Raw genomic sequence first — 54921 nt, forward strand, 5'->3', positions numbered from 1 at the left:
TCTTAATTGATACAAGGGCATTTCCGACCCAGCAAAGGATCGTCCTGTCCAAACACAGAGCGCCCAGTTCCATAAAAGAGCCTTTTAATGCATAGAGGAGCCTCATAAATCCGGAACAGGATCCTTTCTATTCACGAATGTGCCTCCAAATCCTGCAAAGGACCTGGATACTCCAGAACAGGGTACCATTATTTTGAATAACGCCTGTTCATTCCAAAACAGGAGATTTTTATCCGGAGCAGCGCACTGGCCCACGGACGCATGAGCTTTGCCCCCCGGAAGCTAAGAATAACGGCCTCTTGATATATATATATATATATATATATTATATATATATATTATATATATATATATATTATATATGGACAGAGCCTCCTTATTTAGAACGGGGGTTTCTTATTCCAAATGGCGGCATCTCGAGCCAATGAAGGGCCTTCTTTATACTAAACAGAGCCCCTGGACCAGAAAACGGACCTCTTGGTGCAGGAAATGGGCATCTGGGTGGGGGTGGGATTAGTGCTTCGTGAGTCAGTCATTGGTCCTTCCTTCACATGAGTTTAGGTAAGATGTGTGTAATTACAACACCTCAGTTTTGATCAAAGGTATCTGTCAAAAGTTTAGGGGGCAAACACATACCACAGCGGCTGGACGCCGCACCAGCGGTCTGTTGCATCAGTCAGTTCTGGAGATCGCAAGGCGATCCCGCTCTCTGTGATTGGTTAAGCCTGGTAGCTCCGCCCAACATACGATGTGGTATTCGTTTCTCATTGCTTAGTAATGACGCGATATTGCACAATTTTTCGTAACACGTGTTCATGACTCTTGCCGTTTGTAGGTAGTACGAGGCGAATCGTTTGCTATCGTGCATACTCATAATGCTTACTTGATCTGAAGACACAATATTGCTGTTGATTGAGTGCGTGGACACTGGTGTGGAGTGATTGTTGGTGAGTGTGTACTACTCGCAAATAGAAGCTGTAACCTGGTATGATCTATCCTTGCCTAACTCAACAGGACCAACACGAGCGAGGCCGTCACTGGTCCTCACTATCACGCAAGCAGTTATAAATATGCTACAACGCGTGCTCATAGCTCGCAAAGCAAGAAAGGATCTGCGGGGGGGGGGGGGTATCCGCGCGCTCTTGCGCTACGAATAACTCCGATGCACAGGCAGTCCGGAGAGGTTAGGGTTATTGCATCCGCGCTTTGGATTGCAATGGAGCGTGAAAACGTGCATGGTGGGGACAAACTGGGGAAACAAGATCCTATTTTGGAAAATTAGGGAAACATATGGCTCTCCCGTAGTGGTGCACCCATACCCCTGCCGATGATCCTTTGTTCCAGGGAGACCAAAGACATCGCGTTTGCGAAGAAAGGGCTGCGAGTTGGTTGCAACAACGATGCGTTGTAAACGAGAGACAATCTCTCATGCAACACTAAAATTCGACAAAAAAATACCGGTACACTTACCGCACACACACAGAATACCCAAAACACTGAAAAATACAAGTGTCAGAGGTACAGCCATGGTGCAGATGTAAGATCACACCTGTAGTTGCGTATGAAAGCAGGACGGGTGTTGGAGCTGTGCCCCCTCTCCTGGACGGCGGCGGTCATGCTCTCCCTAAAGCCGAAGACCTCAAAACCTTTTGGCAGCTTAAAACGGCCGTAGGGGTTCTAAGACATCAAAGATGGGCTTCAAGGCATCATAATGGGATTTCGAGCCGAAAAAGCCATTGAATAAGAACAGAGTCCGTTTAGGCACAAAGTGGGGGCCTCTTGCCAGAACGAGCCCCAGTTTGGAGCCCGCAAGGACGAAGCCCTGGCTACACCACTGCCCAACCGCTGCCCGGATGGTTTTTCCGCGACAAGAGACAGCCGTGACAGCAGCTCTCACCATCCTATCCCCGGAATCCTACTCGGAGGCGGCAGGAACCGTGACAGCTGATTAAGCCAATGAGCGAACCGGAAATGGCAATGAAATGAATCCGCGAATTCGCCAGCCGCGCTGGCGGTGAAGACCAGCTGATCTATTCTCATTTCGTGTCAACAACTGATAACCTAGACGGATTCTGTCGGAATTCTAGCCCGGAATCCCGCACATCTCATGCCAGCTTGTTCATAAGTTGTAGTGATAACATGACGTGCATGACGGAAAAACCGTTGAAATCTGAATGAATGCATGATATGCCCGCTATCTGCAGCGTAGTATTACTGTTTCTGTTCATGAGCCAGCGGCGGCTAGCGCAAAAATATATAAAGAACATGCAGGCCTGGAAGTGCGGTGATCCATCAACTGAATTGCCCCTTTTAGGTGTCTTACGCTGAATCGAGCTCATGAGACTATGAAAAACAGACTAAGACAACGAATTGTGCCTTTTTTCGGTTGTCGGTATGGTTATCAGACTTGCCGAAGATCAGAGGTCAGAGGCCGTCACGCCCGCGGGCTACCGGCTGCCGACATTTGCAGACCATCTAAAACCGTGAAAATTCGGGGCAATGCTCAGCTTCTGTGTTCTCATATTTTTTCCAGGTGGTCGCAGACTGCTTTAGAAAAGCCGCTCAGCAGTATCAGATCCGCCTGCTGACGCATGGCGACGGGGCGACGCGCAGGAGATCATTCGCCAATACGCCATCCCGTTTTTATTCGCAACCTCATGAGATCCGCAAGCGTAAGCAGAGCAGCCCCCTGCGAACATGATCATGCCAGGGCTCATGCCTAACCATTGATCACAGTTTGATCGCAGCTGCTCTGACGTCCGCACTGACAGATTCAACCAACTAGCAGGCGGGCCCGGGTACGCCGCAGTGTGGTGCTTGGCTGGGTGGTAACACTGGCGGAGCCGGCCTAAACCATTGATCACAGTTTGATCGCAGCTGCTCTGACGTCGCCCTGACAGATCAACCAACCAGCAGGCGGGCCCGGGTACGCCGCAGTGTGCTGCTTGGCTGGGTAACACTGGCGGAGGACGACTGTTCAGACGCCCGCATCGCACAACACTGATCTGGCGGCACTGTCTCACAAAATGCAATCATGGTCGGTCGCAATTCTATGTTAAACGTCCTGCACAACTGTCCACTTATCGAAGGGAACACTCAAGCAGCCGCGACCCTGAGCTCACCCAGCGCCCACCTACAAAACACGCGTGTGCGCGACAGCGCCACCTGTCAAAAAGACCCTGGCTACAGCCATTCCAGAAATGTCGGAGCAAAGTCAGAAGACTGGCAAATATTAGAATGCAACCAGAGATAAAACCTGTTCACAGCCGTCCTCATTCTGCCACTTTGGCTACGGATCTCGGAGGAGGGTGAATGGTCCATAATGGTGCAACCATGTACTGAGCTTAAACACCCAACCTCATCAAAATGTCCAATGTTATGTAACGAACCTTTCATAGACGTTTGCCCGTTCATACGTGATGCGGCTTTGTCAACTTTTTTAAAGCATGTTCCGGTCCTGGGTGCTACAAGTTTTATTTCCATGCTGTATTTTATTTCCATAAACTGGACTTTCCATATTGTAACGGACCCGTTTAAGAAAACACATACTAGGTTTAAGGAACATAGCTATGAATGGCGCGCTTTCGAGTGATATAATTCACGCTACCAGTGTAGTATATTGTATCAACAAGTTGGGGTGAGTTGATATGCCTATCGTGCAAAAGCAGGGTCGACAGAAAACTCTCCGGAATGGGAGCAGTGTGATAGCCATTTTTGGCCACTTTGTTTCAGTGAGCGCTCCCGGGGTCGATGCGAAGTGTTCAGAAGTTTTGGACGACCGAGCCCGCGGCTCGATGGTTCCAGCGCCCCTCGGGGATGCATGAGTCATGATTAAGGTTATGACAATTTGCTTAGGGCTGTCAACATTCGGTCCCAAGCTGCTCAGACGCGGACCATGTTTATGCTGCTTCAGTTTAAGATATTGATTGTTTGATGAGGTGTGTATTTAGTGCGGTGTTTAAATGCCATACTGTTTGACAAATGTTTCAATGTTAGACTCTACCTTTCATCAACTCAACGCAGCAAAATTTCAACAACATCGGTGGACTTTGGCCAGCCTTAGATGCTGAACATGGCATGAATGCAGCTGTGTCCGGTACTGGGGCTTGTTGTTTAGACTGTTGAGCCATTCGCTGACGGCCGGGGACAAAATTGGATGACTTCTGTTCAAACAGCATTGATCAAAATCCCTTAATTTTGCAACATCTGTCCACAAAGACCATAATACAACGTGATCCCACACAATTGAATGTCTTGACACATCTGTCTAACGCATTGCGTAAATCACAAGAACTACACCGGACTGCCCAGCTATATAAAGTGGATCCCTTTCCTTTTCGGTCTTAACTCTCAAACATTTTTTGTGTTTTAAATGCTCATGCTCACCAGTCATGGATTCTTCTAAAATGTAGGTCGTCAAACGAAAAATAGCAAGAGCGACTTATAGGTAACCGGACAAATAACCAAAACGCATTTAGCCGAATGTCTTTTTGCAGGATGGATGCAGCAGAAGGTTTTTTTGGCGACGAGTCTCTTTATAACCTGCCAAAAAGGCGTAATGCAACAGTGTGGAAGCAACATTGGACAGCTATCTGCCGACATTGCCTTCTTCCCCGAGTGTCAAATTGGACAAATTTGTAATGGGTCAAAATGCATAGTAATCAATTGCAAGTCGCAGGCATGTTCTAAATATGAATGCCATTTCTAGAAATTCTGTTTAGTTCAATGCTTATTGTCGAAGCATTCTTTATTTCTTTAGAAACGTACTCAACTTTCAGACGAAAAGCTGCAATAATCGAAAGCCAATTGTGCATAGCCTTAACAAATTTGTGCATCTTTATTTACAGTCGAATGCTCATTTTCCGAAACGCTGTCTAGGCAAATATTTATTAGCTAATTGTTCCTCATCCCTATGCTAATTAAATCTACTGGGCTGAATACTAACTAGAATTATAAAAAAGAAAATGGTGCGATTCTATGATGCAATTATGATAAAACGATAGCTGAATGCCAACTGAACACCAATGAGCTGAAATGTTTTCTTTATTCACTTGCGCATCATCATGCCGGAAATGCTCTACAGTTTAAATTGCCTATCAAATGGACGTTTTTTTAGTCTCCAGTGCTTTTACGCCGGTATGTTGTTGATGGATTGTGTACAGAGGCCCCGCAACTCTCGCCATGTGACCGTTTTTTCCGCCATCGTCCTACGAGCGGAGGCCTCAAACATCCCCGTGACTGTCCCAAAACTAAGCAAACCAGAGCCATGGAAAGAGCGGCAGTGAAAATCTCTGATCGAAATGTCTCGGAGAGATGCGACAAAACAATGGCGAATGCGATCATCAGGGTCGATCCTCTTGTTGCCGCAAGATCTAAGTACACTTTGGCAATACGGAAAACGGTGCTGAATAAGCCCTTTACAAAGTGTGTCGGATGGGGTCCGTGAACAGTATTGATCAAAATCCCTTAATTTTGCAACATTCTGTCCACAAAGACCATAATACAACGTGAATCCCACCGACAGATGTGGCTAGTTATGTGTCATGCCAGGTCAGATGTGTGATGGCTGTTGTTCCATTGACCCGTCACGAATATCAAGAACAAAACATGCTTAACCAAACAGAGGAATTCAATGTCATTAGCAATGTTGGTTCCGCATCACCAAACATGCAACTAACTGGTAACGTTGTTCGCAAGCCGTAATGCTGCAACTGCTGAAACTCTTGCTCGTAATGCTGCAACTGCTGAACCCGTTCAGAGAATCAACTGGTCAACCAACTAAATTGCATTAGTAAAACGTTCTGGTCAGCAGCTGACGGTCATTACGTCCCATCTGGGGTCCCCAGTGGCTTTTAGTCTAGTGATAGACCCAAGGACCGTAAGGAAACCCTCAGAAGGATGCATCCCAACCGGTCCCCTCCTCGATGCGGCTGGCCCTCTAACTGAGACATCCAGCAACGGATCGCCGCAGGGCCCCTCTATGATGCAAACAGGCTATTTACTGGCACAGGAAGTCCAATTAATTGGTATCGAGACACTAATTCGCCTTGCCGGTCCCCTGGTTGGAATCGTACAGATGATCTCTCGTCCGGTTCTGGTATCCTTTGCTGGCACAGGCTTCTCCACTGTCTCATTGTACATGATAACCCCCTCTTAACATTTCTCTTGAATCCTTTCATTGTCAGGAGGGTTCAGACCGGCACAATAGCCCTTAGACATACTGGGTCACATCAGCGTTCCTTTTCAACAAATGTGCTCCTGGCCGACCTGGGGCTTATTGCCGGCACGTGGTCTCCTGCTAGGGACTGCGGTCACTGACCAGCAATGTGGATCCTTCATTGTCGCAGGTGTCCCGACGAATGTAGGGTGCCTCCTAACTGACATTTGGAGATCTTGGCCTTGTCCCTGCTCTGAAAATACCCCTAGGCCCCAGAATAGCACGGAATGGACTGTTCCATATGGCTGTTCTCAGTCGATTGCTTCTAATAGAGACACGGTCGCACGGGTCTCCGATCAGTGCTAGAGCTACTCTTACATTTTAGGGTCCGGCCTTCGGGCTGTGATTCCTCTATACGATCTCTGGTCTTGCCCCTCGAACCCTTTAATCGGGCTCTCGATCTTCGGCCCCAAGGGATCAAAAAAGAGCTTTTAGAACCGATGGGATCCATGGAGCCTAAGAGGGAGGTGGGGGGGGGGGGGGGGCTTGCTCAGTTCGGTTCCCGGTGAAAATAAAGCTTTAGGGGCTATTTTAAGCGCTTGGAATCTTGCATCGCTTTTAAAACACATGTTTGGGCCGATTATGGTGTTCCAATTTATATTCGGGGCTCATAAAAATACACGTTATGATGCCCCTACATGAAGGCTATTGCTGCCTATTCACCGTAGGAGCTGAGCTAGGATTTCAACAATGCAAGGCAGGGGAATTGTGGTGCCCTTGTATTTCGGTGCCCCCTGAAAGAGAAGTTTTGGACCACCTTCAACTGTTCTTTCAATCGCCCACTCGCATTTGATGTCTCAAGGAAATTAATGCAATGGTTGTTCGAAAGAAAGGTGTCGCTTGGCCGAATGGGCCGATGCAGCATTTCGTCAATGGAGGGGCACGGGCATTGTGATGACCGGTCGTAAAGCCCCAATGACAACGGGGGGTGTTGGTGCCTGTTTCCCTGGACAGGATGCCCCTTACCTGAACGGTCTGATTCAGAATTTTTCCGTAGTGAGAGTCACACCGATTGCAATGCCAATGGACTTTGGCGCCCTTTTAAAAACTATGGTTTTGGGCTTTGTAAATGGCCCGCTTTCATTTATCACCGTTTGGCAATCAAGATGATGCCGCCCACCAATGACGGTTTTTGTGCCTCCTTACCTTGCCTGGTATTTTATCAGGGCGGAAAGCTCAACATAGTTTTGCCCCTGGAATTAATGGCTCTTTCAGAATAAAGAGCTAGGGCCCTTTCTAGTACTTTGTGGAACTGCGTGCTTCTTGAAAATAAAGGCTATGTTGCCCCGAAATGAAGGCTTTGGTGCTCCCTCACCTCATGGGCCGACGCGGGCTTTCGTCAAGGGCACGGCCACGAACGTCATGGTGTCCCCTGCAGTTCGGTGTCTCACAAAATATAGGTTATGTGGTTCCGAAATGAAGGTATTGTTGCCCCTTTACGATGAGAATTGGTTGTCTCTTCAAGGGATCCAAACCTCATTGAACCAAAGGGGGAGAGGAATGACCCCATGGGGTCATGGCCATAGCCATGACCCCATGGGTCATTATATTTATACAATACCCCCAAAGTTGATATTGTAGTACGTGTGTTAACAAGCCCCCGCATTACTGCATTATGGATAGCGATGCTGCGGCGTTATCATGGGATTAAGTCATATGGCAGCAACGCTATGGCGGTGTGTGAAAACGCTGTTCTTTGCTGGTTGGTTTAAGCATGAATATTTCCGCAAGCCGAATTTTTTCGACCCTGGCACATTCAATGAAGCAGTTCCAGCTGGGAAGTGGCGTTGGTTTGCCACCAGAGCCACAACATTATTGCTGAAATGCGCTACCAGCCTGCCCCTGAGAGACAGATGGGCTACCCATTCACCAGTGATTTATCCCAAAGAACTTTAGCCGGTATTGCTTAGAAACAGTGTGTAAAGGGTAACAACATGCAACAACAGCAGCAACATTGGATAGAAATGAGGTACGGCGGGCTAGACGAGCTCGCAGCATTCTGTTCACCTCAACTTGTTTGCATATTGGAATGAAACGTGATGCATGATACCCATTCGCTTAAATTTGTTTGCGTGTACACGTATGTTCGGCCATTCTAATTCTTAGATAAGCACTGTATCGTGGTAAAGGCGGACAATCGTTCTTTGCTTAATTCCCTGAATGTTGGTGTCTTGTAAAAACTATGGCTTGCTGTTTAAAAAAAAACCCTGAAAAATCGAGTAGGATCATCGACAGGGAATTTTAAATTCACTTCTGCTCCTGTTTAGATAACGGCATCTTGCCGAAATATCGACCCAACTATATCTCTATTCTCCTGGCGTTTTCTCCCATGAACAAGGCTAATACTACTGTTGTCTCATTTATGTGAGCAATGTTCTTCGCTAATGCACTGAACAACTTACGTAATTTATTTCGTGCTCGTTCTTACATGGATCTTATGTATACATACATCAGTTTTTGTTATATCGGTCATGCGCAAATAATACCGGTTATGCGGACCTGGGCCCGCAGGGCTGGGATTCCTAATACGATCTCCACCGAGCCCCTCGGGCCCTTCGGAGGCACGAATCGGGTCTTTGATCGTCTGTCCCCAGGGCCCTTGGGCGGGAGGGGGCGGGGCACGGGCCCCTGTACATCTCCTGTGTGCGCTGCTGGATGGTACCTGAGCGGTGAATGAGACCGCTGAGCGACCAGGGCATCCTAGCCAGTTTTCAAGTTCCCTTAGTGTCCATAGTTTAAAAGGTTGCACCCATGGCGACCAGGAAGTCCCAACTGAGCGGCCAGTGGGGGCTCCACGAGTTCACCAGGGGGCTTCCTGGAGTGCTAGACACTGCTACGGTATTGTCAGAATTTGTGTTTGGCGATATTTTTGCTCTTCTCATTCAGTGTGGCAATTTTTTGGACTTCACGCTTCCGAAAAGAACATTTCCCAGGAGTTCCTGGACCCTCCACCCTTCTCCCCCCCCCCCCATCCCACCCCCTTCAACAGCCAGACCCCAATAGAGTTTTCCGCAGAGATTTGAGGCCCCATGCATTCCCCAATTGGGGCTGAAGGACCTTTCCGTCCCCTTTCAGATTTCCAGTCGGTTACTATTAATGCAGATGACACATTGGTCCCCTCTTTGACGCAGAAGGCCTTCTGACTGGAATGATTGACCCTGGATCAACGTGGGGCCACTCACCGACCCAAAGAGGTCCCAAGCGTAGCGGGTTTAATGAATAGCAGGGGTTCCAGTTTGACACATTTGGGCCCTACAGAAAACGGGCAGAGGGACCCTGTCCGGTGCTGGTTCCTGACTGACACGAGGCTCTTCCATTAAGACGCCTGTCAAGGAGGAGGGGGGAGGGGGGGGGGAGCTCCGGTCCAGCACGAGCGAAAACCCGTGATGTACGACATGTCCGGATGTCCGGTACGCCGGAATGTGTACCGCAGCGAACCGAGTGAAACCGAGTCAGAGGCCTCGGACCCTGACGCGAAGATGGCGGCGTGCCCGACTGAGCTGGCAGCGTTTCGACCCGCGGACGGGCAGCCGCACGCACAGGCCCCGCGCGCGTGTGGCGGGGTTACATTCTCGCCCGCCGGCCCGCCGATGGCGTAGCTGCCGGCCGGACCGTCGAGCTGGGCAGCCTCTGGGCTGGTGTGTGTGTCCAAGCTCCGTGTCCTGCCGATTGCACATTTTTATTCCCACGTATATACGGTGATTGGAGCGGAAGCATTGTTTGCAAATTGGGCGGCGGCAGTTTGTCGAGACGGGCTGTAATACCGATTGGGGCTTTACGTCTCACCGGCTGCTACGGCTATTTCGAGGCGGAACGCCTCTATTACGTATTTATCAGGTATTAGGCACGTGGGATGCCATAGTGATGTGGCCAGGACTCCATCCCAGGATACAAAAGTCCGAAGATGAGAGCCCTAACCACAAACCACCATGCCACCACCGCCCCTCTGCGGCGCAAACTGCACCCGTCTCGATAAACTCCAGACTAGTGTTGCTGGACCCCAAATTATATACTTTAGAGGTTCTGAAACGTAAAAGGGAAAAGCACGTCAATATTGATGAAGTGGATGGCGATACAAGCTCACGATTTTCCCAATTCATTCAGCTTATAGATCGCAAATCAGCTCAGTGACATACACTCGGCTCCGCTGTTCATATGGTGAATCAACAGTGCCTTTAAGCGCGGCACGTGCGTAGTGTCTTGTGTAACGTTTGGAAGGCGGTAAATACATTCGTAGTCAATATTTGCTCTTTTACTTCCTTTTTACTTTCAACCAGGAGTGCAATTCCCTATTCAGTTGCATGGGTTTCATATTCCGCCGTACCTTGAGTTGCAGCCTGCAGATTTGTGGAAAAGTTAGCCAAATTCGGGGATAAACCAATTTGTTGGCGTTTATTACGATACTCTGCGTTGTAATTTCATCGCACAGCCAACCGACTTATGTTGGTAAACCACGCCCGTTTAAAACGTACCTGATTGAAGAGACCAATCGTTTGTAGGCTGAGCCATCGAACGTGTCTCACCAGAGAGTAGTATCCGGATTCAGCTGATGGGGCAGTCCCCACCCTCTCTCTTTAAGAGTAAAGACATGTGGAATTCTAAATAAGTCTCGTTTGCAGGAGCGTGTGAAAGAATTTGCAATTGGGGGAGGGAGGGGAATCAGCCAAATAAGGTCATTAACAATATAGGTTAGCAGACCAGGACCTGAAGATCTATATGCGCGCCTACCTGGAGCAGATATCAAATCAGTCCGCCTTACACATCAGTCATCAATTCCTTCAAAAAATGAGAAACATCACCGACACATACCTTAAATTACGGAACAAAATACCGCGGATAAGTCTATCCACAGCCTACAACACCAAACAGCGGGCACCCCGGCAAGTGCTTTCCACGATTACGGTGCAGCGACTGCCGTGTAACCGGCTATTTCCGATGCCACGAGCCAGAGATCAAAGTTTTGAATTATTTAATGCGCCTGATGCCAGGGGCGTCCTGACGCGGCAAAGTTGATGAGCTCAAACAAAACGTTGTCCACATCCATGCATAGCGGTTTAACTGGGAAGTACTGTACCGCATGACGTCACTCGTCGGCTGAGACGGGCAAAATCGGCTCCGGTAACCCTCTATCGCGCAGTATCCGAACGATTAGATGTAGGATTGCGAGGAAGGGGGACAATATCCCAACCTGTGGGTCTCACGCACGATGGAATTTACAAACACTGGACTTAATGAGCGCTGGACTTTATGATTCTCCTCTGTCGAGCGGTTTTGACGATGTCTGGACGTTATGAACGCTGGATGCTGCAATTCTGGACTTTTTGACCACTGGACTTTATGAACTCTGGACCTATTAATACGCATCCGCAAAAATTGGCGCGACCACTCGACAACGTTTGCAAATAGACCAGCCGACGCATTCATCACCTCGCTTGCCACCGTTCGTCAAATCACGGTTCGATTATGCATACTCTTTTAATTACCCATTCGGTGATATTTCATCCGCTGAGTTGCCGTTACCAAATCCACGTTTCGACAAATGTTGTTGCGCTAGAAAACATTCGGGTCAACGCTATCTATGTTTTGTAGAAATATTGTATGACGTCACAGGCCATAATCAGCTGAATCTATAAGCAGCTCAGCCCTTTTGGCGCAACAGCGCGCCGTGATCGCAACCCACACTTTACACATGTTTACTCTCTCATTCTCCGCCGTTCCGCGTAAGGTCCCTTGATTGTGCGCTGTGTACATATATAGCCTTGGTTCTGCGCAATTTTTTCAGAGGACCCCGGATTTATTCCGAACTCGAAAGGCGGCATATCAGGTGTTGTTGACCTGTAACGTGAAGAAACGGAAGTGTGAATTTAGCTGGTTCCTAATGCCTATCAGCTAATTACAATTGCTCCCAGTATTTATAAATTATAGCAGTGAAAATACAAATATAGATTGTTGTTGACATGCATAGAGGTGTAGGCATCATACCCATTATTGCCTTGTTCTTGATGTTGAGCAATGAATATCTTTGGATGAGATGCAGATTACAATAAGTCAGTCTGCAAAAAAGGCCAACATCTTTCATGGTTATCTGTTGCAAATTAGAGATCTCTGACTCATATGGACATAAGAATATTGTATTTTTATTACATTTTATGCTGAAAACCATGCTGGTATTTTCATGTGAAATGGATATTGAATAAACACCAGGGAAATCATATGGTAGCATTTCTCTCCAAACATCTTATGCAAGTTAACAATACTGCATTCATATTTTTAAACTCAAGCATGCTTCAAAGAACCATTAAAATACATTTTTACCTTCGCCCCCTTTTCATGAAGCAGATGCAGGAATGATTTTCCAAAAATTTGGGGTAGTTGTTGGCTATTGAAAGGCTAAGTATTACTAGGAATCCGTATTTTGGTATATGCTTTTAGCCCAAAGAACTAGGGCTTGTGGTAAAGTCCTTGCTAGCTTTGACACATTTTTCACAAGCCTTCACACAATAAACATTGCAAAGCAACATGCTTATGGCACGGACGATGCATCCCAAAACTTTGACCAGTTTTCATTTTGCTAATCACCTTTGACGTTATGACAATAGCAACTCCCAGTTACTGTGATAGGGTTTGGGTGGGGAGAAGGCACAACCCAAGTGATTTCTTGGAGAACTTGACCTCTTATGTTTTTGACCACATATAACAGCATAATAGCAAATTGTTCCCTGAAACACATATATGTCATGTTTTGGTGTTTTGTCACATAGTTTTGGCCTATTTGCACCACACTAGAGTATGTTTAAACTGGATGAACAATGCACAAGACAGTGCATGTGTGAGTCATGTCCAATTCAATGTTTGTACTGACATTTGCAGGTGATAACAAAAGGCTTCGAATGATATTGAAACAACTCGTAACATCATTTGCAACATACATGTTTGTCTAGTCTGCTGTTATTTTCCCCCAAAAAACATGTATTGCCTTCCATATGGTATTTATAAGTGTTATTGTCAGGTTATCATTATCTACCTTTCAGTCCTTTTCTTCTGTATACAGAAAGCAAAGCACGCAGACTGACATGGGAAAACCGCGCCGTGGTGGGGGCAAATCCTCAAGCGCCGGCAGCAAACACGGCCGTAAAACAGCCCACGACGCCAAGCACGATCTTGCGGGCCGTTCCGACAGCACCGCCCCCTCTGATGAAGCCGCGAAGCTCACCCTCACCGATTCGTCGTCCGATGGCAGCAGCAGCGATTCGGAGGCAGACCGTGTGGACGTGGCGCCATTTCCCGTTGCCATGTGGGACCTCGGCCACTGTAACCCGAAGGCATGCTCGGGCCGTAGACTGGTGCGCCATAGCCTGGTGCGCCTGCTCCGCGTGGGCCAGCGATTCGGCGGTGTGGTGCTGACGCCCGTCGGCAAGAAGTGCGTTTCGCCGGCCGACCGCACCGCCGTCGCCGACTTCGGCGTGGCCGTGGTGGACTGCTCGTGGGCGCGCCTGGCGGAGGTGCCGTTTGGGCCGCCTGCGCGCTGGGCACCCGCGATTGCTGCCGTTCCTCGTGGCCGCAAACCCCGTTAATTACGGCCGGCCGTGTAAGCTGTCCTGCGTCGAGGCGCTGGCCGCCACCATGTTCATCACAGGGTTCGAGCGCGAGGCGCGCCTCTATCTCAGCAAGTTGAAGTGGGGCCGCCAGTTCGAGGCGCTTAACGATGAACTGTTACGGGCGTACGCCGCATGCGCAGATGGCGCTGCCGTCGTGGCCGCGCAGCAGGCGTACCTGGCGAAGGCGCGGAGGAGAAGGCGGCGGGCGGCAGCGGAAGATGATCTACCGCGCTACACGTCCTCCGAGGGCGAGGACGAGGAGGAAGAAGAGGCTGCGGAAAGAGGGGAGGAAGAAGAGGCTGCGGAAAGAGTAGAGGAAGAAGCTGCTTGCGAGCGTCGTGAGTCCGGAGTAACGGCAGAGGTGCAAGTGGTTAACGGTGCTAAGGCTGAGGCTGGGGCTGGCGCCGGCGTCGGCCAGGTGAGCAGGGATGCGTCCAAGGACACGGCCGACGTCGGCCAAGACTCGGCTATGGCTGAGCGGACTACGGACGACCGTGACGCTACAGATGCCAGCGCGGCGCGCTGACGACTGCAGGCTGCAGGTGATGTTCGACATAAAGCTGTGGTGAAAGGCATTGTTATGGCGGCGTCCGGCGGTGCCCCCGGGCCTCGTGATGTTTTTTCAACCGATAACAGTATGGTGTCATGTGTGACGAAGGCAGCCCTGCGTTAGAGCAATGCCACGGACGGTGAATAAAGTGAAAGTCGCCAACACCAGCTATCTCTTTGCTGTAGTGCTCCAGCGAGAAGCCAACAAGACTGCGCTGCACTTGAATGCCTGAAGGATATCGTTCAAATATAGGCGTGCATCTATGCACAAACGCGCAGAAGGTTGGACGCTGCCGCCCGCTCGCGCGAGCGCTCCAAGAAGGCTTCGATGATCTCGCGTCCGAACGTGTGACTTGTTCCCCCGATCAGGCCGCGACACTTTGGGTACGCGATGCGGGGCCGACCGAAGCTCAGATTCACTCGGCTCGGTTTACCGACAAGAGCAACTGTTCCGCTGGCACCGTGCCGTATTTCTCGGTTGTCTAGGTAAGTTCCGCCGCGAAGGCACTCCTACGCGTTCGCACGGCTGTGGCTCCCCAAGCCTAACATATCCTCCCCTTCCACAGATCCTCCGTCGCGGCGGTGACGGGTCATTGCAATGCGCTTTTCGAGGCAGCGCTCCCAACGGGCGTCGACTCTCACCGACTTGACGGCCACCGTCGGCTTCGACCGCCCAGCACCCAGCTGTGGCGGATCCGGCGCCCTGAGCCAACGTTGACCAACCCAACACCCAGGGCCAATTATCACCAGCCGACTGACCGAGCCGGTACCCGTCGTCACACGCCGGCGCCAGTCAGTCGTCACCAGCCGGCGCCAGCAGACTCAGCAGTCGTCACCAGCCCGCGCCAGCTCTCGTCAGCGCAGCGGCCAGCGCCATGCTGCTGGGCCACGACCAGGCGTTCAGCAGGGTGGTGCTGACGCTGGCGGCCCTGCTGTCGGCCTACGTGCTGTTCTGGCTGCTGGGCCTGCCGTTCGTGGAGGAAGGGCACGCGCTGCGGCTGTGGTTCCCGTCGCCGCTCTGGCTGGTGGTGCCGACAGCGCTGCTGGTGCTGGTGCTGATGTGTGCCGTCGCCTTGACTGTAGTCACCACCGGCTGGGACTGACCGATGGCGGCGCAGGGCGGTGCGGCGGACCGGACGGCACGGATGAAAGACCAGCGGCTTGTTTCGATTGCGTTTGCCAAGTACTGCTACGGTAATCCGGATGGTTTGATGAAATCTGTTCACATGAACGTATGGTTCGCGGTGTTCTTGATTAGAGTGCTGATCGGTTGTGGTGGTGACACAGCAACGCGCTGTGTTGCGCGGCGTACGCACTTTGCTGCTGCGCCCAAGTCATAACTGCCGTTGTATACCTGTTGCGAAATGTGATAAGTTTGATGGCTGCCCATCTTGTTCGCAGGGTTGTATAGACATCCGATCTCGGGTAGCCGATGCCGGCCGTGCGTAAAGTCACGATACCCACCGCTTCCGTGTTCATCAATATATCTTCCATTTCATATGATTCATCTATTTACATACATTCTCTGAGCTTATAACATACCATGACGTTCTAATGACCAGACAAGAACTTGGAGAGGAAGTCCTTAGGCTTGGGATCCTGGGACTCCTTGAAGTAGTAAGACATGAGATGGTGCTTCTGCTTCCAGATGTTCACAGTCTCCTTCAACTCCTGCTGGCCCTGGGGATACAGAGAGAGGTCGCTTGGCATCGAAAAACGAATGGACTTTGATCACGTGGTCCTTGCGCCCATATAGGCACACCGTATGCCAGAGCACTCACGCATTATGGCATAACGCATGAGTCTTGTGGCCAAATTATGACGGGCAAACAATTTGAAAAAAAAACATCCACGGGATACGCACTTAAATGAACCAATACTACTGGTCACGTGACCAGGGGGGCAACAATGCAAGCAACTATCTCGGAAGCATGACCAGCTATTTAAACGATGCCTTGGAGCGTAAATTTGGGCTAGTGAAGGGATCGGTTTCCGTTCAAGCACCACTTCAAGTTATCAACATCTGCGAAACGAATGACGCGAATGAGCGTGAACCCTCCTCAAACGCTTACTAATGTGAGTGTTTCGGGTCAATTCGTAACGGCAATCCTACGCATGACTCAAAATATTTACATGAACTGATCAGTAATTTGTAACCTTCTGCAGCAGCCATCCAGTTTTCCTTCATGCCGCAAAAGAAATGGTTGCCTAATCAGGAGAAGGCATATGCTTAACTGCCTTCTTAAATCATGTTAATCACACCAGTGATGTGGGTGCCCCCGACCATCACGATCCGTCCAACATAGTCCGCAAAAGGCTAAATAGGAGTCTTCTTGTATGTCACTTATGTCTTACTAGTAGTATTACATGACTCATTGTGACAGCTGTGATATGTGACCCACTATAACATCACCATAATTACCAAATTTGATGTACAAAGCAGGATACTTGTAGCCTAACATACAGTTTGCATCCCAAACAGATGGTGAAGGCATGGCTGCATCAGATTCAAGCCCTGAATCATGATGCAACTTGTGTCTGAATCAAAATCTTCTCAAGATCGGAATGTGTTACCTGGAACCGGAACTGGAATCAGCAGTGTGCTGTTTGTCAGGATTGGAATTGACTGCCAGACTTGCATCCAAACAAGTCTGGTTTGGACATGTCTTTCTTGTAGATGTTGTCAAGTACATGCCACTTTTTATCCCATTTTCATTCAATTCTCATTCAGGTATGGGCCATGCAGTTCAATTGTGTCACCACCTATGGCATGCACAAAATTCATGATGAACACATAATTTGCATGCACCAATCTCAAGCTACTGGGAAATTTTGGCCAGGGAACAAAATATTATCAAGGTTCATTACTTACACATCTCAAGTGCAAAATGCTCCAAAATTTGTCACCATTTTTAGTCACAGGACATGTTTTGGTCGGGTATCAATGGGCTTACAGCAAATAGTTCAAAGGAGTCTTTTACTTGCACTATTTTATTTCTACCAATCTAGGGTACATTTTTCTTTTGCCATTAAAGAATAGAGAATGCTGATGTGAAGCATGTTTATTTGAGTGCACAGGGATCTTTAACGCACCATTCCCAAGTCTCAGGAAAAATACCTAGGTGCCTATGCTTCCCTGCTTGCATATATTTAATAAAGAACCTTCATTCTCTCATACTTACAGGCTGTCTAGATTATGAAGACTCTCTTATTGCCCATAACATACTTATACAAAGAGTTACAATAAACATTGGCAAACTTCTATTGTGGTAGCTTGTCAAATGACCTCTATTATAAGGTACAAGGATACCTGAAGAATCCATTAGTATGAGCTTCAGAGGATATTTGTGACAAAAAATAACTGATACCAACCTTCACCACCAGTGCATCAATTACACGGATGTCCTTCACATGGCGGTTCTGTTCAAACTTCTCTCGCAGCTTAGCCCGGCATTGTTCAACAGACTTGGGAATATCATAGTCCATCACTAAAACAGAAAACACAAGTTTGCAGCAGATCATTCAAACCAAACACAATTAATTTCTCACAAAATCTGCACACCTTCTAAAGCATTTTAACAACAACAACAGTTAAATGATTCAATGTAATGTCACAACCAAACAATGATGTGGTAATGATCAACTGCCAATGATCTGCCAACATGCAGCAGCAAAGTTGTTGTATAAGCATAATCGGTTCATGAAGAATACACAAGTGTGATTTGGTACCATCATCTGTCATTAATTATCCATCTTTACCTATGTATGGCATTTGTCTATACCATGCTTTGTACAGCCCGAACACTCTTGACTTCGCTTCTTCCCTGTTGTGCGATATTAATGGCTTGACGTGACGAACTGAACTTTGGACAGCTCTGCTAGCCATTATTTATCTCTAAACGAACAAGAAGCACTATATTTGAATGCGACTTCAATTTCTGCACGCTGCCCACCGTGCTCCAAACGGCCCTAAACACCCCACAGTGATAGCTCGTAGACAGCTTGTAAAAAAATCTTCTCAGGGATTGGTGCGCCATGAAGGCCTCAGACAATTGATGCAATTTTATGTATACAAGCAAAGATCTGACTTTTGCAATGGCCATATTGCTTTGTGTCCTTTTATTTTTTTGCAAATGAGGTTTATTTTTTAGGAAAAATATGATAAAAATATAAGCTTCATGCAGTACAATGGTTTGATTCTGACAATAGTTATGCATAACTGCAAGGTATGAGGTGAATTTCCTGCTATTTAAGCTACCATATTACATGAGTGCTTTTGGGCTCGCATTGAGGACGACAGACTGTGGAGAAGAGGGCGGGATCTGGTGGGGGTCCCGCGGGGGCTGCGGTTCGTATGCGCTGAAGGGGTGTCTGTATTTGCTTGTTGCATAGGCATTGCTCGTTGACAGTGGGCTTGATACCCACTGGCACCGAATCCCCTATGGATGCATAGTCATCTGGGCTTGTTCGGACGTGTTCAGATCTACGTATACTTCTTGAAGCTCGTGATTGTGGGTAAGCTGTCAATGTGCTTTTCCCATTTTCCGATGTACCTGCCTTGGTAGGTTAGTCGTGGAAGTGACAAATATGGGTCAATTTCACTAACCATTATTAAGACATGTTATGCATGCACGTGTATCAAATTGAGTAAGCAGTTTTGCCACGGAGGCCCTGATGCTTATTTTGTTTTCAGGCTTATTCTGTTTTCAGGCAATGCCTACCTCAGCATTTGAGCAATAACATTTTCTGATTAAATAGGTGAACAGCTAAATCCTTAAAGTTTCCTTCCAGGTAGCTCAGTTGGTTAGAGCATATGCATTTGGAATAACCCACCCGTGGCATGGCAGATTCGAGTTGCTTCGATCACTTATTTGCCCCCAGCTGAGATGGCTTCTGGCTGGTAGAAGCAACCTCATTAATGGTCTGGTGACATAAAAAAGCAGGATTTAGTGTGCAAGGCATTGTGCCACATTAAACTTTGGCCACAAAAGTGTCAATTCCGTGAGCGTGGCTCAATGTAGGCTTTTATTGCAGGAACCCATGGATTCAGATTGGTTAGACCAAATCATGAAAGCTGTGGAGCAGGTAGCATGTAGGGTCTGATCTGATCCCATACACAAAGTGTTTGTGTGTATGGGTCTTGTAGCATACCATGTACAACACATGACCATGGCACATGTTGAGTTGTTGAAGCTTCTGACCCAATAAGCCATGACTTTGAATATATTTTGATAGATCTATTAAAGGGGCTCCAGCTTGGTGGGTGCAATATTACTGCATGTTTTCTGAGGGCTAGGGTCTTTATAGCTCATTATGGAGCAGGCAACAGTCTTCATTCAAATTAATCTGATTTGTTTTTACTGTGTTGTGTAATGTTAATAAGTTTTGTGATCATTCCTGTTTTCTTTAAATGATGTAGTGATGCAAAAAATAATGTAAAATAGTGAATAATGATGTAATGCTAAGCAAACCTGAATGCCATGTTTTTCTATCTGTGGTAGTCCCGTGTGTAATGGTAAATTGCGGCCAATTTGATCTAAATGTTGCGGATAGCGTCTTATTTGTTCTCTTCTGTTCTTGACTGAAAATAATGTCATTGCAGCCTGCTGACAATGGATGTCAGTTCATTACAAGCCCTGGAGCATCTGATGAATGAGTTCTTTGCGGCGGGCACCACAAACAGTCGCAAGCAGCAAATAGAAAAAGCCTTGGAGGAGTTCAGCCAGCAACCAGCAGCATGGAAGAACTGTCTGCTCTGCATTGCTGGCACATCCAACCCCTATGTCAGCATGTTCTGCATGACATCACTCGAGGTATGGCCGACATGGTAGCCAGGACAGTGGAAATAGTACTGCACTGTGAGGCTATAGTGAAATCTTACATTCAAAGCACATTTCATGTTGTTTTAGAGGGGAAATTTATGCGCTTCTTGCAATAGTTTGTTGAAAACAACCAACCTGTCCATATCCATATCCATCTGATGCCTCAGGTGGTTAGAGGCTCTAACTACTGATCCAACCACCTGTGGCGGGGTGGCTTTGAGCCGCTTCAGGCACTCGCTGTTCTTGACAGGTTTGACCTGCAGCTAGTGGCAGCTGTGCGCTAAAGGTCAGGTGACATCAGAGGGCTGGGCAGGTGTGCCAAGCAGCGCAGCAGGTTAAATTTTTCCCACCAAATTTGGTTGTTGACGTGAAATCGCACAAACAGGTGGTTGAGGTTAGGGCTCATTCAGGGAAACTGCTCAGCATGAGCTCTGATCTAAAAAAAAACTATTCGCTTGGGAGCTCTAGATTGAGTTGAAAAAAATAATGGAGTGTGTAACAGGAAAAATGTCCTATAAATTTACCTTTCCCCCATCAGTTCCATTGCTACCTTCCACCATCATCCTATTGCCATCTGCCGTCTTATTGCGCCACCGCCGCCTTCAGTCACTGCCTGCCTCTCTCCATCAGAGTGTGATCAACAAGCAGTGGCTCGGTCTGAGGTCGGAGGAGCGTGCGGAGATCCGTGGCTCCCTGTACAGGCTCTGTCTGGAGCGACACCACCTGCTGGCGCCGTACCTGCGCAACAAGGCCGTCAAGCTGGTGGTGGACGTGGCCCGCCTCAGCTGGCCCCAGTTCTACCCTGACTTCTTCAGCAACATAATCACTGTGAGCTGGGAATGGGTGCAGGCTGTTGGGCAGCCAGAGGCTTGCATGGTGCTGGGGCAAAGTATTGGCAGTGTCGTGTGTGGCCAAAGAGGGGAAGGTTGTGGGCTGGTTTTGTGATCCACTGGAGCTTGAGTGGTATGCACGATTTTCTGTGGGAGCTTCAGCCAGACAGGGTGAGGTGCGGCGATCTGTGGGCACCCGGGCGAGTCGTTGTGCAAGCTGAAAGGTTGAACAGTGGAACATACTGGCTTGTTTTTGAAGCTGATAGCCAAAGCTGGTGGAAGTATGAAGATGGAAGCTGAGTAGATAGAGATGTCACAGTGCAAAACATGTGTTGCTCCAGGCCTGACTATAGCAATTTATGGTCTGGTCTGGTGACCCCTAGGCCTCAGCCAGTGAACCAACCTAGTGACCCACTGACCTGGCCTCTGACTCCATGGCTGTGCTCTCAAGCTGGTGCAGTCGCCGGACGCGGCGCCTCTGGGCCTGCTGTTTCTGCTGACGGCCGCCGAGGAGCTGGTGGCGCCGCGCGAGGACATCAGCTGTGCGCGCCGCGCCGAGCTGCGCCAGCTCCTGCTGCGTGAAGTGCCCGCCACGCTCACCGTGCTCACCGGTGAGGCCAGCAGAGATGGTGCAAATGCTGAGGACGCAGACGATGCCACAGACGGTGTGGTCGCGACTGACGCACTCGCGCCGCATCGGGCAACTTGTGCAACTTGCAGCAATGTGCGGGCAACTTGTGCGGCTGCTCCGCGGGAGCAGCCGCACAATGGATGGGGTTCGGTTTTGGTTGAGAGTCCTTTTGTCCAGCAGTGACCATATCAGAACTATGTCAGCACTGACGTTTCTTAGAACTATGTCAGCACTGATGCATGTCAGGACTATGTCAGCACTGATAAATATCATGTCAGGCAAGGGACAGTGTAGCTCAGCTGGCAGAACACGCGACCCTTTATCAGATCTCAATAACAACTACAGTAAATGGCGGTGATTCTGCCACTGTGGTAGCTATGATGCTCTGTAATTCATGGCGATTTCTTCAAGTGGTGGTGGTGTTTTCAGGCATCTTGAGGTCCGTTCTCGAGTCGAATAAGTCCAACGTGACAGCGACGCCGCCGCCGTCGCCCGAGCAACCGCGATCGCAGCGCCGCCCTGATGGCAGCCCGGCGCAACATCTGTTCGCGCCGGCCGCCAACCCCAGCACACTGCTCAGCTGCATCCTGACATCTGACGGCGTCGATAAGAACCCCTTCTGTCTAATGGCGCCGCTTGATGGGGAGACAACGCATATTGTCGCCTTGACTCTCAAGTAAGCATAGCGAAAGATAAGTGGGTCTGTAGAATGAAAGTGAAACTGCATTGTATACTGTTCTTGCAATGAACATGTAGCAAAAATGGTTTTTATCTTTCTTCTCACCTGTAACTCTAGTGTTGGATATATTTAAAGTGTGTATTGATAGTTTTGTTTATTTTTTGCACAAGGTTTTCTTTTAGAAATTGTTCAAAACACTCAAGATTCTGACTTTTAGCCAAAAGTTCACATCATTATACATTCTGGATATTTTAGTGACAATTTGGATTTTTATAAGAACCTTTTTGCAAATGACCACACTTCACTACAGTTACTGTCTAACATCTTGATTTGGCTGATAAATGCTGGCTGATTGCACTTAGTCAACTGCCATCCAAGTGGAAGTGTTAGTGACAAAATGTGAAGCCAGTGTGCTTGACCGGTGTGGTTCTCCCCATTTCCGCCAGATGTCTCTGCCAGCTGTTCTCGTGGGTGCCGCTCTCGTCGATGATCACCTCCGAGCTGGTCACTGCTGTCTTCCACTTCGCCTCCGTGGGCTTCTCAAGGGTCAGTGCTGATGTTACGCCCTCTGTCAGAACTGATTCCCTATTTGAGAGTCAACTGACGCCCGAAGTCCGGCCGCACCGCGAGGCGAACCGCACTCTGTGCGGGATGTCACGCCTCAGGTCAGAGGTCGCGTCAAGGTCGGATACGGTCACGTCTCAGGTCAGAGGTTGCTTCAAGGTCGGAAGCTGTCATATCCGCTCAACTCGCCTGTGTATGTTTTGTGTCCTGACTGGTAGGCAGATATTGCGGTGAAATTTTGCCCAGGGCGAGATTGGACCGTTTTTTTTTCTTGGTGTACCGTTTCACCCCCGCATGTTGGCGAAGGAAGCGCCAGACAGGGGTGCCAACGTGTGCGTACGCCGTGCGCCGGCGGTATTGGCGCCGTTTGAGCCTCGGTGACGTGCAGAAGCCAGCATGGTGACTTGGGCCGTCCTGTCCCAGGAGGGTGACGCGTCAGATGGGGACCGGGGCGGCGGCGCGGCCGGCTCGCGGGAGCCGCTGGGCGTCATCGCCATCGCCTGCATCAACGAGATCATCAGGTGCCATTTACTGAGCTGTTGAGGCTGACCATGCTGCCAATGCTGAGTCCATTTGGATGTCCACCCCTGATCGAGGCTTCAGCCGATGCCAGTATCTGTGGGGGTGGGGTGGGGTTGGGGGTAGAGGTGGGGGTAGGGGTTGGGTTGGGTTGGGTTGGGTTGGGTTGGGTTGGGTTGGGTTGGTGTGGTGTGTGGTGTGTGTGGTGTGTGGTGTGGTGTGGTGTGTGGTGTGTGGTGTGTGGGGTGGGGTGGGGGAATTGAACAGAATAGCCAGCAAGTCTATGTTGAGCATTGCTCGCGGCCCAAGACTGCTCCAAATATCAGTCACGGAATGACGTAGTACGACAGGGGACCCGGAGCTCCGGCAGACACGGCAGACGTGTCTCTGGCTGGTGCGGGTGCTGTGTACATCCCGTACTCCGGGTGGGGATGGTTTACGTCGGGGAGGAGTGCTGCTGTAGGCGGGGCAATCCAGGCTGATGCCTGGGAACCGCAAGTTACAACAGCACGGCACACCGACAGTTTGCTAGTGCCACTGTAGACGTTTTTATAAAGGAGGTGCTGGTATGATCCGATGCGTTTTGTTACGGTATGTTTTGATATAGCTTTTTTAACCACGGTGAGGGTTTTGAGAGACGCTTTGGTCTCGTTGATGCGTTTCGAGGTTAATGATGTGCTAGACGTGGACTGCAGGATACTCCGCGTCAGTTAAAGCAATTTTGCGAACTTTTGCAGCAAGAACTGTGTACCGCCGGATTTCGAAGCATTCCTGCTGCAGCTGTTCAAGCACACATTCCATTTACTGCAACGTCTTCTGGAAGAGGGGAGCAAAACGTCTTGTAAGCTCTCAGAAGTGGACCCAGAGTGAGTAGGAAGTTCTCAGCACGGGAAGCGCATCTCCCCTGCCATCCGTCAAAAGGTTGTCCGGCTGGACGAGCTGATGTAGCCATCTGCGCTGTCCTGTGTACCGAACCGCTGTGTCTCTTTAGTGTTCATTTCAGTTCAACATCACTTTTTAAATCGCCGCCCTCAGTGTGCAATTACATCGTACCTTGTACTGGGTATGTGTAAGATGTCCTTGGTCTTCCCGAATTTCGGTTATTTGTTGGTGACGCTGCTGTTTGCTAGTGACGCTGCTGTCGTTGGTGACGCTGCCGTGCGTATGCTCGTTCGTGACGCTGCTGTGCATATGTTTGTTGGTGACACTGCTGTCCGTTGGAGACGTTGCTGTCCGTTAGTGACGCTGCCGTCCGTTGGTGACGCTGCTGTCGTTGGTGACGCTGCTGTGCGTATGTTTTTTGGTGACACTGCTATCCGGTGGAGACGTTGCTGTCTGTTAGTGGCGCTGCCGTCCGTTGGTGACGCTGCTGTCGTGGGTGACGCTGCTGTTCGAATGTTTGTTGGTGATGCTGCTGTCCGTTGGTGACGCCGTCGGCCCTCCCCAGCTACCTGAGCGGCCTGACCGAGTTCCTGCGTCTGTTCGTGACGCTTCACCTGCGCCGGCTGGAGGCCTGGCCCCAGTTCCCGGTGCTGGACCTGCTGGCTCTACTCTTCCGCTACACCTTCCTGCAGCCCGACCTGGACGCCTACTACGGCTGCCTGGACATCTGGGCCGTGTTCCTCGACCATCTGGCCACCAAGTGCAGCCTCAAGACTGAGAACCGCGAGGCTGTCGCCGCCAAGTGAGTTGGCCGCCGGCCGCCAGGCGGCAGCACTGGCAGGCGCCAGGCGACCGCTCTCAACTCGATAAATGGATGAGCCGTGCTGGGATTGCGTTCAGATGCGTCGATTCGGGTTTAATGGCACATACAGTAGTCAATGGAAGTGAAAGAACAAAAGTGACGACTTTATTCCTTTGAACATTTTTTTTCGTATTTCGTTCCATGGAGGTTGAACGATTTGTCTTGATTGGCACCTAGGCGGATGTTCTGAGTGGCTATGTTCAAAGCTTTCCTCCCGATTTTCCAGTATACGTTGTCGAGCTTCTTTTGTTCGCGACCATTGGGCCATGTAACAACGCGCGCAGACCCCACGTTGTGGCAGCGCTCGGCTCACGTACAGATGCCCATAACCGCCCACCTCCCCGCATCACGACCACTCCCATCCCGCTGTCTTCGTCGACGAACGCCGACCGCCGCCGGGGATCGAGCCGGTGCCCCTGCGGCGGCAGGTACCACGAGGCGGTGCTGTCGCTGGCGGGCCAGGCGCTGCAGCGGACTCAGCTGCGGCGGCACGGCGCCGAGCTGGAGCGGCTCGACGACGAGCGCGAGGACCCGGACGGCCAGACCGAGTGGAGCGAGCTGCTGCGGCGCACGGCCGACCTGCTGGAGCGCGTGGCCACGCTCTACCCGCTGGACGTGCGCGCTCTGCTGGTGAGAGGCGGGCGGCGCGGCGGCGGGGGCCGCCCCGCGAACGCGCACGGCGGGCGTAAGGCGAGGCGTGGGCCCAGCGCCGTGCGCTCCGGATGTGGCTGAGAGACCTGGGCACTCCACTTACGGCGGGGGAATTTGTATCGCGGTGGGGCCTGAGGTAATGCACTGTCCCAGTGAAAGCGTACTTTGGCCCGCCGGCACCGTCCCTGGCGCTGTCCGATTTACTATGTGACAGCTCACCATATATCGGACGTACCCTCGGGTTCGTGTCGCATATCAAGTTCTGTACTTGACATACGCCTGCATGAATAGTTTGTTGGTGCCAATGCTATCCGCTGGTGACGCTGCTGTCCGTTGGTTACGCCGTCCGCCATCCCCAGCTACATGAGCGGCTTGACGGAGCCCCTCCCGGCCCCTGACCCCGTTACGGTCCCTGCCGTCAGCTGACCCCGGCCGTGACGTGCGCCGCCCTGTGCCGCAGCTGACCGGCTGGCACGAGACGCTCGAGCCGTACGTGTCGCTGCCGTCCCTGTGCGAGCCGACGGCGGCCGGCCGCCGGCTGCGGCTGGCACCCGACGCCGACCCGTCACGCCTGCAGGCGGCGCTGCGCGACCTGGCCACGCACCTCTACATGCTGGGTCGGCTGGCGCCGCTGCTGACCGAGTGCGGCCCGGACGCCGGCCCGCTGGTGCACGAGTGAGTGGTGCCGGGGCCCGCTGGTGCAGGTGTGAGTGGTGCTGGGGTCCACTGGTGCACGAGTGAGTGGTGCCAGGGCCCGCTGGTGCAGGCGTGAGTGGTGTCAATGCCCGCTGGTGCACGAGTGAGTGGTGCCGTGACCCGTTGGTCTACGTGTGAGTGGTGCCGGGGCCCGCTGGTGCACGAGTGCGTGGCGTCGGGGCCCGATGGTGTACGAGGGAGTGGTGCTGGGGCTCTGCGGTGCCGCCGGAGACGGGGTGGCGGAGGCAGTCAGAGGACACACTGCGATCGGATCGCAGCTGTATGAAGCTCCACCGGTAGTTCGTGTATGTGTCGAGCTCACGACCCTTCAGTCTCCAGTTTGGCGCTCTTCCCTCTACCGGGTACCATCCCCCCGTGCTAGCTCCGTGGCCGCCTGCGCCCTTGCCGCGGCGCCGTGCGAGCGGCCTCCGGTCCCCGGGCTCGACTGACCGGGTGCCATCCCCCCGTGCTAGCTCCGTGGCCGCCTGCGCCCCTGCTGCGGCGCTGTGTGAGCGGCCTCCGGTCGCCGGGCGCGGCTGACCTCTCCCGGCCGTCTCCCGCCGCCAGGCTGGTGAGCGCCGCCGCGTTCGGCTCCGCTCAGCGGCTGCACGAGGCCGAGCTGCCGCCGGGCGCGCTGCGGCCCACCCTAGTGGAGGTGCACGCCCAGAGCCTGGCCACGCTGCGGCCCTGGTGCCACTGGATGACGGCCGCGCTCGCCGGCCACCTCTCCACCAGCGTTCAGGTACCGCCAGCGGTCACGGCGATAGCCAGAGCGAGTCACGGCCGGTGACCAGGGCGGGTCATCGGCCGGTGGCCAGAGCAAGTCATCGGCCACCGCTGCCCTCCGTCACTAGAATCTTTGCGATATCATCACCAGAATCTTTGCGACGTCATCACCAGAATCTTTGCGATGTCATCACCAGAATTTTTGCGATGTCATCACCAGAATCTTTACGATGTAATCACCAGAGTCCTTGCGATGTCATCACCAAAACATTTGCAATGTGATCACCAGGATCTTTACGTCATTACCAGTGTCTTTGCGATGTCGTCACTAGAATCTTTGCGGTGTCATCACCAGAGTGTTTGCGACGTAGCCACCGGAATCTTTGCGATGTCATCACTAGAATCTTTGCGATGTCATCACCAGAATCTTTGCCATGTCATCACCATAATTTCTGCGGTTTCATCACCAGAATATTTGCGATGTTATCACCGAAATCTTTGCGATGTCATCACTAAAATTTTTGCGATGTAACCACCAGAATCTGTCCGATGTCATCACCAGAATCTGCGCGATACCATTAGACACCGTGTTAAGAGTCCAGATTGGCTTCCATGCCGCCTTATCGCATCCCCGCTGTGCACTGGCCCGCGGTGCCCGTTCAGACGTCCGTGACATAGACAACGGCCTTCTATCTCGCGTTGATCTCTCCTCACGTGTGCCTCACGCTACGCAAAGAGTGCCTCACGCTTCGCCCACAGTCCGCGCTCCCCACGAGCGCCACATGACCACGCAGTGACGGCGCCGGTGAGCCCAGCCGGTCGCCCCCCGGTGACGCCGGCCCCGCCCTCACCGCCGCCGCCCGTCCGCCAGGTGGACGACCTGGTGGCCGAGATGACGGTGGCGGTGTGCGGGGCGGTGCAGAGCCGCGCGCCGCCGCGGCTGGTGCGCGCCGCCGTCGCCACGCTCGTCACCATCACCAGCACGGTGCGCTCGGGCGCGCTGGTCGACTGCCCGCAGATCCAGCAGCTGTATGGTCGCGCCGGGCAGCTGACGCTGGGCAAGCAGGTGCGGCGAGCGGCGACGCGCGCACGCGGCGTCCCCGCTTTGTGCTGGAATGGGGCCCTGTGAGCTGCATGGTTGGGGCGGAGCGGGCAGGTCTGGAGGGGCTGAAGTGGGAGGTTTGCTCTTAAAAATGAGTGTGTCGGCAGGCGGCTGCGTGTAACGAAACGGAACGAAAGGAGGGCAGCGGTGTACTGGCACAGACGAGGGTGGTTGTACATGCGGAAACCGGATGCGTTTTGGAAGAAGTCATTTTTGATGGAATGGTTGAGAGGACGACCGGATACACTGAGACTGATTCGGGAAGCCAGCAATGTCCACTGAGACAGGTGGGGAATGCACCGCCCTCAGCGTGGATGGGTGGGGATGGGTGGACATTTCCAGCCGGATAGTGTAATAGGCTATAAGTGGTGTGATAGTGGATAAGGGACCATTGGTCTCATGACTGGAAGGTCTGGGTTCGATGCTCCCACCGTCCCCCATCTCCGCGAGCGGTGCCGACCGACACTGATGACGTCAGCAGTGACACCCTGCGCCTTGCACCCGAGCGGTGATCACCGCCACCTGTTGGCGCGCTGGGCCGGCAGGACCGCCTGCTGCTGTACCGGGCGCTGTCGAGCCTGCTGCTGCTGCCCTGGCAGCGGGCCGGGGACCAGCTGTGGGAGGAGCGGCGTCGCCACCTGGCCGTCTTCCTCGACTCGCTGACGGCCGACTTTCGCCGGCTGCGGCTGACGCCCGGCCTCGCCGACAGCAGGGAACTGCGCGACCGAGGTCAGCGCCGGGTCACGGGGTCAGGGGTCGGGACTGGGTCAGCGAGGTCAGTGCCTGGTCAGCGAGGTCAGGCCTGGGTCAGAGAGGCTAAGCCTGGGTCAGGGAGATCAGACCTGTGTCAGGGAGGTCAGACCTGGGTCAGGAAGGTCAGGTCTGGGTCAGGAGGGTCAGGCCCAAGTCATCGAGAGCAGGGGATCAGACCGGGATCAGTGAGGTCGGGATAAGATCAGGGTGGTCAGGATGGAATCAGGGAGGTCGGGACGGCATGAGAGAGGTCAGGACTGGGTCGGTCGGTTTTCCTGTAGTTGTTCAGCTTGTTTCGGCGCATATATCTTGATTGTAGCATCGAATGCTGCACATTGCACAAATGTTCCGCAGGCGTCTTCGGGACGGACGACCTGGCCGGCTGCGTGAGGTCGTAATACTGACGGATTAGGTCATAACCAGGGCGCTTGGTCTCCTATCCGACACTGAACCAGTCCACGGCATGCAACCTAGGGTCGAGCTGATTAATGAGACTGAGGCTCAAGCCCTTTCAGTCCTCGCGAAGATCTGAGATGAGCTGTGTGCCGATGTCAGCAAAGGTCAGACGTTACAGGTATCGGCCGCCGGCCTTGTGGCGTCTGTGCGTCGTTATCAGGCGGGTGACGGCCGCCCCTCCGCCGCCAGCCAAGCCCGTGATCAGCCAGACCCTCTCGACGCTGTCGGAGATCGTGACCAACGTGCGCAGCGAGGTGACCAAAACCAAGCAGCTGTGCCACGACTGCCTGCAGGACACCATCCGGGACTCGCTCTGGGTCTTCACCGTGTTCGCCGCGCAGCCCGGTGAGACGGCGGCGCCGCAGGAGCGCGGCAGGCGACGCGGCCGGCTGCCCAGAGACGCCCGGGTTCGGATCCCGCGCGTTGCGAATTTTTTTATTTATGTGAACGGAGGCCGCAGGCTCTTACTGGAAACGTGAGAAGATTTTCGACTTGAGTGGCCCGGCCCGTTTGTCACGTTTTCTCGAAGTTAAGACCCATGCAACCACCGAGTGCGTGCTCGTGTAGTTTTCATCAACAAGAAGCTTAATGTAATGCTGTGCAGCATTAACTGTTAAGTATTTACAGGGGCGCCATTGAATCGGGTGGGTTTCCCCTGTAATATTTCAGTAACACGATATCAGTTCCAATTCTGATCACATGACAAGGGTCGAGTGTACAAATTACGAAATAATCCAGGAGCCCTGGAGAAAGCCGGATTCAGATCTTGACATGCTACTCGGCAACGACACCAGACTAATAATGTATTAGTAAAGAGGAAAGGGAAATTCGCACTATCATAAGTATGATTCGTTGTTTGCGTATTAACACGCGCTATTCCTTGCAAACAGTGGGCCCACCGGTTTTTCGCGTGATTTAAAAAAGGTCGGCAGCCTGCTACAAATCGTTAACCGATCTGAAATCGTTCCGACTCAAAGGTGCGCCAGTAAAAGGCCGGCAATCCGCCAGTGCCACCTCCTTAACCGATCTAAAATGTAAGACGCTGTGACAGAAATTCGGAGAGCTTGGGTCAAGAGAACTACGCAGTCCAGTATGCGCTCTTTGTGTCCAATGGCTATCAATCAGTTTTGTGTTTTTCGCCTTTCTGTCGCTCGCGATTGCAAAGAGTCATTACAAACACAGTGGTCTCGTGGAATAAATTTGCCAAGGCTAACCAGATTCATAACCAGACATTACCAAGGCTAACCAGATTCACAACCAGACATTGTATTTGCCACTTAGGTCTCGAACGGTTCATTAGCGGACCGCTGTCTAAGCTGCGCGGTGCACGCGGCGCACAACCCATCATGGAGCGCTGCTGATTACAATGGTTATTTAAACACGCAGAGGCCTTAGCGTCAACCGTGTATTGGTACGTTCTCGCAAAATGCATTGTCTTCAAGACTCATCAAACCCATTGGCATCGATGTGGAACGTGCCTGGCTACCACATATAATGTCGCCTCGCCCGCCTCCACCGCCAAGACGCCTTGATGCTCGGCATGACGCCTTGTTACGCCAACAGCCGCGCGGTCGTGTAACACTCACCAGCGAAACAGCTCGTGAGACTGTCTAAAGCACGTGTTACTTGCTCTACAGATACGTCCTAAATCGTCTGTGCAATACGTCACAAGCCGTCGCATGTACGTCCGTCGTAACGGTCGCATCGTGCCGGCATGTGGCGTAAGAGACGGTTTGCCCGGCCGCCGCGTCCGACAGAAGCGTGGCCTGACCCTGCGCTACCGTTCTGCAGACGTGTGCCAGGACGTGCTGTCCTTCTTCCTGGCGGCGTTCGAGGCGCTGCGGGCGCAGATGGGCGGCCAGTTCGCCGAGCAGTGTGTCCAGATGTTCATCGACGTCTTCAGCAGGGACGCGCTGGCCAGGAACATGCTGGAAGAGGGTAGGTGGCGGCTGAGAGTCTTAAGCCTGTGGCAGGGCGCGCTGACGTGTGGTCGAGTCACATTTGCCGGCGATGAGGACCGATGAGCTCTGGTGCCTGGCTCGCGTGAAGGCAGCAGTGCGAGCGTAAGCTGCGGCCGGGCTGTTCCGATGGCCCGTCGTAACCAGATCACTGTCTGGACGAGCGATGCGGTCCAAGACGAGGCACGTTGGCATGCGCGAGGAACTGAGGTCACCTAGGCCTAGCGCCGCGCTCCGTGCCGCGGTATGTCTGCGAGCTGGCCTCATCAGACGCCATCGCTCTCCACCTGCGTGTTGTGTCCCCAGCCGCCCCCACGTCCCGCTGGAGCCCTGACCCCGCCCCCGCTGCCGGCCTGACCCTGCCCCCGCTGCCGGTCTGACCCCGCGCCCGCTGCCGGCCTGACCCCGCACCCGCTGCCGGCTTGACCCGGCCACCGCTGCCGCCCTGACTCCGCCCCCACTGCCGCCCTGACTCCGCCCCCCGCTGCCGCCCTGACTCCGCCCCCGCTGCCGGCCTGGCCCCGCACCCCATTGCTGTCCTGACCCCGCCCCGCTGCCCCCCTGACCTCGCCCCCCCTGCCGCCGTGACCCCGCCCCAGCTGCCGGCCTGACTCCGCTCCCGCTACCGGCCTGACCCTGCCCCCGCGCCCCCGCCAGGCTCTGCCGGCTGCGCGGCGTTGGAGAAGTTCCTGCTGCTGCTGCGGCTGATCGTCAGCGAGCCGAGCGCTGCCTTCCGGCGGCTGCTGGCGCCGGTGCTGGAGCTGGCGCTAGAGCGGCTCCAGCCGCTGCTGGCGGAGCGTGCCTCGCCCGAGCTGAAGGTGCCCTTCTTCGACCTGCTGGCTGCCGTGCTGGAGCACAACTGGCGCTACTTCTTCAGGTGGGAGCGCCGCGCCGCTGCTGGCCGGGTTCGGGGTGTCGTTCGGCGGCGTCGGCCGTTTGTGGACCCCGGTGGGTTCCGTAAACCGAAGTGTGTCCTTGAACGGCCGGTCAGCTGGTCGCCGGTGTATCGTATTGGAAATGGACGAAGGTCAGGTCCTTCGCGCGAATCCAGATCGCGAAGAACTACTCCTGACCGCGGTCAAGTCCTCACGCATCTGTGGTGAGCATCCGTATGCATGCTCGATCTAGCAAAGACATGTTATTTCGACCATGCTGTGCTGGACTAGAGCTGCCTCGGAAATACACATGAACGGAAAGCTCCACTCTTGGGTGCTGTCATGCTTGTTCGCGGGCTGCCGCCGCCGAACTTGTGTCAACCGTGCGCGTTGACCTGCGCAGGAGCTCGGTGCTGAAGACGCTCAGCTCCGTGGCCGAGGAGGACGAGGTGACGAACGAGAAGCAGTTCGTGGCCATCCTCGAGGCCATGGGCCAGTCGTTCCTGCAGGCCGACATCAACGTGTTCCGCCTGAACTTGGCCACACTGCAGATGCTCAACTGCAAGTGGAAGCTCTATCACAAGGTCGGGCCCGAGTGCGGTGGAGGGGGGGGGGGGGGGGGGGGGCAAGCTTGTCTCGGCTGATTTGCCGACGTGGGATCACATGCCTCAGTTGATGCATCAAGGCCTTTTAGCAGGGTGATATTAGTAATTTCCTTGGAGCGCTTAGTATTTTCTATAGTGAGGAAACAGGGTGTCGAAAACTCGGTGGTTTGCATTTTTTATGTGCTGGACAGAGCTTTGTTTTACACCGGTGTCTTGCTTAGTAGTAACTTGCAGGAATAAAGCGACTAAAGCCAGCAAAAACCGGGAAATGTCGGGAGTATTGCCGTGTTCAGTTACCATCGCCGGGCGCCAAAGACTCAATGACACGTGCTATTTTTATCTAACTGAACCGAAGTAATCACCGTGTTTGGCGTGCCTACATCTTCCATTAACGGCCCCAGGTGTCCGTGTCGCCACTGTGCCGTCGCTGCCAGCACCTGCCCCTAACCCCGACCGTCTCTGTCCGACAGCCGGTGTTCCGCCGCTTGCTGCTGGCACGCTTCATGACGGTGCTGCTGCAGACGCTGCTGCAGCGCTCGCACGACCTGCTGCGCGACGAGATCGCCGGCTGCCTGCACGAGCTGGCCGCCGTCGACTTCGCCGACTTCTTCGACCGGTTCGTGCCGGGCGTGCTGCTGGACACGCCGGGCCTGGACGCGCCGCAGCGGCGCACGCTGGCCGCCCTGCTGCCGCGCCGCACCGACCTGCCCACGTTCAGCGCTGACCTGCACCGCTTCGTCAGCGACCTGCGCTACTACCGGCTGGTCAATGAGAGCCTGCGCGCCGGCCGCGGCGGCGGCCAGTCGGTCTGATGCGGCGTCGGCGCGGTGGCGAGCCGGAGGCCGCGGGTGACGGCGGTGGCGGTGAGCCAGGTCCCTGGATGACTTGGAGCGGTGATGAGCCAGAGTCCGTGGGTGACTCGGGGCGGCGGTGAGCCGGAGTCCCTCGGTGACTCGGGGCGGCGGTGAGCCAGAGTCCGTGGGTGACTCGGAGCGGCGGTGAGCTGGAGTCCGTGGGTGACTCGGGGCGGCGGTGAGCCAGGGTCCGTGGGTGACTCGGGGCGGCGGTGAGCCGGAGTCCGTGGGTCACTCGGGGCGACGGTGAGCCAGAGTCCGTGAGTCACTCGGGGCGGTGGTGAGCCAGAGTCCGTGGGTGACTCGGGGCGGTGGTGAGCCAGAGTCCGTGGGTGACTCGGGGCGGTGGTGAGCCAGAGTCCGTGGGTGACTCGATGCGGTGGTGAGCCAGAGTCCGTCGGTGACTCGGGGCGGCGGTGAGCCAGAGTCCGTCGGTGACTCGGGGCGGTAGTGAGCCAGAGTCCGTGGGTGACTCGGGGCGGCGGTGAGCCAGGGTCCGTGGGTGACTCGGGGCGCCGGTCGTGGGTGACTCGGGGCGGCGGTGAGCCGGAGCCCGTGGGTGACTCGGGGCGGCAGTGAACCAGAGTATGCTGACGAGGCGGAGTCGCCGGTTAGTGAGTCTGCCGGCGAGCAGGCAGTCTGAGACGCGGCGGCTCTGATGAGACGCAGCGGCTCCGATGAGCCGCGGTTCTGGCCGGGGGAGCCGGAGCCGGCGGAGGTGACCGGCTGAAGTCCTCCGGCAGGACGCTGGGGGTACGCCAGGGCCTGGCGGGACGGGCGACCCGCGGTGGGGCGGCTTACATGCCTTGGCTTTCCCGAAAACGTGCAATATGGAATCCCCTCGTTCCTGTCCGACTGCGGCGAAGGTTGGTGGTTACACCACACCGGCGGATCGGTGACTGCGCGGCACCAAAGTGAGACCACAGATGCCCGAGATGTGGGCGTGTTGTAGGAAGCCTATTTCTTCCTCTTCACTTGATTTGGCGAGGTGCGCCAGCTCAGCTGATGCGGCGGGGACTGGGAGTGATCTGAACTGACGCTGACTGACACTGGCTGACACTGAGACTGATCCCAACAGTACTGGCAGGGGCCGGTGCGTGCGTGACAAATGAGAAGATGCTCAACATCTTTGCATTTAGCATGACAGACTACTTTTACGATCGGACTATCATCAGAGGCGATCAGTCACCGGTACCGCTTTCTGTGGCCTCACGCCGGCACAAAGGTCTCTCCCTGAATATTTTGTTTAACGATTTTTCATTCGCAATAGTGTACCAGTTTTTCGTGGCTGCTCCAGCCCGGTGGTGGCAGAGCAGACAGACCAGACCAGACCAGACCAGACCAGACTAGACTAGACTAGACTAGACTAGACTGGACCAGACGAAACTAGAATGTACTAGAGTAGACCAGACCAGTCCAGCCCGGTCCAGACCAGACCAGACCAAACCATACTGACACAGAGAAGAAAACCGGTTCTGATACCCCTGGTGGGAACAAGACCGGAACCTTAACCAGATAAAGTCGAACTCCGGAACCTAGACCAAGGCTCGAACCGACGCCAAGGCTGTGACATGGAGCCGGGACCACTGCCGAGGCCGTGAGTCGGCCTCGGCTTCGCACCAGGCGGACAGACCGGCACCGATAACGGGATGCTTGGGATGCGCTGGCCGCCAGCGGAGCCTACGCCGCCTGCCGGTCGTCCTGGGCGGCACATAGATGGCGGTTGCTGTCGGCCACTCAGCAGGGACAGCGCCGAGTTGTTTCGGTGACGTCACACGCCGTCACAAGCGCGGTCACTGGGCTGTTTGACAGGGGAGTGACATTATACCTGGTGACAGTTGTGTACATGGTCCGGGGTGCGAAGTCAGCCTTAGGGAGAGGTGGCGCTGGCGCAGCAGACACGGGCGGCGGTAAGGGCGCTGCCGGCGCAGGGTCGGCGCTGGTGCACAGCTTCAAAAGCGGCATTGGTGCGAGCCGGGCCGAGCTGGGTCGAGTTCGGTCGCGGCGTGTGTCGATCTTGCCCCTCGCAAGCGTAGCTTCCTGGCTATTGTCAGGGAAGAAGGAGGTCCAACTGCGTGTTTGTTGTTTTTTTCACGATGGGGTGTCAAAACCCCGGGCCAGGAAGAGGAGTGTTCGTTGCTTGTTGCTTCGCCCGTTGCTTGGCGTGCCTGCGAAGGGGGGGGGGGGGGGCGAGTCGGTGGACGGTGGACGGTGGACTGAGCGAGATGCTGTCCTGCGGAGCTCTTCTGGACCGCTCCAGCAGTGGGTGGCCACTGGAGAGGCTCGGCCTCCATCCCCGCCTCCGGCGAGCGCGCCGGGCGGATAAATGACCGCGGACCACAGCAGGGAACAAAGACCGCTCAGCCTTGGCTCAGGCGTGCCTCTGGCCGCTGCAGGACGCGTGTCCGCAGTCCACCAGTGCGGTGTGTACGCCGGGCTGGCTGCTGGACGCACCTGACCTTGCCTCGTGTGAGCTGTGTCTCGAGTAGTCGTCAAGAGATCCGGTCTTGTCAGACACGGCCGGTGTTGATGTGTGTGTGTGTGTGTGTATGTGTGGTTGGGGCTGAACGATGGCGGGGGCGACGGTGCCAAGTGATAGCAAGTCAAGAGATGGCTTGTCGAGATAGAGAGAATGGCGGCGTAAATCGATAGCGTGTCCTGCGTGGCAAACTCGGCTCCAAGTGCCCAAGCGCGCGCCCGGCGGTGGACATGCGCGCGGTATCTGTACATTCTGTATATATCATTCCGTTGCTGTGATACGATACGAGTTGTAATTTATATGTTACCAATGGGTATTTTTAACGATAATACATTTTCGATACTTGTGTCTGCACCAGTTCATCGAAGCCCGGTGGTCGAACCAATGAAGGTGCGTAACATCTCGCAATCCGACAAGACCAGCCATGCGTTGGTTTCACGACGAAAGGATGGTCAAGTACAAGAGGCAGCCGCGCAAGAACCAAATCGATCTTACTCATCGACCTGGCTTTCTGTAAGTTGTGCTACCATCAGCTGTGTCCGGGGCGCTGACGTCACTGGCGCCGAGACTTCAGTGCGCAGCTGGGCACGATGCGCGTGGCGGAACATTGCGGGGCGGCCTCGACGTCGACCATCCTCGTGCAGGTTGAGGGCACGGTTGGACCGCCAGGACGATCGCGCATAATTTAACGACGAATAGGATGATGCGTTTTGCAGGCCTTTGCGGTCGACCATGACGCGGTGCGCGAGAAAGCGGAAGACGTTCACATGAGAACTGTTGCGGCGTATGACGCTTAGGCCGCCCATAGGGTATTGTGTCCCTTTCCCTGGAAGAGCCTTGTAAAGGTCGCGAGCGTTGATTTCGTTAGTAACATACGGTTCACACCTTGCACGCGCTTGGCGTAAGACTGATGCATTGCCAAGAATGCGTCGTGGGACCCCTAAATCTGCACATGGTTTTCTCGCGACGAGAAAATTTCAATTTTTAGTGGGATGGAACACGAGGTTATATTTCAGTGGCTCGTCATAGTAATGGCGTGTTACTTTCAGATCATGTATAGAGAGTTTTAACTCTGCTGGCGACTATTTGGTTGTGGCCTGCCTCCCAGTTCGGGAGGTACCCCCAAAGAAGTGGACAGTGTTGCAAGAGCCCTTTTACTCGGACCAGCTGATTCGGATTAGCCTAGACGCTAGTGCAATGCCAAAACCTCGCCCCTGGTGCAATTTGGACACCCAAAGTGTGGCGTAACGTGGACATCAGCTGATGCTGGAGGTGACATACGCGTGCCAGATCCTCGGCACGTGTGTGAACCAAATAGTACCGAAACCACTTAAATAGCGAACCAAGTCGCACTGGAATATGTTAGATCGACACGCGACGAATCATAAAGTCACATTTGTGAGCTATCTGTTAACAACAACGTTAATAGTCTAATTCACAGTAGACAACAGACAGATGATATGTAAGCCAGTGCTTCCAAGAAAGAGATGCTAAGCACCACTGTTATCTGTCGTAAAAGAGCACCCAAGACGTCATTCCCTTGTTGCCCAGTTTAGTCAAGAATATATCTAAGTTAACAGATACGGTCGGCTTACCTATATCGTTAGGTGAAGGAATAAGGTCAAACACAACTAGAGAGGTTCACCTTCAGCGGTGCAAACCGCCAGCTTCTGCGTATTGCCGCATTGCCGAATCGAACCAGTAAACACAAGGTGACACGACTAAGCAACCGGGGCCTATCAACCTCATGTGTCGGAATTAGGCGAATGTTATATTGTAGATCTTCGGTCGCAAAACTGCACCTACGCGATTTTACATAGCCCGATTAGTGAAATGGCTCGCTAACAATTCTGTTTAACGTTGTTTGCGCCCAGTGCACGCCCCCCCCCCCCCCCCCTCCTCCATGAATCCTGCGCCTGCTCCTGGTACGCATGATCAGATATTGATGTGACGTGAATAGACCGACTTCATCGCCACTCCACGCCTCGCCACGGCAGCCATGCGAGTGCGCAGCGACCGGGTTGGGGCTCAAAATGAGAAGCACCTGGGCGTTTCGCAGCACGCCACCAGAAAACCCCATTCTCCGCTCCGTGCGCGGTTGGAGACCTCCCCGAAATACGTCTTCCGCCGGGGGCAGCCGGGCCCGCCCCAGCGGGAGGTCGCCCCCGCAGCGCCGGCAGCCAGAAGTGGTGCACCCCGGCACTGTGCCGGTCTGGGCAGCCGTCCAGGCGCCCCCCGCCGAGAGTGGCGGTGGGCTAGACCGCTCTCCAGGGCCGTCCCAGGGCCCGCAGTCGGCGGCGAGAAGGGAGGCAGACGCGACGCGGCCGTCGGTAGGCGCTGTTCGGTGCGCTGTCCGGGTGCGTCTTCGAAGCTGGGCGGGCTGTCGCTGAACGTCTCCGGCGCACCGTTGGCGAGGCTCATCCGTCGGACTGGCCGGCCAGAGCCGGACTGGGAAGTGCCAGAGCTGGAACGTGGGCTTTCAGAGCCGGCACCGCGCGGAGTCATCTGTTTGACTCGTCCGTGAAGAGCTACTATAGTCTGACGGCTGTCATTCCGCGCCTGACGGCTGTCATACCGTGCCAGGCGCCTGTCATAATACGCCAGGCTTTTGGCCATCAGTGAACCCCTGTGAACAGTCCAGACTGTGAGTGGGCTCTGTGAGCTATGTGTGGATTGCCAGAGATGCAAGTAAGGCATCAGAAGCTGTAGGAGCAGCCAGTGCGTCCAAGAGTCCTCCCTTCTAGGCCACAGTCACGGGTCGCGGTCACCCACGCAGGCAGTCACGATGCTGAAATACCTGATGGGATTCTTCTGTGTCTTCGTCTCCTGCTGCGGCTTCCTTCTGTAGCTGACGCCGCTCCTGACTTCACCCAACTGGGGCCAGGCGGCAAGTGGGAGCGGCTCCCACCTGACAAGAGCTGCGTACTTCAGTCCAACTGGCGTCCTAATCACACTTATACGTTCGCCACGGTTGATCAGGCTCGGTACACGTGACTCTTTCATCGACAAGTCTGGGTTGCGCAAAGAAAAAGAGGACTGTTGACGGAGGATCGCGCCGCTGAGGAGACCGCTGGCGCCGTCTCCGTCTGACTGGTGACGTCAGCTGACTGGTGACGTCAGCTGACTGGTGACGTCATGCCCCGCCGAGGCGACGCTCCGCCATCGCTAGGAAAGCTGCCTCGGCTGATTCTGCTAGCCTGCATGAGGGCCCTCAAGCTGTCCCCGCCCAGCTGCGTGCTGTACGCACTCATGCTGCTAGCAGGCCGCGTCACTGGGGTCAGGATGAACCCCGCCGGTCACTGATCGGGTCACCATGGTCAGGATGAACCCTGCTGGTCACCGATCGGGTCACCAGGGTCAGGATGGATCCCGCCGGTCACTGACCGGCAGGGTTCATCGCCTGTCCGTCAACAAACGCCGGTCTCCGACCGAGTCATCAGGATCAGCACGCACTCCGCCGGACACTGACCAGGTCACCAGCGTCAGGAAGACCTCTGCCAGTCACCTGTCACATCAGCTGAGTCAGACTGAACTCCGACCATCACTGACTGGAACACCGGGTGAATGATCGGGTCCCATGGGTCACCAGAGTGGATCCGGACAATCGCTTGACGTGGTGACGGCAAGGCGCACTCGGTGTGAAGCGAGACGATCCTGTCCGTAACTAGATCATCAAAGTCACTGACGGTGACCTCGGCCAGCAAGACTGATGCGAACAAGCTGCAGCTGCTGCTTTCTAGGCCACACACAGCTAAATTATCTGGCGTGCTGACCTCTGGCGTGCTGACAAATTCTCCTGGCGGATGCACTGCTCGGTCGGCTGTCCGCAGGCTGTTCGGTCACACCCACGGGAACTGTGTGGATGTTTGATGGAGTGCTCTACTTCGCTGTTATGGCGTGACTTACGGAAAAAATGACACAGACGGATCTCATCAGGGGATGAATGTGTCAAGTGTGCCGTGTGCGGCGGTGTAGGGTGCACCATGTGCGATGATGTGCTGACTTCGGCACAGGCAAACATGACCGATGTGTGTCTTTCAGTTAACTGTGTAATGACGTGTACTTTAAACATCAATACAGTTTGCCCTTATGCTCAGAATAGCACCGCATTGCGATTGCTCTCCGCCAAAAGCGTCACTTTGGTGAGATCTGTCGATATTCGATGACTCCATGCGAGAATACATGCACCCGCACATTCTTAGGGTGCTTGAAGTCTATCGTTATTTAAATGGTGAGCTTCAGTTTGCGTGATGAGCATATGATTAGAGCTCTATGTGATGGGTAATATTCAACGTTCAATCACCAAATACGGGCATTTCCTCCCAAATAACAGCAGAAGAGATGAATACAGCAGAGGGTTGCAATTTTCCCCTTTCGCTGCTTTGGATCAATGAGGCAAAGCGCTTTCCATTGCTTTAGTCCAACAGTTCTTTTTTCCGGAATATCACTGTCACTGCTTATAAGCATAGAGCAGACATGCACTTGCACGTGAGGGAAGGTGCACGCGGAAAAATGTCAGTTCTGCTCCCGATCAGCTTCATTTCCTTGCTCTTCCACATCGTTACCGTAATTGACGGCGGCTGTTGCAGCAAAACTAGATAAAAGCTATCTTCTTTTATTTGCACACTCGGACATTCTTCCCGTCTGCTTAAAAAAGTCATGAACTTTTTAAAGATTTAATGCGAACCTTTTGAATGGATGGATTGCTATGATCAGCCCTCACGCTAAACAGTGCTTGTTGTGTGAGCTCTGACCTCTGCCATCCGATCGTGCAATTGCAGGCCAGTGGCGGAATTTAGAGGTAAGAAGTTAACATTCCGCGATGCCCTGCACTCTGACGCCACCTGACCTTTAGCGCAACCGCTGCCACCGGTCGCAGGCCATACCTGGCAAGAGACGATAGCAATGCCTAAAGTGACTCGAAGCTACCTCGCCACGGGCGGGTGGATCGGAAGAGAGGCGCTCTAACCAAATGAGCTGTCGGGAAGAGGAAATCGTTTAGCGATCAGTTAATGCCACCATATTTATTCTCATAGGCACCAGCGTGACGACACATAGTTACGGAAGGTGTTAGGCGTACTGGTGTCCGAGGCTGTCGAGAGAAGTCTCTTGAATGTGATTAGAAATCGGAAAACACATCACACCGTGTCTCACATTATCAAGCCACAAGTGCCCAAGTCTAGCGACTTCAAACGCGAATAAGGGATCGCCTATATATAATATGAAATCGATGCAAAAGACTCAACCTTCTCGACACGAAACTCGGACAAATTCAGCCAATATCCGATATATACAAAAGAAACAATCGCTCATCAGCTCATTATCTTGCGAGCCGAGCGAAAGAACACTGTTGGCACTTCACGAATGCGAAGGATATGTAGTCCACCTGCGTCCCGTGGGTCCGTCATTCGCTCGGAATTTCCAGATCATTATAGTACTGTCCGGGTTCCCGTTCGCCCTCGCAGATGGGCGAGAGCGCGTGCTCCTGCGGCGCCAGCTCGGTGATGAGCGGTGTGTCCACCACGTCACCGGTGAAGGCGTAGAGTTGCGCCGGCTTGTTCTTCCACAGCCACGAGCGGCAGTCCTTCTTGAAGCTGCCGACCATTTCGGTCCGGTCGTGGAAGCGTCCCTGAAACCACTGCAGTGACATGGGGATATACTTGACCTCGATTCGATTCGGGATCGTCTGGTCCCAGCCGTCGTAGACCAGCGCTGGTCGGTCCTGCTCGTACTCGGTGCCGTCCGGCGCCTCTGTTGGTGGATTGGGAAGCTGAGTTTCATCCGGGCCCACACAGATGTCGTGGCAGTGGGTCGTGGTGATGATCACTTCCGAGAAATTGCGCGGCGGAGTCGACACGGGAGCCCTCTGCTGCGGGGCCGGGATGGTGATCGAGTCCTCTTGGTCCACATGGTTGGGGCTCGTCGAATTCGGCAGAGAGTGCAGGAACGACGGGGAACTGAACCGATTCAGCGAGTGGCGCAGCTCCTTGCTGAGGTCCTCCCACGAATCACCAGAGAGGCGACGGTTCTGTCACGAAAAGTCACGTTTCGATATGGATGCAATGCTGAATAATCATTGCGTGAAACGAAATGTCCCTGTGCTGACTGCATGAGAACCGCAAATGTCGTTCGAGCCCGGTTTCATACCTGCTTTGTCGTAACTAGTGCCGTCTAAACTACAACGACCTTTGGAACCACGAAGTCAAAAACATGGCGGTTCAACATTTTCATGCGCAAGATAGGCTTTCTGCCTAGCATTTGCAGCTGAGGCTCGACACATGACGTTTGACGCAACTTGACGGAAACTCGCACGGTACGCCAAAACATATTTTTGATCACGATCTCATAAATACTATACTGTACGGCACGGAAACGGCAGAGATGTACCAACTTTCAAACCTCTTCACTGTCTACGTAAGATCCGTCAATCGTCATAAGTGATGCGCTCGAGCACGCTTACACATAAACAGGATTTCGCTAAATGCCAATGATTGATCCGGCCATGTACTGTTTACATACGTCGAAAAACGGACATGGAAACAACGCATAAACGTGAAATTTGTGTGCTTACAAAAAATTGGTAAAAATACTTACACATTTTGTGTCACTTGAACTGCGCAATTTATCACTCATATTGAGACAACCCTGTGCAATTTTAAAGGCACCTTACACGTCGTAAAGGTCAATGCTTATGCTAAACTTATTCTTGTTTTCATGCAAACTCTTGCATAGCTTGTAACGAGCACTTTCGATTTAGGGGTGCTAGTTGCCGAGTGAAAAGGGCATGAGCGAACATTTGGAGAAAAATCATTAAGTACTGTCGTACCCTTCTGCATGGACGTGACTTTGCAGAACGGATGTGACCCAATGAATACTTCTAGTTCAAACTGCATGGTATCCGCCGGTCCCAGTCTTACCAAGAGTGCCAAGTGCTGACTTGTCGTATAGGGCATTATTTTGTGCTAGACCAAAAGAAGCCTCAGCCTAGCCAAAGCCACAGCCGACGCATCAGTGTCCTCAACCAATACTTACCTTTTGGCCTCATTAGAAAGGCACCTTATTCAGACAACTTTTTAGTAGCTACTTTTGAAACTATGGTCAGTTATGCTTTGGGTGTGTTGAAAATACGGCATTAAGCAGCCTTATGAGGCAGCAGAGCACAGCAAAATGCAAAAAATTCGGATATATGCTATGGTTCAAACAACACTATCTCCTGCCGAATCTTGTGTGCAGTTGTGATTGTTCATGCTGTTGCTGGACAGCACTGTCCATCCGTTAGCCTGCCGCTGCTGTCCGACAGATTTCAGGAAAACATGGCAGACATCGGAGCTTATGTAGCCTGCTTGACCCTGTCGCTGCCCTGTGAAGCATGCGGCCACCCACCGCTTGGACTTCACATGCGTGCGATATATAGTGTCGAATGCAACACAAAACCGCCACAATTGAGCTACATAGTACACGTGTTTTCAAGCATAGCGTTACCAGAAGCCGTCAAATTTTGAACACAAAAATCAAGTATCTTAAAGGGAGTGGTCCACACTCAGTAGCGGAGGCGGGGGGGGGGGGAGCACAGGGGCACATGCCTCCCTTAAATTCCAGAGAACCCTCCGACAGTTGATTACCGGCCACATCATCACTGACCCGATACCGCTCGCTCGTTTGTCAAACCGAGAACTTACGCCACAGTCGAGAGGCCTCACTCGGGGTTCCGGGCGTCTTTTTTTCGCGGAAAAGAAGGGATATTTTCATATCACGTGTCCACACAACTGGGGATCAGAAGATATATGCACTTTTCTGCGTATTTGGGATGTAAGTGCTGCTTTCTTCGTAGCCATGGTGCGTGCCAAATTTTAACGCCTTATGATGCAGGCAGCCCTGGTTTCATTGAGTGATAATTAGCCCTGATAGCCCCGAAAAAGCTGCATCCGAAACTTTTGAACTGCATACATCTCTGGGGTGGGCGTCGACGCTAAGAAGCGCTTGTTGCGTGATCCATGACCGCACCATCCGATAGCAAAATTCAGGTTAACAACACATTTATGGTGAGTCCTTAACGTGCCGCAATGCTCGGATCGGTCAACAATGCCCTCTGACGTCACCCGACCGCTGGCGCGGCCGCTGCCACGGGTGGCGGGCTGTCCCGGTCAGGGTCAAATAACGAGCGCTTGAAGCGACTCGAACCCACCCCACCACCAGTGGGAGAATCGGAACGGAGACGCTCTAACGAACTGAGCTGTCGAGAGGGGCTAGATTTCAGGCTAGGTAGGCTTCGGGACGGAATTATTTAAATTCGGTTCACCGGTATATTTTCCACCTAGTGTACTACATCAAGGTTGTGAGGAGTGGAAGTAACACACTTTGTGCGGTGTACTCAGGGTTGAAAAAAACTATTGAGGCGGTGTTCATCTATTTTTGTGAAGAAATCTACCGGTAAGCATAGGCTCAAATCGTCGGGTTTCCTCATCATATCCAATACCCTCTTGATAACATCGCTCCTCACCCCTAGTACCATGAAGGTCGATCATTTTCAACATGAGAACTCCAAACTCATAACGCCAAGACACGGAGAGAACATGACCTTTTATCCGTATATCAACTTTCTACATACGTTGAAGCGTCGGTCGCGCTATTCTGCACGTATATTCATTATACACGAATACACGCTATTATAGCACGTATTCCACGCGCTATTCGCTGGTAACCCGCCCGGCCACTAGCCTCTACCTACCTTGTCCTTCCAGTGATCGACTTGTCTACTGAGAATGGTGTGCAAGTTCAGTTTGTCAAAATAGGTACATCCTGACCGCTCTGAGTCATTACACCACAACGTGCAGATCGCTGCACCGTGACTCGTCTCACTATCGCTTGCTGTTTCCACCGCGGCGGGAAGCGCGCCCACAGGCAACAGCTGGACGTCCGCTCCGGCTGCTCTGCAGACACCAGAATAACTGGCGTGATGTACCGTCTTGTGATGTACCGTGTTGAGTTAGGTACGATGACGTAATCGAACCTTGACGCATCCAGCAGCTTGTTTGCTAAGCAGAAATATGTATTGTCTAGAGCAGTCTTTTCTCCTTAAAAAGTATGCCAATGGTTATAAGTGAGCTTGTTTCATCATATCTGATGCTTGCTTCAGTATCTCCAAATGTGAAACATTCCTTTTAAATGGTGCAGCCAGAATTTCGCCCTGAACGAGGCTAACATGAGCCATGGCCTATGGTGGTTGTTACGGACAAAATAGCTGTCCATCATGTATCTTAACGTCTCAGCAGGTCACTTTGCTGTACTCTTTGTCTTTTCGTCTGCCATTTAAAGACTGAGCTTTCGCCCTTCAAGGTCAAGGTCAAGGTGACCAAATGCCTAATAGATTGCTCCCATTTTGCCAATCGAATAAAAGCCAAGATTACGTATGAGAGTGGGTCTCTGGCTCGCTTCTTTTCAAGAGTTGATGAACATAAATGAAACAGTGGTGCTGTTATGAGCCATGCTGCCGAGTTTAATCTTTAGTTCCTGGAACGCATCAGCTACTGATTTCCCGAAACGTATTAAGATACCAAAATTTAACTATGCATATTTGAGTTGTTCAGTGCATTTGCGAGTAGCATTATTCACATATATAAGACGGCAGAAATAAACTGATTCCTCGGGGAAAAACCAGGAGAACCAGTCTATTTCTCCACTCTCTCGGTTTTTGTGCGAGGAATAAGGCTATTACTACTGACATATATATGCATATTTGACACCAAAACGTAATTTCGTAAGCCGGCCTCTTCGCCCACTGAAATGGCTTGAACACAACAACATATGTTTTGCGTTGTGCGCGCGACAATTTGCTGCACATTCTCCCCTTTTCCAAGGAATCTCTCATTTTCCCAAGTCCTCTGTATTCCGTCCATGTTGCCTATAGCTTGAAGTTAAATGGGATAACGGTCGCATTCTCAAAGTATTGTCGATAGCAGTAGCACTCTTGAATATCTAGCATAGCGGTGCGTTAAATATGATCGCACAGCGAGGACAGCTGTCCGTCCCGCTCTAGAAAAACTTAAAGTTCACTCGTGCTTAGAAACAGGATGTCTGGGGGGGGGGAGGGGGGGCGTCCAATATTTGAGGCGAGTAGCTTCTTCTTTATCTGAACTCCCAAACTTTTTGGCTCGAGCAAATCAGCACAAAACAATCAAGAAGCACAAGTACGTTTGGTAGTGTTTAATTTTGTACACCCTCCTTGACATAACTTCTATGAGCATTGGAACTTTGGATTTGACATAGGCTGCTTCCCTCGGAGTTAAAGTTCTCACTTCCCAACTTAACACGAGGGCATGGAACATAAGCACTGTCGCCACGTAATCTCGCATTGGCAACTGATTCATGAAGGACGTCACGGGATGTGTGGTTAGTATATCTCCGGCTACTGGTTGGCTGTCCCTGGAATATCCACGTTGCGGGACAGCTGGGAGGTTCATGGAGCGGCGCATGCCAATGGTGCAGTCTGCTCCAGACAGTGGGAGAGGCAGTGTCTCACGCGGCTGGACCAGCTCCAGACGCGCGCGAGAGGGATGCCGCGTTCTGCCGGCGTCCGGTGGTGGCCGGCCTTCTCGGCGCTGGTCTGCCTCGCAGGCTGCGGTGGTGACCTCTACACGGCCGGCACCCTGCGGCAGTACCTCAAGGAGGTGGTCAACGAGGCGCTGAATGTTCACTGCGAGAGTCTGAAGCAGTCAGGGGGTGGATCCAGTGCCTTTCAGTGCAGCTGCCCTGCCGGCTTCAAGTGGTGCGCTGGGCACTGCTACAAACGGCAAGAGGCGTTCATGACGTACGACCAAGCTGAGGCCAGCTGTGTACAGATCAACTCACACCTGGCGGTGCCACGCAGTCGTGAAGAGAACCTGTGCGTCGCCGTTATGGCCAGTGAACAGAACATCTGGCTGGGCATCAACGATCGGGATAACGAAGGTTCATTTGTCGATTGGGAAGGTCATCCACTGTCGGGAGATCCCTTCACCGCATGGGCCCGTGGCCAGCCCGACAACGCTTTTGATGGAGAAGATTGTGTGGAGATGTGGGGATCGAAATCGAGTGAACATGTCATATACGCCAAGTGGAACGACAGAAAATGCACCGTCAACAATCCTTCAGTGTGCCAACTGGCGTAGGCAAAGTATCCAATGCGACCGACTGAAATCTGAAAAGGTTTGTGATTTGATGTGTTTATTTCCGTCTTCGCTTTCTGAACCGGTCGGGTTGACCTATTTATATACTGTCACTGAAATAAAAGCGGATGTAAAATGGTACCAGCTGATCTTATGTTATGCAACCGAGATTGTCGGAGCAGGAGTTGAGCATGGCTGGAAACCGAGCAGTTCTTATAACAACTGCTCAGAATCCGATGAGGGCTTACTGGTAAAATGTGTCAAAAAATGGAAAACTTTCTCGTCATTCTCACAGAATGATTGAGTCGAGATGTTTCTGGGCTCACTACCCGTTTCCCACACTCGGAGGACCCCGAGTCTGTAATCTCAGCATGGGTCTGCAGTTCACGGTGTCAACCGTACACGTCTAGCCGCGCCACATGCCTCTCCAGTGAGACAAGCAAGCAGATCAGAAAGCTTTTCTGCTTCGCTCAGACCCGATGCTTGTGCACCAGTGCATTTAACAGCGAGCGCCAACGAGGTCACTGTAGCGGGAAGCCGTCAAAGTTTTCGAGCTTGAGCTTCGGCCGCCGAGCCGAGCCGTGCGCCGAGCCATGTGCCGGGCCATGTGCCGAGCTATGTGCCGAGCCATGTGCCGAGTCATGCGCCGAGCCATGTGCCGAGCCATGTGCCGAGCCATGTGCCGAGTCATGCGCCGAGCCATGTGCTGGGCCATGTACCGAGACATGTGCCGAGTCATGCGCCGAGCCATGCGCTGGGCCATGTACCGAGACATGTGCCGAGCCACGTGCTGTGCGGACGGTTCAATCGTTTCGGTAGGTTCTGAGAACTGAGTTGTCTGTAAGCAAGAATTTCGGACATAGGGTCCACACATTTTCAACTGCAAAAGGGAATCAGGTTTGGCGCATTCAAAAGTGAAGGTTTCACAGCTGTCGGCGCTGTAGGCTTTGAAATCTAAGTGGTCTGCTATTACATGAAATTTTCTCTTCGCGCTTTTGAGGTGTTTGACCTCAGGCCAAGTCTCGCCATTGCGATCTCATGATTCTCCTCATTGCATGAAATCGATTGGTGAAGGTTTCAAAGCAATCGGACGAGCCATTTCGGAAAACGAGCGTGTCAACTCCATGTGCCGGTTTCTTTAGACCCTGTCACGACTGGGAGCCCCTTGGATAATTGGTCGGTACCAAGCGTGTGATCGCACGGGTCATGTGTTACGCGTTCACATGCTGGCAAGATGTTTCGATGGCTTCCATGTTTTGTGTCAGATATCGGCACCTAGGACACGGAGCGATTTGGAAGTAGCGTGCTTCGATGAGAAATCGAATGGACAATCACTGGTACAAATTGTGGTATCGCACCTGCCCGTGTCACAAGAACACAAGCTACCAAGACAAATTGTTGCAATTTTGACGTTTTTTCACGTTATGCGCCATATCCCGGCGCCCAGGGTAGCTAGAGTGGCGAATCCAACTGCAAAGCCTACACCAAACCATTATCCATGCTTGGGGATAAGCGTGGCGAAGCAAGCGTGCAAACGCTTGTACGAACCAAATGAAGTACAATCTCACAAAGACACGGTTAGGACGGGTGGTCGACCGTTTCCCAACGGCTTCCCCCGACCACTGCGCGGCACGTTCTTGGACGGGGACAGACCGCCACCAGGAGACGCAGGATGTCAGCCCGGCGTCGTTCGCGCCGGGACGGCGTCCGAGAAGGAGACGCAGCGTCGACAGAGCCGTGTCAGCGTCAGCGACGGGACGGCGTCCGAGAAGGAAACGCAGCGCCGACAGAGTCGTGTCAGCGTCAGCGACGGGACGGCGTCCGAGAAGGAGACGCAGCGTCGACAGAGTCGTGTCAGCGTCAGCGACGGGACGGCGTCCGAGAAGGAAACGCAGCGCCGACAGAGTCTTGTCAGCGTCAGCGACGGGACGGCGTCCGCGAAGGAGACGCAGCGTCGACAGAGCCGTGTCAGCGTCAGCGACGGGACGGCGTCCGAGAAGGAGACGCAGCGTCGACAGAGCCGTGTCAGCGTCAGCGACGGGACGGCGTCCGAGAAGGAGACGCAGCGTCGACAGGGTCGTGTCAGCGTCAGCGACGGGACGGCGTCCGCGAAGGAGACGCAGCGCCGACAGTGTCGTGCCAGCGTCAGCGACGGGACGGCGTCCGAGAAGGAGACGCAGCGTCGACAGAGCCGTGTCAGCGTCAGCGACGGGACGGCGTCCGCGAAGGAGACGCAGCGTCGACAGAGCCGTGTCAGCGTCAGCGACGGGACGGCGTCCGCGAAGGAGACGCAGCGTCGACAGAGCCGTGTCAGCGTCAGCGACGGGACGGCGTCCGAGAAGGAGACGCAGCGCCGACAGAGTCGTGTCAGCGTCAGCGACGGGACGGCGTCCGCGAAGGAGTCGCAGCGCCGACAGTGTCGTGCCAGCGTCAGCGACGGGACGGCGTCCGCGAAGGTGACGCAGCGCCGACAGAGTCGTGTTAGCGTCAGCGACGGGACGGCGTCCGAGAAGGAGACGCAGCGCCGACAGAGTCATGCCAGCGTCAGCGACGGGACGGCGTCCGCGAAGGAGACGCAGCGCCGACAGAGTCATGCCAGCGTCAGCGACGGGACGGCGTCCGCGAAGGAGACGCAGCGTCGACAGAGTCGTGTCAGCGTCAGCGACGGGACGCAGCGGACAGAGCAAGAGCTACGACGATGCCTGGCTCTGGCGGTCGTGACAGAAACCAGTACCGAAAGAGACGCTTAACGCGCCCTCGGGTGGGGGTCAAATTGACTCTCTGAAGGTTTTCAGAATGCTTTCCGAACGGTGCGGGGTAGTCGCGCCAACTTTTCTTGATTTGATTTGGGGTTTTAGGGCGCATCGACTGCTATAGGTCATGCAGCGCCCATGCGCCAACTTTTCATAGCTGTAGGTAATTATGTAGTGGTGATGTAAAAAGCTAGATGTACCTTGCAATGTCACTGGCCTTTGACAGGTCAACATCAGGTTATGGATGTCAGCAAAGGGCATTTATGAGCAATCATCCAACGTGATGCGAAACCGGGGTGTTAGGCAAAGCAATACACATCTGAAATAATTTATGAGGCAGTAAACCAAGTGAATTCATCATTCCAACCCATCCCATTGATCGGTGGTAAGATGTGAAGGTCAGACCGAGGTCAAAACTAATATGTTTTTTATTCGAGAGCTTGGTGTATGGGGCAGTTTCTGGTGCTCATTTCGAATTTATTGATGACAGGGATCGCAACAGACATGTACCATTGACTTTTGAAAGGTCAGAGTCGATCGCTGACCTAAAATGACCCAGGCCAACATTTTGTTTTTACGAACATACTGCAGTATGTCCCCGTCCAAGAACGTGCCGTGCAGTGGTCGGAAGAAGCCGTTGGGAAACGGTCGACCACCCGTCCTAACCGTATCTTCGTGAGATTTCACTTCATTTGGTTCGTACGAGCGTTTGCACGCTTGCTTCGCTACGCTTATCCTCAAGCATGGATAATGGTTTGGTGTAGGCTTTGCAGTTGGATTCGCCACTCTAGCTACCCTGGGCGCCGGGATATGGCGCATAACGTGAAAAAGCATCACAATTGCAGCAGTTCGCCTTGGTAGCTTGCGGTCTTGTGACACGGGCACGTGCGATACCACAATTTGTACTAGTGATTGTCCGTTCGATTTCTCATCGAAGCACGCTGCTTCCAGATCGCTCCGTGTCCTAGGTGCCGACATCTGACACAAAACATGGAAGCCATCGAAACATCTTGCCAGCATGTGGACGTGTAACACATGACCCGTGCGATCACACGCTTGGTACCGGCCAATTGTCCAAGGGGCACCCAGTCGTGACAGGGTCTAAAGAAACCGGCACATGGAGTTGACACGCTCGTTTTCCGAAATGGCTCGTCCGATTGCTTTGAAACCTTCACCAATCGATTTCATGCAATGAGGAGAATCATGAGATCGCAATGGCGAGACTTGGCCTGAGGTCAAACACCTCAAAAGCGCGAAGAGAAAATTTCATGTAATAGCAGACCACTTAGATTTCAAAGCCTACAGCGCCGACAGCTGTGAAACCTTCACTTTTGAATGCGCCAAACCTGATTCCCTTTTGCAGTTGAAAATGTGTGGACCCTATGTCCGAAATTCTTGCTTACAGACAACTCAGTTCTCAGAACCTACCGAAGCGATCGAACCGTCCGCATAGCCCATGGCTCGGCGCATAACTCGGCACATGGCTCGGCACATGGCTCGGCACATGACTCAGCACATGTCCCGGCACATGGCTCAGCACATGTCCCGGCACATGGCTCGGTACATGGCTCGGCAAATGGCTCAGCGCATGGCTCGGCACATGGCTCGGCATATGGCCCGGCACATGTCCCGGCACATGGCTCGGCATATGACCCGGCACATGTCCCGGCACATGGCTCGGCACATTTCCCGGCACATGGCTCGGCACATGGCTCGGCGCATGGCTCGGCTCGGCGGCCGAAGCTCAAGCTCGAAAACTTTGACGGCTCGCCACTGCGGTGACCTCGTTGGCGCTCACTGTTAAATGCACTGGTGCACGAGCATCGGGGTCTGAGCGAAGCAGAAAAGCTCTCTCACCTGCAGTCTTGCCTCTTACTGGAGTGGCACGTGACGCGGTCAGAGGTGTACGGTCGACACCGTGAATTGCAGACCCATGCTGAGATTTCGTACTCGGGGTCCTCCGAGTGCGTGAAACGGAGAGTGAGCCTAGGAGCACCTCGACTCAATCATTCTGTGCAACTGACAAGAAAAATCCGTTTTTTGACACATCATGCCAGAGACCCCTTCGAGTTCTGAGCGGATTTTGCATGGAGAATGTTCGGTTTTGAACAATCTTTGGGTTCTGCTCCAACAATCTCGGTTGTACGACAAAAACATCAGTTGGTCGTATTTTATATCTGCTTTTATTACAGTGGCAGCGCGTAAATAGGTGGACTGGATCGGCTAAAGGAGCAAAGACGGAAGTAAGTACATGAAACCACAAACCTTTCCAGACTTCAATCGGCCGCATTGAATGCTTTGCCTACGCCAGTTGGCACACTGAAGGATTGTTGTCGGTGCATTTTCTGTCGTTCCACTTGCCGTATATGAGGTGTTCACTCGACTTCGATCCCAAAATCTCCACACAATCTTCTTCATCGGATGCGTCGTCGGGCTGGCCACCGGCCCACGCCCTGAAGTGCTCTCCCGTCAGTGGACGACCTTCCCAATCGACAAATAAGCCTTCGCTATACCGATCGTTGATGCCCAGCCACTTGTTCTCTTCACTGGCCATGACGGCGACGCACAGGTTCTCTTCACGACTGCGTGGCACCGCCAGGTGTGAGTTGGTCTGTACACAGCTGGCCTCAGCTTGGTCGTGCGTCATGAACGCCTCTTGCAGTTTGTAGCAGTGTCCAGCGCACCACTTGAAACCCTCAGGGCAGCCGCACTGAGAGACACTGGGTTTACTCTCCGGCTGCTTCAGACTCCCGCAGTGAAACTCCAGCGCCTCGTTGACCACCTCCTGGAGGTACTGCCGCAGGGTGCCGGCCGTGTAGCGGTCGCCACCGCAGCCTGCGAGGCAGACCAGCGCCGAGAAAGCCGGCCACCACCGGATGCCGGCAGAACGCGGCATTCCTCTCGCGCGCGTCTAGAGCTGGTCCAGCCGCGTGAGACACTGCCTCTCCCAGTGTCTGGAGCAGACTGCACCACTGGCACGCGCCGTTCCATGGGCTTCTCAGCTGTTATGCAACGTCGAGTTTCCAAGCACAGCCAACCAGTAGCCGGGGGTCCCATAGTCGTTAAGCACACGTCACGTCTAATCCTGGCTGTATCAGTTGCCAGTGACAGGTCACGTGACGACAGACCTTACGTGCCATGCTCATAAAGAAACTAAAAAATTACCACCGTGAGAGGCTGCCCATGTATGGTTCGCCGTAACTCCGCTGTTTCAGTGTGCCGAGGACTCGTACACATTCAAACACCCCTGTGTGTAGAAGGTCCTGTTGTAACATTAATGTCCACCACCACAGGCACACGGGGCTCCATGAACCTCCCAGCTGTCCCGCAACGTGGATATTCCAGGGACAGCCAACCAGTAGCCGGAGATATACTAACCACACATCCCGTGACATCCTTCATGAATCAGTTGCCAGTGCCAGATTACGTGGCGACGGTGCTGATGTTCCATGCCCTTGTGTGAAGTTGAGAGGTGAGAACTTAAACTCCGAGAGAAGCAGCCTATCTCAAAACCAAAGTTCCAATGCTCATAGAAGTTATGTCAAGGAGGGTGTACAAGTTTAAACACTACAAAACGTACAATTTGGCTTGGGGTTCCTGTTTTTAAAGATATGACGCGTCACACTCATAACTTTTACAAACCTTTGCAAATCTGCTGCAAATGTATTCATAACATGGCTGATGGTCCTTAGATCATAATACTATGGCAGGATTGTGGGGTGCCGGGGCAATTCAACTTTGTGAAAAGACAGATTTCAGGACGCATCGGTACGGAAAATCCATGAGAGACGCCCTACCGATTTTGTGCGCGATGCCTCAGCCCGCAAATTGTCTCCAACAGCCAAACAGCGGGAGGACTGCGGTGTCTGAACGTCACGCCAGTCTGTCAAAGCCGTGTCTGCTTGTCCGCATATCACACAAGCCCAGTAGATTGTCTTCCCTCAACCCCGGCACTGGACGTCCTTTTGGTCAACATGGGCTGGGCTGGGGCTGGTCGAATTGGGGGCTTTGGGGCTGGTCGAATTCGGCAGAGAGTGCAGGCAAGACTAGGAACTGAGCCCGTTCAGCGAGGGGCGCAATCACTTGCTGAGATTCACCCATAAATCGCCAGAGAGGCGACGGTTCTGACACGAAAAGATGATAAAATAGTGATATCTGACAGATATCATTATCATTATATTACGCTTCGATATGAATCCTGCTGAATCGTTGCGTTGAACGAAATGTTCCTGTACTGATTACTGTGGCCGCCGAAGCTACATTAGAAGCGCAAACGTGGTTCAGGCGTGGCTTCATCCCCGCTTTATCATAACTGGTACCGCCTCAACTACGAAGACACTTACACCCACCAAATCGAGAAGATGGTGGCTCAACATTTCCACGTGCGACGTGGGTATTTTGCGTGGCATTTGCGGCTGGGGCAACCTGACGGAGACGCGCGCGATACGCCAGCGCAGGTTATCGATCGCGGTATTGTATACACGGCACAATACGGCACGGAAATGACGGAGATATACTAAAGGTCAAGCTTATCCGCTGTCTACAGAGGACCTATCAATCCTCACTAGTGTCACACTCCAGCGTGCGTACACATAAGCCGGATGTCGGTTAATGCCACTGACTGATCTGGTCACGCGCTGTTCACATACGTCCTTGCACGGACGTAAAAACAAAGCATAGATGTCTGTAGCGAATGATGTGCAGTGATGTGTAGTG

At 53.1% G+C, this 54921-nt stretch overlaps 5 protein-coding genes and 1 pseudogene across 5 annotated transcripts; 3 read left to right on the forward strand and 3 right to left on the reverse strand.

The window, feature by feature from the left end:
- Nucleotides 1-11925: 11925 nt before the first annotated feature.
- LOC119095003 (18S rRNA aminocarboxypropyltransferase-like) lies at nt 11926-15467 on the forward strand (annotated as a pseudogene).
- Nucleotides 15468-15867: 400 nt separating this feature from the next.
- On the reverse strand, nt 15868-18362 carry LOC119095570 (NADH dehydrogenase [ubiquinone] 1 alpha subcomplex subunit 6). The gene is made up of 3 exons (XM_037218420.1): nt 18124-18362; nt 17737-17852; nt 15868-16044 (listed from the first exon to the last, which is right to left on the reverse strand). Exons 1-3 carry the CDS (start codon nt 18248-18250, stop codon nt 15916-15918), a joined length of 372 nt encoding a protein of 123 aa, XP_037074315.1. The 5' UTR covers nt 18251-18362; the 3' UTR covers nt 15868-15915.
- A 305-nt stretch (nt 18363-18667) lies between these two features.
- LOC119095004 (exportin-6) lies at nt 18668-32129 on the forward strand. The gene is made up of 18 exons (XM_037217912.1): nt 18668-18879; nt 19967-20177; nt 20817-21014; nt 21468-21627; nt 22077-22323; nt 22773-22872; nt 23314-23411; nt 24147-24275; nt 24857-25093; nt 25582-25783; nt 26265-26425; nt 27068-27242; nt 28098-28132; nt 28208-28292; nt 28874-29057; nt 29727-29882; nt 31329-31475; nt 32095-32129. The coding sequence occupies exons 2-18, from the start codon at nt 19977-19979 to the stop codon at nt 32127-32129; spliced, it is 2550 nt and encodes an 849-aa protein (XP_037073807.1). The 5' UTR covers nt 18668-18879; nt 19967-19976.
- A 112-nt stretch (nt 32130-32241) lies between these two features.
- Nucleotides 32242-33866, forward strand: LOC119096075 (exportin-6-B). The gene is made up of 3 exons (XM_037218931.1): nt 32242-32372; nt 32774-32954; nt 33446-33866. The coding sequence occupies exons 2-3, from the start codon at nt 32859-32861 to the stop codon at nt 33785-33787; spliced, it is 438 nt and encodes a 145-aa protein (XP_037074826.1). The 5' UTR covers nt 32242-32372; nt 32774-32858; the 3' UTR covers nt 33788-33866.
- A 7447-nt stretch (nt 33867-41313) lies between these two features.
- Nucleotides 41314-42990, reverse strand: LOC119095994 (uncharacterized). Its single transcript, XM_037218863.1, has 2 exons — nt 42903-42990; nt 41314-42336 (listed from the first exon to the last, which is right to left on the reverse strand). The coding sequence occupies exons 1-2, from the start codon at nt 42939-42941 to the stop codon at nt 41713-41715; spliced, it is 663 nt and encodes a 220-aa protein (XP_037074758.1). The 5' UTR covers nt 42942-42990; the 3' UTR covers nt 41314-41712.
- A 9517-nt stretch (nt 42991-52507) lies between these two features.
- LOC119095005 (mannose-binding protein C-like) lies at nt 52508-53345 on the reverse strand. Its single transcript, XM_037217913.1, has 2 exons — nt 53334-53345; nt 52508-52999 (listed from the first exon to the last, which is right to left on the reverse strand). The coding sequence occupies exons 1-2, from the start codon at nt 53343-53345 to the stop codon at nt 52508-52510; spliced, it is 504 nt and encodes a 167-aa protein (XP_037073808.1).
- Between the last annotated feature and the right edge of the window lie 1576 nt (nt 53346-54921).

Source organism: Pollicipes pollicipes, unplaced genomic scaffold (genome assembly GCF_011947565.3).
Source record: "Pollicipes pollicipes isolate AB1234 unplaced genomic scaffold, Ppol_2.1 Scaffold_4219;HRSCAF=4965_pilon_pilon_pilon, whole genome shotgun sequence".
Lineage (NCBI taxonomy): Eukaryota > Metazoa > Arthropoda > Thecostraca > Pollicipedomorpha > Pollicipedidae > Pollicipes > Pollicipes pollicipes.

What these genes read in the sequence shown, in the direction of transcription:
- LOC119095570 (XM_037218420.1), bottom strand. Translation starts at nt 18,250, where the DNA reads ATGGCTAGCAGAGCTGTCCAAAGTTCAGTTCGTCACGTCAAGCCATTA. An exon ending in TAGACAAATGCCATACATAG is followed by an intron (nt 17,853 to 18,123) that starts GTAAAGATGGAT and finishes TTTCTGTTTTAG; the next exon opens with TGATGGACTATGATATTCCC. An exon ending in TTGATGCACTGGTGGTGAAG is followed by an intron (nt 16,045 to 17,736) that starts GTTGGTATCAGT and finishes CTGTATCCCCAG; the next exon opens with GGCCAGCAGGAGTTGAAGGA.
- LOC119095004 (XM_037217912.1), top strand. Translation starts at nt 19,977, where the DNA reads ATGGATGTCAGTTCATTACAAGCCCTGGAGCATCTGATGAATGAGTTC. An exon ending in ATTGTCGCCTTGACTCTCAA is followed by an intron (nt 22,324 to 22,772) that starts GTAAGCATAGCG and finishes CATTTCCGCCAG; the next exon opens with ATGTCTCTGCCAGCTGTTCT. An exon ending in CGTGTTCGCCGCGCAGCCCG is followed by an intron (nt 29,883 to 31,328) that starts GTGAGACGGCGG and finishes ACCGTTCTGCAG; the next exon opens with ACGTGTGCCAGGACGTGCTG.
- LOC119096075 (XM_037218931.1), top strand. Translation starts at nt 32,859, where the DNA reads ATGGGCCAGTCGTTCCTGCAGGCCGACATCAACGTGTTCCGCCTGAAC. An exon ending in AGTGGAAGCTCTATCACAAG is followed by an intron (nt 32,955 to 33,445) that starts GTCGGGCCCGAG and finishes TCTGTCCGACAG; the next exon opens with CCGGTGTTCCGCCGCTTGCT.
- LOC119095994 (XM_037218863.1), bottom strand. Translation starts at nt 42,941, where the DNA reads ATGAGTGATAAATTGCGCAGTTCAAGTGACACAAAATGT. An exon ending in GTTCAAGTGACACAAAATGT is followed by an intron (nt 42,337 to 42,902) that starts GTAAGTATTTTT and finishes TTTTCGTGACAG; the next exon opens with AACCGTCGCCTCTCTGGTGA.